Source organism: Carya illinoinensis, chromosome 9 (genome assembly GCF_018687715.1).
Source record: "Carya illinoinensis cultivar Pawnee chromosome 9, C.illinoinensisPawnee_v1, whole genome shotgun sequence".
In the NCBI taxonomy this organism is placed as follows: Eukaryota; Viridiplantae; Streptophyta; class Magnoliopsida; order Fagales; family Juglandaceae; genus Carya; species Carya illinoinensis.
This window is the reverse complement of record NC_056760.1, coordinates 36,898,016-36,970,104: the sequence shown is the minus strand read 5'-3', so window position 1 is coordinate 36,970,104 and position 72,089 is coordinate 36,898,016. Positions and strand designations below refer to the sequence as shown.

The window sequence follows — 72,089 nt, the reverse complement described above, 5'->3', positions numbered from 1 at the left end:
TGGTGGCTACTGGGTGGAGCCTTCAATGCCTAAGTCAGTAGAGTCAGAATGAGAGAGCTCAAGGACAGCAATAGTAAGCAAAGATTAGAGAGTCCAACCCCCCTTTTGATGTCTAGGGTTTGTTTTTATACCTGTGTTAGGGGTTAGAGGCCCATGCCCTGCAACTGGATGGAGGGGTGCCCTCCTGGGTTCTCCTCAGCTAGGTTTCATTCAATGCAATGTGGCCCTTTGATAAAATAATTAATGCGGTGTGATCCTCTAACAAGTACATTTAATGTAGCGTGATTCTCTAGTGTTGCCTTAGAGTTTAGTCACATCGAAGTGGCATGTTTCCCATTTCCCTCATCTGAGCGGCCTCATGTGTTCGCAGAACCGTAACTCATCCCTGACACAGTACCCATACCCAGCTTGTTTGGGTTGAGAGCGCTTGGTCGAGTCGTCAAGGTGCTTAGCGAGTTCACGCCCTCGAGTACTGGGCTTGGTTTCCAAAACCTTTAGGGGCTTAGGAAAAGTCCTTCCAACAATTGGTCTAGGCCCGTATTCTTGGGCCCAAGGCCGTGGGAAAAATCCCCCCAACACATAGTTAACAATATAGCCATATACTAATGTTAGAACATAAGCACGTAAGTTAAGTTCCACATCCTAAACCACTGCATGACAAACTCTGGCCAGTATGCTCATAAATTACAATTCAACAAAGCTTTTATATATAGAGGACTCCAACTGTATTTGGACCATGATCCAAAGCTCAATCTTACATTCATGATAGAAACAAATTTAGATAAGAACAAGGTTGTGTGCATAAGAACAAAGCACTATTGTTCTTGTTGACAGTATATCCCAACAATTATGAATAGAGGACGGGAAAAAAAAAAAAAAGCACTATTGTGAAGAATAAGGAAGCAAAGGAGATGGAGACATGGTCGTGATAAGTACCATCAAGTTGTTTCTAGGTAGCACGATACTCGTGCATGATCCAATTCGTGCGCTCCTCCTTGGGACCACAGTCCTTATAGAAAACCAAAGTCTCCTTCAAAAGAATGTCAAAGAGGAACAGTCTTTAGCTGTTAGCACATGAAATCACCAGATGCAATGGAATTATCGATTTTTGATTAAGTGAATAATAAAGAAAATTTTGATAGCCAATTAACCAATCAAGAAAAGGACAAAAAAAAAACTACTACCACAATAAGAATCTAATTAAATTTCAAGGTAATGGTAAGCGAATATAGTTTCTAAAATGTAAAAGAAAAACGAATGAGAGAAAATTACCAAGCAAATCCTAGGGCTGCCATCTGCGAACGTCGAATTCAGAGATGAATCGGACCTCAGAATGACGGCCATTGATTTTCAACCTGAGGTAATGATTTATGAGCTCTTCATCCATCAGCCTGAATCTAAACCCTAGAGGCAGTGATTCCATCAACATCACTACCATCTTCCTCTTCTTCTTCCAATGCCCAAACCTTACCGAGATCTCATTGTTGTGGGTTTTGGTGCACAAGGGTCTTTGGGAATGTGAAGCATGAGAGAGGGTCTTAGTGAAGAAAAGTGAAACCAAAGCATAATAAGGCCTGATGGGTTTAAATGATTTGCAAAGACTTCTATGGAGTCGTTTGATTCTTACGATGGCAATGAAAAGAAGTTGGCGATGGAGAAGATCTCTATGGGGCTTTAGTTTGAGAAGGTTCTTCTTTTGGAGCTTGAGACTGCAGCCGATGGAGGAGGAGCTGGAGATGAACAGGGAGGAGCCTGCAATGGAAGAGGAGATGGAGAGGGAAAAAAAAGGAGAAGGTTTCCCTGAGGGAAAGAAGAAGAAAGAAGTTGTGGGAAAGAAACTAGCTGGACGAAGGGAAGAAGGAATAGTAAATAATATAAAATTATATGAACTTGCTACAGTAGCCCTTAATATATGAAGATTGGGATGCCTTTACTATAACTAATAAGCTGGATGGATTTAAGTTGGCTAATCCAATGTCAATGCTCTGAAAGCTAACCTATATTATTCTATGGTATACTGCATTTATGGCACAAGACGTGAAATTAAAAGTATTTCGTTAGGGTAAAATGTCAAAAAAATATCCCATGTTTTATTACAAGTGCAATTATCCCTTTCGCTTGAGGATCCTATTCCATGCAGTATATGATTAGAAAATAGACAAGGAAAAACAAGTGATCCAAGTCCTTAGGGCTGGCTCTTTAGCCTTCCCACTGCGCCCTGTATTTACAGTGAAAGTAGCTAACTATCAGTTTGAGATAGTATTCATTAGACAATTCATTTCACCTATCAAGCATAAAGAGTTAAAAAATAACAAGGTTGTGGCAATTCATATGTATGATGATTGCCACAAACCCAAGATAGAGTGGAGCACTTGAGCTTTTATCCTTTTCTTTTGAGCTTTTAATAAGTAGTTTGATGACCACGAATCTCACATAGAACTCTTACATTCATGATAGAAACAAATTTAGATAAGAACAAGGTTGTGTGCATAAGAACAAGGCACTATTGTTCTTGTTGACAGAATATCCCAACAATTATGAACAAAAGACGGGAAAAAAAAAAGCACTATTGTTAAGAATAAGGAAGCAAAGGAGTTGAAGACCTAGCTGGGATGAGTACCATCAAGTTGTTTCTAGGTAGCACGATACTCGTACATGATCTAGTTCGTGCACTCCCCCTTGGGAGCACAACCTCTGTAGAAAACCAAAGTCTTCTTTAGAAGAATGTCAAAGAGGAACAGCCTTTAGCTGTTAGCATATAAAATCACCAAATATAATGGAATTATCAATTTTTTATTAAGTGAATAATAAAGAAAAATTTGACAGCCAATTAACCAATCAAGAAAAGGAAAAAACAAAACTACTACCACAATAAGAATGGAATTAAATTTCAAGATAATGGTAAGTGAATATAGTTTTTAAAATCTAAAAGAAAAATGAATGAGAGAAAATTACCAAGCAAATCCTAGGGCTCCCATCTGCAAACGTCGATTTCGGAGATTACCCAGACCTCAAAATGACGGTCATTGATTTTCAACCTAAGGTAATGATTTATGAGCTCTTCATCTGTCGGCCTGAATCTGAACCCTAGAGCCAGTGATTCCATCAACATTAATGCCATCTTCCTCTTCTTCTTCCAATGCCCTAACCTTACCGAGATCTCGTTATTATGGGTTTTGGTGCACAAGGTTCTTTGGGAATGTGAAGCGTGAGAGAGAGTCTTAGTGAAGAAAAGTGAAACCAAAGCATAATAAGACCTGATGGATTTAAATGATCTACAAAGACTTCTATGGAGTCGTTTGATTCTTACCGATGGCAAATAAGAGAAGCTGGCAACGAAGAAGATCTCTACAGGGCTTCAGTTTGATAAGGTTCTTCTTTTGGAGCTTGAGACTACAACCGATGGAGGAGAAGCTGGAAATGAACAGGGAGGAGCTTGCGATGGAAGAGGAGATGGAGAGAGAGAAAAAAAAATGAGAAGGCTGCCCTGCGGGAAAGAAGAAGAGAGAAGTCGCGAGAAAGAAACTGGTTGGACGAAGTGAAGAAGGAATAGTAAATAATATAAAATTATATGAACTTGCTACAATAGCCCTTAATATATGAAGATTGGGATGCCTTTACTATAGCTAATAAGCTGGATGAATTGAAGTTGGCTAATCCAATGTCAATGCTCTAACAACTAACTTATATTGTTCTATGGTATATTGCATTTATGGCACAAGATGTTAAATTAAAAGTATTTCGTTAGGGTAAAACATAAAAAAAAATATCCCATGTTTTATTCTAAGTGCAGTTATCCTTTTCGCTCGAGGATCCTATTCCATGCAGTATACGATCAGAAAATAGACAAGGAAAAACAAGTGATCCAAGTCCTTAGGGCTGGTTTGTTTGGCCTTCCCCCTACGCCCTATATTTACAGTGGAAGTAGCTAGCTATCAATTTGAGATAGTATTCATTAGACAATTCATTTCACTTGTCAAGCATAAAGAGTAAAAGAATAACAAGGCTGTGGCAATTCATACATATGATGATTGCCACAAACCCAGGACAGAGTGGAGCACTTGTGCTTTTTTCCTTTTTGTTTTTTCTTTTCTTTTGAGCTTTTAATAAGTAGTTTGATGATCACGAATCTCACATATAACTCTTTTTTTCTAGAAGGAGAAATATGATTAGAAGGCCACTCAACGGTGTAACCTTTTATTTCATCAACTAATTTTGTTTATTGCAACAAAATATAGCTTCAATGTATAGAAATTATTTCAAGGCCAGCAACTCGAAGAACAGAAGCTAGAACGGACTGAGATTCTGAAGTTCTTTGTCTGAAATTAAGGGTTTTGATTGGAAAAGAGATAAACAACTTAAATAAATCTTAGAACATTACATATTGAACATTTAAATTCACCAGAAATATGTATCTTATATTCGAAGCACTCAAATTTAGAAATCTTTTTCCACTTTAAGGTCATGTTTAGAACTTGGACTGAATTGAGAGTTCAGTCTAATTTTAAGTTGAGTCTAACATTTAAACACCTAATTCTTAAATTATTAAACTCATCTCAATTCATAACCTCTTTACACGTAAGACCTACAATATTTTTCAACTCAACACCTCTTTACAGGTGGGACCCACAACTTTTTTCAACATTTTATAAATATATATCAACTCATCTTAATATCCAAATACATTTAAACTCATCTTAACATCCAAACACATCTAAACTCATCTTAAGTGGACCTCATAAAATTCATTACATCATCTCAACTCACTACAATTTATAAAGAACTCAACTCGACTAAATTCAGCTCAGCTCAATATTCAAACAGAACCTTAAATTTGATACCATGAAAACTAACTGAAAATGGAAATTATTAAGCTTTCTTGAAGAAGAAAATGTGTTCTTTGTTCTTCCTTTCCCCCCTTGTTAGACGTTCTTGGCAAAGGGAAACTTGAAACGAAAGAAACTGTAAATTTCACTTTGTTTATGATCAATAGTTGCGTGGGCCCGACAGCAGCTTATGCATGTTACTGTCAGCGTGCTTTGAATTTGCTGGGTCATGATCATATAAGTTCTCAAATTTCCATGCTTGAAGGTGTTGATCATGAGTCCCATTGGAGCTAAAGAAGTTTTAGCAAAGAGTATTGATGATCTCCGTAGAGTGCAAGTTTCAGCAAAGCCAGTGGGTTTGGTGGCTGTGATGATTATATCTTTGTCTTGTTTTCTTCTCGCCCATTCTTGCCCATCCATGCATTTGACACCACAAATAACATTCCCCATTCAATCTGATCAGTTTTTTCTTCTATTCTTTTGTGGCACATGTTAGGGAGGGTCCTTTTGCCAACGGGTCGGCGTGGAGAACGCTTCTTCAACATCGATCATTGATATATATAACAGAATTTGATTTATAAAAAATATTTAAAATTATACTATCTTCCATATCAAATCCGGTCATGTTGTTTGTGCAAAGAGCACGTATGTAGTTTATCCTCGACACACGATTATAGATTTATCTTTCTCATTCAAAAATCCAAGGGGTTTTTTTTTTTTTTTTCTCGGCATAGAAGTTGATAAAGCAAGTTATTATTTGAAGTCTACTCGTGAAAAACTTTTACTAAAGATTTATTTACATCTAAAATTAGTCAGAACTTTATTATCGGACATCCTATAATAAAAAATAAAAGTGCAATACCCTCTGTGGGCTTTACAGGGTGGAAATTGCAAAGAAATGTTGAATGGGTCATAGCAGTAAGTGAACTGGTCCAGTATTTGGTGTAGGGTTTAGTAGTAGCTGTGGCTTTTATATATATATATATATATATATATATATACACACACATAAAATATACATATATACTTTTCATGTATTGATTTTAATTTAGGAGATCCAAGAATATATATATATATATATATATATATATAAAGAATAAATGGTACCTAAATGTAAAATGTCTATAAAAGTTTGTGCAAATAAGTTTTTTCACTTTACAATTGGACACAGATTTCTTAGATGCATCATAGAATAGAATCTTTCTCTGGTCTTTGGCCTCTTCTATTAGGCCTCTTCTATTAATGGCTATGAGAATCCAAGGCAAATTGGTTTCTATTTGACCGCCAAGGAATCTGCATGCGTTAATTCACAAGCACAAAAATATATCAACTTTTTCATTTGAAAATTTTTCAAGCTAAAGAGATCAATTATAAATATATTTGACATGGGTCTAAATTTTTAAGAAAAATTAGAGTTTATATACATATATAATCATTTTTACATATTTTTTATACATTATATTGACATGATTGATCAAAATAATTATTTTATATCAAAAATATGTTACAGTAAATTACATTGATACTTGAAACAGTGTCTGTGGGACGTAGACTGAGACATAATTGCAGGCGTTTGATGATTCAGCCATATGGGATGATGAAGTAATTGCTGACCGATTCAACGTTACATGCAGGTCATCGATTTTGTACCAATAATATACCTAAACCTCAAAACGCATATCGTAACCGGCAATCACGACGTCAACGTACAAAAACGTGATTACCCAGCGAGACCTTTTTGCCTGTTTTTTCGTCCCCATTCGACTCATCATTATTTATTTTATTTACTTGGGGTTTCAATATACAGCTGTGTCAATTGTAATTAATTACATATTATATTACCTGGTCAAGATACGTTAGGGGAGAGGGTTAGTTAAATAAAAAACATAGTAACGGTCCAAAGGATCATAAACAAAAGAAAAGGAAATTAAAGGTTTATATCTATTTATGACTAAGGTTTTTATGTCAATAATTCAATTTTTATCGGATTCATTGATTGTAATAAAAATTGTCACAACTATTGTTAGGTATAGTCTTATGACATGTAATTTTATATATTTTCATTGAAAAAAATGAAATTACGCACTCAAAAACTGTATAAATCAATTCTCAATTGTCCCTTTTGAAATATCGCAGATCAAGTTCAGGTCGCACTGATTAACTTTACATAATTGAAAACAACGTAAAAACCAACCCTACCCAAAATTATAATTACCACGCCTCGAATTTATCATAATCATAATGTCCCCTTAGCTTTGGAAAGCCGTGGAAACTTACAAGTACTACCTTTCCTTTTTCCTTGCATTCCTGCGCTTGCTGTTAACGACAAACAAGGCTACACTAATACCTTTTCGGCCTTGAACTTCATGGATGTAACTTTAGGAGAAAGAGAGACAACAAGTACTGAAAATACCGACAGCATTACTAAATACAAAACATTATTTCTTAGAATCACACTGAAATAAAAAAGGAGAGCAAAATTACATGGTTTTTCTGTAAGCTCGGCAGGATGATCAGGACATGCAGATTTACACAGAACTATTCTTGCCACAATGTCCATTGCAATATTTTCCCTTCAACATAACTTAACACAAAACTAGATAAACAAGAACACAACACCAGATTCTTCCCCTTTTTTTTAAGTAAATGTAGTTCTGAGCATAAAAAACAGAGGAATTGAGTAGAGAAAGCTTATGATGTCAATCTTATCCATCCATAACGTCTACACTAGCAGAGCAAGACAAAAACCTGTGAAAGATCCTAAACAAGGCGGCACACGACAATTCCCTAACTTTCCTCCAAACCAAACACTTCCTTTTAAGCCCCTGAGTCTTTCTCTTCTTTCCGGGAGACATTTTCTCTCTCACCCTCCCGAAACATTTCTGCGTCTTCTCCGGCACAGTTTCTTTCCTGGAGAACTTGTAGCTTCTCAGATACATCTGCCTGCACGAGATACTGTCCACCACTCTGGGATGGCCATGCATTCCCCTGCGGCCTTCGGCGGAGCTGAACGACCGGACGAACTCTGCGTCGGACTCCGGCCACTTGTAGAGGTTCACGTAGGTGGCCCGGACGGGAACACGAGGGTCACGTGCGTCGTTAACACAGTTCGATATGCAAACCGAGCTCATTTTTCTGGGTTCTTCCGACGAATGAGGATCGCAGACCACAGTTGTGTGTATTGAGTTTTCGGGATATAAATGGACACAATTCTTAGATTGCAAGAAAAGGTATGTAGAGAGAGAGACAGAGAGAGAGAGTATGCAATATTAGTGGGATTTTATCTTGTTAAAATGATGTGATACTTTTAATGATTTGGCATAATTGGCAATGACTGTGTCTTTGCTTGTGTGGGCTGTTAGGCAAGAATTAAATATAACTATATATTCATCCATAAAAAAAAAAAAAAAAAAAAAAAAAAAAAAAAAAAAAAAGAGATTCATGAGAACGTATATAGACACAAGCAATATTGCTACCTAAATTGAAAAAAAAAAAAGGGGAGAAAAATGGCTACGTATGATGACAAATAGGCCCATCTTAATATGGGATTTGAGCAATGATTCGCATTGAATGGGATGAATAAGAAAGATGATTATAAGTTTATGCATATATATATACACACACACTAATACAAAGCATTTGTCCCTTCATTGCTCTCTAAGCCTCCATCAATGACAATGACTAGCATATATGATCTATAGCAAGCAAGATCAGAGTACACTAATGAAAAAGGAAAAACAAAATACTTGTAACTATTTCTCTTTTCTTTTATTTAGGTTTTCTATTAGCAACTCGAACTTAAGGACTTATTAGCATCGCACGTGTGGCACGCATGTATTGGAGGTTATGGTTTGATTTTTAATGTCTAGCTACCACGTCAGCGGTGTGTATGTATATTGGTACGTGTGTTTTGCAAGTTATAGAAGTAAACTATATATATATAAGAAAAATTTAGTTGTAAGTATAATTATGTACTAATATATACATTAATTTATTGTAATTAATCAAAAAGTAGATTTTATTGAAAACAGTGTTAATTAAAATTTTAAGTATGAAGGAATCAGTATTGGTACGCAGATTAGTACGCGATTTTACTTGTATGTAGCAAAACTCATACATATATATTAGTTCCTCTTTGGGTCGGTTTGGCCGATGTTCGGCATTTTACAGCCTCCAATCACAACATGCCACATATGAAGTTTTACACTAGATACAATAAATATGATTTCATTTGATTAAATCACACTATCAGTCTAAATTTGAGAAAAGAAATAAGTGCATTCGTCTTTACATTCGAAACCCAGATCGAGACCATCGCCACCGCACCAAACCTAGACCACCGTTGCACCAAACCAGATCCGTCACCACCACAGCTGGACAATGCCGTGGCACCCACCAATTTCGGTCGTCCCCACGAAGCTGTTTCTCCCCCATTTTGTTCCATCGCCCATCACAGCCTTCGCCCACCACAACAGCTGTCATCGTTGCATATTACCCGTCAATCTTCAAGTTGTTATCCAATTACAACCATTCATTACATCATATAATGTAGTCCCTAAAAAGGAAAGCTTCTTGCCTACTGAAAAAATAACTCACAAAAGGGAAAGCTTCTTGCCATCATTGATGTTTGTTGCGCTTACCCCTCCTCAATTCCTTCATGTTTTTCTTGCATATCTCTTCTGTATGGCTTCTCTGCCACGCCTTCTGTTCTCAAATACGACTAGATCACTTCGAGAGCTACGCATCAGCAGCTTTCAGAGGTTGAACCAATTGACTCTGCAAAATACTTGGTCTGACTATCCCTAGCTTGGGAATCTTCATTCCAAGAGATTTGATTCAAGGTTTGGATGAGTTTAATTATCTTCTATCATTGATTAGTAATTATGTAACTTTGGAATCAATCCCTAACATATAACTTTCTAATCGGCTTTATTTTTCTTGTTTTTATCCAAATCTCTCAAGTAATCGCTTCACTTTTAATGGATGTAATTCATTTTTTTTTTAGGTTTGCTCCTTGATGGAATGTTTCCCTCCCTAATCGGTCTTATTTGACATTGAAAATTGTAAAATTCAAGAGGAGACGGGAAGTACCTTTGTTTTGTCTCAGATCGTTATAGGGAGGTTGATATTTTTTTACAGACATTGTGTTCAGTTCATGCAGCCTTTGGATTGCCTTTCGTTATCACAAACTAAAATGATTTCACACCATGAGGGGAAGGGGAAAGGGAAGGGTTACGGCAGGGCGGGGTCATGGCGAACAGTCAAGGAACGTCGCCGAAGTTGGTTCTGGGAGAGGGGCTCTTTCGTCAACGAGAAAGGTGGACGATAGGGGGCTTCAAGGTGGAAGAAGGGAAGGGGAAAGGTTACGGAAGGGCGGGGTAACGGCGAACACTTCACAAACGCCGACGTTAGTTCTAGGAGAGGAGCTCTGTTGTCAAAGAGAGAGGTGGAAGGTGGGTTTCAGTGGAAGAGGGGGAGGGGAAGGGGATTTTTTACACGGGAGGGAGGGGAACATTCATAGCATTATCAGCTATAGACAGGCATATAGATGTGAAATAGAAGAGCTACGTAGCAGAACTTTATTAGCGGGCTGTTGTTCAAGGAATAGCTAGCGAGCGGTGGGGAGTTTTTCTCTATATATGTATAAAATCATCATTTTTTTTTTAATTTAAGTTAATGAAAATAGATAGATTTTATTATTTAATTTATATATTGTTGCCCAGATGACTAACACAAGAGGGGGAGTGAATTGAGTTGTATAAAAAAATAACAATTATAAATCAAACATATAATATAAAATATAAACAAAATATGAAATAACAATAAATATAAAGAGTAAGGGTAAGAGAGAAGCAAACTCAGTATGTTAACGAGGTTCGGCCCCACTGCCTATGTCCTCGCCTCAAGCTACCCCTTGAGGATTCCCAAATTCACTATTCAACCGCCTTCAGGTGGAGATAGAAACCTATTACACCTTTGAACAATACCGCTACAAAGGATCCGTGTAGAACACCCTCTACACTTGCAATCACCTTACACGTGGTGATTCAACTATTCCCTGTGTAGAATACTTTCTACACACACAAGGGTTATACACACCCTTTTACTGATACAAGAGCTGATAGTGGGTAGGTTATCAGAAAACACTCCTCAATGAGTGAAATAAGAACAATACAGCGCAAACTATATCTCTCAAAATGAACAAGGATTAAGGCTCAATACTTAGAGAAGAGAGAATGAAAGCTTTGAATGAATGTTGTATGCTCTTGGTGTTGTGAATGTGAAGCTCTCAAATGATCTATTTATAGGCATATGAGACTTCATATTCAAATTTAAAAAGATTCACATGTCAAAGACAACATCATTCACTTTTTCAAAAAATTCAAATAAAAGGTTCTTCTTTTTCAATTGTCAAAGACAACATCATTCACTTTTTCAAAGAATTCAAATAAAAGGTTCTTCTTTTTCAATTGTCAAAGACAACATCATTCACTTTTTCAAAAAAATTAAACCTAATCTTTTACTTTTGGCATATGACAAAATGAACACACTTTCATTTTCAAAAAATTCAAACCTAATCTTTTACTTTTTGTATAAGTCTAAAAAAGTATCAATCACTTTTGAAAATATTCAAATAAAACATGCACATGTGAAAGATGACAATCAATCATCTTTAATATTTTCAAAGTTCAACCCTTTAATCAAGGCATGCACATGCAAAAGATGACAATCAATCATCTTTCAAAATTTTCAAATTTAATTTTCAAAAATATTCATGCACATGTGGAAAATGTATTTTAATGTTTTATGATAAAATATTAATTTTGAGCATTAATTCTAATTTCGAATTTTGAAAAGATTTACAACATTACTCTATAATTTTAATGTGAACTTGTTCCCTTCTTGCTCATGTTTGTTTCCTTGATGTGCTTGACTCCATTGTGTAGACAACTTGAGCTTGAGACTTCTTTATTCTTTGAATTCATTTGTTATCATCAAAATCCATGTGTAGATTTATAATCACATGAAACTTGAAACCTTGAGTTCAACAATCTCCCCCTTTTTGATGATGACAAATATTTGATAGAACTTGAAACCTGTATTAATACTTAAGCTCCCCCTGAAAATATGCGTTAGTTTTTCAAGCAAAAGTATAAATATAATTCCAAGCATATATAACAAGTTTAGCAATTTAAACAATGTTAATGTTCTAGTCTAAAACTTCTCCCCCTTTTGGCATCATTAAAAAGGATCGGCAGCAAATAAATGGACTAAAGAAAACGATGCGTTTAATAGTCACTGTAGATAGTTGAAAAATGGAGCCGTCCGTAACCCGACAAGTGCTGCAAAGCCTCGAGGCCTAACTCTATGAATTTAATACGGCTGAAGATTTAAACAATCGCCTGATGTTGTTGACAAACGGGATTGAAGGCTCCGAGTTTCTATAAAAAAATGATCATTTTCATCTATCGAATGCCAAAAAAATAATCGCTTCTTGACCTGAGTTCTGTTTTTCCACAACGATAGAATGGCTGAGCAATTCTCTTCCACTAATGTTCCAGACTTGAATCAGGAACCCTTGACGCATCAATCATCAATCTTCTTTCCTGAGGCCGTCAATACCATGATAGGAGTAGTGAACCGTTTTTCTAGTAAGGTTGATTCTGAGATTATTGCAGAATCAAGAATGCTCAGTAGTCAATATGCTGCCTCTGTTACGATCTTGTCTCGAAGGTTAATGGCGAGGGTGAGTGAGATTGATCATCTTAACATGCAAATATCTGAGTTACGACAGAAGCTTGCTAATAAGGATAGTGAGAATAAAAGGCTAAAGCAAGAAAACCAAGAGTTGAAAAAATTTACAGATTGGTATGCTCATGATCTGCAACCACGAATAGAGGAGCTGGAACGAGAAAGAGTTCAGATACAAGGTTAACATCGGCAGATAACAGCAGAGGTTCACCGTTTACTAGAAAAATAGGGACAATCTACTGTTAATCTCGCTGGGTTAGTAAGAAAACTTTTGACAATGTGTGTCCAGCATATCTTGTATTTCTTTTGACTAAATAAGATTTGAAGAGAAAATAGTTTGTCTTATTCTTTATGCTATCTCTATAAAATCAGTCCTGAAGTTCATCCAATCCGCATCAAGTTTTCATCTCATCTCTATAACTCATCTGCATTCCTTCAGTATTCTCGTTTTAAGCCTTCTATTTTTTTCTCAATGGCTCATTCTTCTAACATTTCTCTAGATCCATCCATGAGGCATTCTGCATCTCAACCTCCTGTCCTTTCTGCAGCTGTCATTGGTGCCATGTTGCAGCAAGAAAATAATAATCTGACTAATAAGTCAGATTCTGATGCTATTTATGACTTGGTGAGTCTTGAGACTCGCTACTCTTCCTCTATTGTTGCTTTTTCTCAGCGGCTACAAGCCAAAAATCATGAAGTTGAAAGGCTCAAAGAACAAATTATTGTACTTCAACGAATTGTTCAAGAGTCTCATACAAGGAAATGAATCATTCGGCAGAAGAATAAACAGTTAAAATCTTTATTAGATTCTTCATTCCGCTTGCCGGTTCCCATGAATAAGAATGACATGATATTGTATGAAGAGAATGAGCGTCTCAAACATGAGGCTAAGAATCTCAAGTTTATGTAAAAGTATTTAAAAAATCTATCTCTATTTTTATTAACTCTGGTCTATTTTTTAAGAGATATTCATAACATGCATCATACCTATTTCTCTTCTGATCATACATAGTCTATCTTCTGGTAAAGGTTTTGTGAAAATATCTGCTAACTGATCGTGTGTGTTTGTGAACTCTAATATTATATCCCCTTTTTGCACATGATCTCGAAGAAAATGATACCTTATTTCAATATGCTTAGTTCTAGAATGTTGTATTGGGTTCTTTGAAAGATTTATAGCACTTGTATTATCACATTTGATTGGAATGTGATTATACTTGAGTTTAAAATCTTCAAGTTGTTGCTTCATGTAGAGAACTTGAGCACAACAACTACCCGCAGCAACATATTCTGCCTCAGCAGTAGATAGTGCAACAGAATTTTATTTTTTACTAAACCAGGAAACTAATGCATGACCTAAGAAATGACATGCTCCACTAGTGCTTTTTCGATCTATTTTACAGCCAGCATAATCTGCATCTGTGTAGCTGATTAGATCGAAAGATGTGTGCTTAGGGTACCATAACCCTAGGTTAATTGTACCACTAAGATATCTAAGAATGCGCTTAACTGCAATTAAATGTGATTCTTTTGGAGATGATTGAAAACATGCACATAAGCACACACTAAACATAATATCTGGTCTACTGGCTGTTAAATATAATAAGCTACCAATCATACCTCGATATATCTTCGAGTCAACTGACTTACCGGATTCATCTTTATCAAGTTTAGTTGATGGGCTCATTGGTGTTCCAATTTCCTTAGCACTTTCCATCCCAAACTTTTTCAGTAATTCCTTAATATATTTTGATTGATTGATGAATGTCCCACTTTTTGCTTGCTTAATTTGCAATCCGAGAAAGAATGTAAGTTCACCCATCATGCTCATCTCAAATTCTTCCTGCATAATCTTAGCAAAAACTTGACACATATTTTCATTAGTAGCACCGAATATTATATCATCAACATAAATCTGAATCAAAAGAATATCATCATTTTCATATTTAATGAAAAGAGTTGTGTCGATTTTTCCTCTTGAAAAACCTTTTTCAATCAAGAAACCACTGAGTCTCTCGTACCAAGCTCTAGGAGCTTGTTTAAGTCCATATAGTGCTTTTGTGAGTTTGAAAACATGATTTGGGGAAATATGATTTTCAAAACCTGGAGGTTGCTCAACATATACCTCTTCATTTATAAAACCATTTAAGAAAGCACTTTTAACATCCATTTGAAAAGGTTTGAAATCTTTATAACAAGCATATGCAAGTAGCATTCGAATAGCTTCTAATCTTGCGACAGGTGCATATGTCTCATCATAATCGATTCCTTCTTCTTGATTAAAACCTTGGGCCACAAGTCGAGCCTTATTTCTAGTAATGACTCCAGACTCATCTTTCTTGTTTCTAAAAACCCATTTTGTTTCAATAATAGTATGATTTTTGGGTCTAGGAACAAGTGTCCAAACATCATTTCTTTCAAATTGATTCAACTCTTCTTGCATAGCTAGAATCCAAGATTCATCAAGAAGTGCGTCATCAATATTTTTGGGTTCAATTTGAGATAGAAAAGCAGTATGATTACAAATATTTCTAAGAGATGATCGAGTACTTACACCTTGTGAAGGTTCTCCCAAAATTTGTTCCACTGGATGATTTTTCACAAATTTTCACTGTTTGGTTGCATCTTGTATTAAATTTTGATGATCTTTCCTGATGGCTCCATGTTGAACTTCCTCTATTGCTTTCTCTTTGTTGAGATTGAGACTTTTTGTGTTATTTATACCTTCTGTTTCTTCATCAATAAATTTCTTAGAGAGTGGAGAATTAGATTCATCAAATACTACATGCATAGATTTTTGTACAGTCAAAGTCTTTTTGTTGAATACTCTATAAGCTTTACTATTAGTAGAATACCCGAGAAAGATACCTTCATCAGATTTTGCATCAAACTTGCCTAAATTATCTATGTCATTCAAAATAAAACATTTGCATCCAAATACATGAAAGTAACCAATGTTGGGCTTTTTCTCATTCTAAAGCTCATAGGGGGTTTTATCTAACTTAGACCTTAACATAACTCTATTTATAACATAACATGCAGTACTTACCGCTTCGGCCCAAAAATAACTAGGCAAGTTATTCTCATTGAGCATTGTTCTTGCCATTTCTTGAAGAGATCTATTTTTCCTCTCTACTACCCCATTTTGTTGAGGAGTTCGAGGAGCAGAAAAATTATGTACAAAACCGTTTTCATCACAAAATGTTTCAATATTTTTATTAACAAACTCTTTTCCCCTATCACTTCGGATACTTGAAATAGTATAGCCCTTTTCATTTTGAATTCTCTTGCATAACTTGGTAAAGGCATTATGTGCCTCATCTTTATGAGCAAGAAAGATGACCCAAGTATATCTAGAGAAATCATCAACAATAACAAATGCATAATATTTTCCTCCTATACTTGCAACTCTATTTGGTCCAAAAAGATCCATGTGTATCAGTTGCAATGGTCTAGTAGTGAAAATATGTTTCTTAGTTTTAAAAGAAGTTTTTGTTTGTTTACCAAATTGACATGCATCACAAATTTTGTCTTTAAGAAAATATGTTTTTGGTAAACCTCTCACAAGATCATTTTTTGAAAGTTTGGAAATAAGTTCCATGTTGGCATGACCTAATCTTCTATGCCATAACCAACTAGTTTCATTTTGAGCTGACAGGCAAATAGCATCTTGTGAGGTAATTTCTTCAAAATCAATTGTATAAACATTATTGTTTCTAAAAGCAATAAAACAAATATTACAATCATGATCATTCAAAATAATGCATTTATCCATTTTAAAAGTAACTGTAAATCCTTTATCACATAATTGACTTATGCTCAAAAAATTATGTTTTAAACCTTCAATAAGTAGAACATCTTCAATTATGAGAGAAGATTCATTACCAATTTTACCTATTCCCACGATCTTCCCTTTCGAGTTGTCTCCAAATGTCACGTGTCCTTCTTCTTTAGATCTAAGATCAAAGAACTTAGTCTTGTCTCCCGTCATGTGTCTTGAACATCCACTATCTAAAAACCACTTATTTTTTCTTGTGGATGACTTCGTGCATACCTATAAAAACAATTAAAATGATTTTTCTTGGTACCCAAGTTCTTTGGGTCCTTTATTTATTAGTATTAGAAGAAACAAGATTTTTAGGTACCCATACGGCCCTAATAGTCATTGTATGATTTCTTCTAATAGGACAAGTATGATAATTATGACCATTTCTATTACAAAAATTACAAATAGCATGTGACATATATGAAAAACTTGAATGATTATAATAATATCCTTTTTTGACAAAATTATTTTTATGAAAAGAATTTTGAATATTAGTCTTTGAGGTAGAATGATTATCAAAGAAATTTTTATAAGGTTTGTATTTTTGTTTTGGCATATATCCCAAACCTGCCTTGTCAAAAACACATCTTTGACTACCAAGAAGTTTTTCAAAATTTCTTTTTCCATTCGTAAAGTTTTCAACAATATTTTCTAAATCGGTTTTCTTCTTATTCAATTCAAGATTTTCATCTTTCAAAATGATACTTTCTTTTCTTAAAATTTCAATTTCATTTGTTAAAGAAGAATTTTTCTTTTTCAAAGCAGTATACTTGATACCCAATTTTTCAAATTCCTCATAAATCTCTTCTAAAACATTTTGCAATTCTTCATATGAAAGATTTTCAATATTATCAAGATTTGTTACCTCAATGTCATCTTTAGCCATAAGACAAAGATTTGTTGATTCTTCATTGCTTGCTTCACTATCTGAGCTACTTGAATCATCATCTCATGTAACTTTCATTGCTTTCTTGCCCTTGTTTCGATCTTTCTTTAGCAGAGGACAATCTGGCTTGATATGACCAGGTTTATTGCATTTATAACAAATTAAAGTGTCGTTTTTACCTGAATCTTTCTTGGAAAACTTTTTGAAAGATTTCCTCGGAGGAGTTCTATTTTTCTTCAAGAACCTCTGAATTCTTCTTGTTATCATCGCAACTTCTTCATCTTTATCGTCATTTTCCTCATCTTCATCACTTTCACTTTCATGAGGAACAGCTTTAAGTGCTAAGCTCTTCTTTGGCTTTCCTTCTTCTTCTCCTCTTTTCAATGTGTACTCATGGGTGATAAGTGACCCGATGAGTTCATTGACTTCGAGCTTCTTGAGGTCTCTAGCTTCAAGAATCGCTGTAACTTTTGATTCCCAACGTTTTGGTAAAGAGTTGAGAATTTTTCTTACTATCTCCACCTTGGAATAAACTTTGCCAAGAGCTGTCAAGCTGTTTATGATATTAGTAAAACGAGTGTGCATACTAGAAATAGATTCATCATCATTCATCTTAAACATTTCATATTCATGAGTAAGAATATAAATTTTTGATTCCTTTACTTGCGAAATTCCTTCATAAGTTATTTCCAAGTTATCCCAAATTTCCTTTGCTGTAGCGCAATTCATTATTTTATTAAATTCATTTCCATTAAGAGCATTATATAATAAATTCATAGCAGTTAAATTTAAAGTATAAAGTCTATCGTCTTCACGATCAAACTCTTCTTCTTCCTTTTTGACCTTTACTCCATCAACCACTTTTGTTGGAATATAAAGTCCATTTACAATACATTTCCAGATTTCTCTACCTTGAGTTTGAAGAAATATTCTCATTCTAACTTTCCAAAATGAGTAATTATCTCCACAAAAGAGTAGAGGCCGACTGCTAGATTGACCTTCACCAAATGAAGCTGCAATGTTAGCCATAAGATCTTAACTCAAAAGATAGTTAATCTTATAATAGAGCTCTTAGCTCTGATACCAATTGTTGCCCAGATGACTAACACAAGAGGAGGGGTGAATTGAGTTGTATAAAAAAATAACAATTATAAATCAAATATATAATATAAAATATAAACAAAATATGAAATAACAATAAATATAAAGAGTAAGGGTAAGAGAGAAGCAAACTCAGTATGTTAACGAGGTTCGGCCCCACTGCCTACGTCCTCGCCTCAAACTACCCCTTGAGGATTCCCAAATTCACTATTCAACCTCTTTCAGGTGGAGATAGAAACCTATTACACCTTTGAACAATACCGCTACAAAGGATCCGTGTAGAACACCCTCTACACTTGCAATCACCTTACACGTGGTGATTCAACTATTCCCCGTGTAGAATACTTTCTACACATACAAGGGTTATACACACCCTCTTTCTGATACAAGAGCTGATAGTAGGTAGGTTATCAGAAAACACTCCTCAATGAGTGAAATAAGAACAATACAGCGCAAACTATATCTCTCAAAATGAACAAGGATTAAGACTCAATGCTTAGAGAAGGGAGAATAAAAGCTTTGAATGAATGTTGTATGCTCTTGGTGTTGTGAATGTGAAGCTCTCAAATGATCTATTTATAGGCATATGAGACTTCATATTCAAATTTAAAAAGATTCACATGTCAAAGACAACATCATTCACTTTTTTAAAAAATTCAAATAAAAGGTTCTTCTTTTTCAATTGTCAAAGACAACATCATTCACTTTTTCAAAGAATTCAAATAAAAGGTTCTTCTTTTTCAATTGTCAAAGATAACATCGTTCACTTTTTCAAAAAAATCAAACCTAATCTTTTACTTTTGGCATATGACAAAATGAACACACTTTCATTTTCAAAAAATTCAAACCTAATCTTTTACTTCTTGTATAAGTCTAAAAAAGCATCAATCACTTTTGAAAATATTCAAATAAAACATGCACATGTGAAAGATGACAATCAATCATCTTTAATATTTTCAAAGTTCAACCCTTTAATCAAGGCATGCACATGCAAAAGATGACAATCAATCATCTTTCAAAATTTTCAAATTTAATTTTCAAAAATATTCATGCACATGTGGAAAATGTATTTTAATGCTTTATGATAAAATATTAATTTTGAGCATTAATCCTAATTTCGAATTTTGAAGAGATTTACAACATTACTCTATAATTTTAATGTGAACTTGTTCCCTTCTTGCTCATGCTTGTTTCCTTGATGTGCTTGACTCCATTGTGTAGACAACTTGAGTTTGAGACTTCTTTATTCTTTGAATTCATTTGTTATCATCAAAATCCATGTGTAGATTTATAATCACATGAAACTTGAAACCTTGAGTTCAACATATATTAACACTTCTTTTCAATAAATAATAAGTGAAATATTTGCTTAAATAGGATAGAATATAAAATCAGGATTTAAAATCAAGATTTTTGTTTTGATATCATGTAAAATCATCACTTATCTCAAAATTTTAACTTAATGAAAAGATATAGATTTTATTAATTAATTTCTATCTAATATATATATATATATATATATATATATAATTTATGCCCACAATCGACTCTTGCATGTATACCTGATCGTGAAAGTTAATTGATGTCTTAAGAAAGCGTGACGACTTTGTTGGGTAAAGAGATGCGTTTTAGCTCAACTGCTCATTAACTATATGTATAGATAATTAAACCCCGCGTGACTCGAAAGGGCTGCATAGATTGACTTGCTGCATGCATAAATCTCACTCAACCCCATAAAACTGAAAAAATGAAGAAATAAAAATAACAAAGAGATTTAATTATATTAATTAATTATTTGGATTTTGGAAACAACTTATAAAATAGATGAGGATTGCAACTTATAAATTACTTAATTACCTCCCTTCATAATTTCTTCCCATTTTCTTTTATAAAAAAATAGTCTCCCCAGTACTTCTTCAGAATGTGGTGTTCTAAGTCGGAATCTCCGGCCGGCCAAGGATAAGACCACTCAAGCCATTGTCGCTCCACCCTACATAATGCATCTAAAAATAAAAGTGGGATGCGTTTATTTTATCTTCTTTTTTAAATATAAAAACTCTTTATTAAATAAAAATTAAAAATTTTTATATTTTTAAATTTGTGCAACGCCCTATTATACTAAACTTTATATTTAATACAATGAATAATTTATATTTTAAACAAAACCTTATTTTAAATTGTTGCATTAAATATAAATTTACAGATTTTTATTTCAAAATTATAAATAAAGCCTCATTTTTATGAAAATTTTGAAAAATATTCAATATAATGATTTATATTTATTTTTTATTATAAATCATTCTAATTCATCGGTACCATTTTCTTTATATTTGTACGATGTGAACAGAAAATAATGGATAGATGATAGATCAATGAAATTAATTAATAGTTCTTCAATATTTATTTGATGCAATTTCAAAAGATCAAGATGAAATAATGAAAAATAAAATGACGATGAATAGTCTAAACAAAGCTTGATTCAAATATTTTGTTGTTCAAGAGTCCAATATTATAGGTTCACACTTAAGGCACGGTAGTGAAGTAAAAGACTTGAGACTCTTTACTTCTCTAGGCGTGCTCCAAAAGTCTTGTACCGTGTAGTTACTAGTTTCCAATAAAAATGGTTGAGATTTCTTTATAGTAATAACTTTAAAGTCTTCTTTAGGGTGCGATGTATGTCATAAAAGATTTGAGCGCTAATTGATTTGAGGTGAATTGGCAGCTCAATGGTCCAACGGTTGATATCAGTGAAATGGAATTTTCCCATTCTTTCTTGTTTGTTTTGTTTTGGTTTGATTTGGCATCCATGTGAATCTAACTATTTATCACCAGTTTCATCAAAAAATTTCAAAGCTATTGATAATATCGAGCGGGTACTCTCACTTGATTTAACGAGCTTGATATATGTTCAAGTGAAATGAGAAAGGTTATTTACGTGAATGTGTTATTGGTTGTTTGGTCGTCTTTTTTTCTATCTGGTTGTCATGGTGGCTTGGAGGAGGGTGAAAAACTAATCATTGGGTCTGGACTCTATTGAATTTTGTGTTCTTTCTTGGAAGGCTTCAATGAACATTTAGATAATTCTACCGCACTGTTTGATTACTTAAAAGAAAAATTGGGTGCTGTTTTTACCAGGGACCTTTTCTACTTTGCAGTACTTGTATCAAACTTTAGGTTTCTCTTTTTTTGGTGGTCCTGTGCCCTACTGACACGTTAAATATGAAGTACTGAATTACATTTGTTGCCTACTTTTGGCTGCAGATTTGACAGACCATTTGGTTGTAAGTCTCTTTTCTCTCACTTAAAATTGCTATTTGATGTAAAAAAAAATTAAAAAAATAAATAAATCATTTATGGAAGATCATGAGATTGTCCTGCCTAGATCACTATTTTAGTTCACATCACTCCTTCTTTATATTCACTCCTCTTTTTTCTTTCTCACACTTTTAACACTTTGCATTCTCTGCGCTTTTTCTTCTCTCTTCTTTTATCTCATAGTGATGACTTTTTGATGGAATGAGCCTTGAAAATCATTTTGTGCCTAGTTTATTTTACCCCCTTACAATGAGAAATCACAATAGAAAAAACCATTGGAAGAGTTTGAGATTCTTATGATTTCTCTTTTAAACCATGACTGTGAGGGAAATAAAACACCAAAACCCAAGTCCTACCCACCAAGCCACTAGGGGACAAAGGGTGAAAGGAAGTAGAAGGTAACATGAAGTCAAAAGATAACGTGGGTGTAGGGGCTATCAAGGATCAGGGAGTAGGGTGGACTGTTAGGGGATACAAAAGGCATGGGGCTGTCAGGGAATAAGAGGGCTTAGACTTCATCTTTTTCTTCTTCAACTCCACCTTCAACCTCTGGACAAAGAACTCTAGCGCAGATGTTCATCTCCAATAAATGTATCAGAAACCATCATTGTACAATAAGGAATAAGAGACTATAAACAAGAATACTATAATGGATTCCACCTTCTCAAATGCTCGTGGACGTAGGCGTTATGCCTAACCACGTAAATATGTGTGATCACTTCTTTTATTTTTTCTGCACTTATTTACTTACACATCCATGAGTATATACGCCGACATCGTACATGCCACACTAGACCACCACCGGGTGTACCAGACCACTCCTTTTGAGGCCCAGATTACCTCAGTAAATGACTCTTTCTCCCGTTTTGACCTATTGTGCGAGAGCATTAACAATGACAGATCCTTCGACTTCAATGATGTTGAAACTTGTTCTTCATGTGGGTTGTCCGCAAGGAGTCATTGCTCATAGCCAAATACAAAACAAGTAACTAGTTCACTTGCTATGCAATCGTTGACTTTGGAGTCTGATCTAAGAGAAATATTTTAGCTAAAAAAAGATTCTAAAAAAGTAAATCTATAAACTGACTTATATGGCTTGATGTAGTACGTTAAATTGTAAAGTTATTTTTATTGTAAAATAGATATAATGTATTATATGAAACCATAACAGTTTATAAATTTTATTTTATGAGATTTGTTTGTGGTTGTAACACTTCTCATTATCTAAACCTCACAAGAAAGCATTGAGTCATGTTTATCTTTCATGTTTGTCTATGTTATGTGGAGAACTTGGGAAGCTAGGAGTCTTGTTGAAGTGGCACGGCCACAATATAATTGAAGTTTAATTCCGAATCTTTGTATTTGAAGGACGTTTAAGTTATTTCTAATAACTTAGTTTTATCATTAAATACCTACTTATTACGGATCCATGGGAGATTTTAAGAAGGAATTTATGTTTGGTGTTTCTCGGAGATTCTAAAATTACAAGGAAATCTTACATCACACATATTCATTTAATCAATGTGTGATTGGTCATTTTTACTCTTCTATTTAAATACACATATTTAAGCATTAAGATTAGGGGTGTAAGCCCATCGGTTTGGACCAGAAAAATTAACTGGACCGAATAGTTTGGTTCGAATCGAACCGATCTGATAGTTTTATTTGTCAATCTCGAGGTGCATTTTTTTAGATTGAACCGAACCAAGACTGATCGAATGTGTATATATATTTTTAATTATTTTATATATACATAATATATTATTTTATATAGTAGTTGTATAAATTAATTATAAAAGTTCACCATTGACTATATATACAATGAAATTATTTAATATTCATTAACCATATATAAAATATTAAAGAGATCACTTAATTTGAATTTTACTAATTTAATTAATTTTTTGTATTAAGTTTTTTGTCAAAAAAAAAAGAAGAAAATATATGAAAAAAAAATATTTATGGACCAACTGGACTAATAACTAACAGTCCAGCAAAAATGATGGACCAAAATTTTCGGTTTGTGACCTTTCCCGAGCTGGACCTGACCAATTACACCCCTAATTAAGATAAAAAAAAATAAAAATAAAAAATTACATATTAATTAAGTGAACATGTATAGTGTAAGGCTTATTTGTAAAATTTTTCTTCTCTATTCGAGAGGAGTGGTACATGTGAGATTCGAAAGTTAGTTTGGTAAAGAAATCCGTTACGTAAAAAGAATTTCTGTGCTTCCAAGTAACTCATCCAAAGTTGTTGTGCACAAGCATAAGTAGCATCCAAATGCCTTGCCTTGGCTTTGGAACTTGTTTAGACGTTTGTAGAGATTGTAAAAGCATGCGACATGTCGTTGTCAGATGGACCAAGTTCGCCGAGAACGGCCCTTATACCCAATTTATTGAAGGCCTAAGAAGCGAAAAAGAAATCCCAGATAACTCTGATATGGGACTCCTGTGACAAGCCCATGGGCTTGCCATTATTATCTGGAAAGCCCAATATAGCGCATATATAATATCATAGATTCTACCATAAAGATTAATAAAAGAAAAGGCAAAAATAATGAAAATATATAAATTCTTCATTCTACATCTTAAATGATTGGAAATTCTTACTTATATCTATATTTTTCATTTTATTCTCTTGAATAAATTTTCACAATTAAAAATAAAAGAAAAGTCTACCACACGACACAATGTTAACAATCAAATCACGGGTTTAATTAAAAAAAATACGTTTATTTATAGAGTTTAAATTGAAACACTTGATGATTTGAGATGAAAAATGAAAATCAACATAAGGTTTAGGACTATTGAGGATTTTGAAACAGATAATAAATATGGGGTCCCTTTTACAGAGACTGAAAAGTCTATTGAAGAAATGCACAGAAAGGATTTAGATGTTTTGTTTTTACCTTAAATATCAATTGACCATTATCTAGCATTTTTCTAAATGCTTGACCAAGGTTGGCAAATGAGGGGAAATGGCCTTAAATTAGTATGCAAAAGAAGATTGGCAACTAATGCAGTTTTGTTTGGAAGTGTGCTGGAAAAGGTTGCGGGAGAGCGACATAAAACAGACTTGACCCTGTCCACAAGAGGGGGAAGACGCCAAAAACAATCTTGGGCATTCGCTTATGGTACATTAGGTCACGCGTGACGCAAGACCCCAATTGCAAAGTCACAATTTCGAAAACAAACGAGACAAATAATTGAAGTGAAAAAGGACAAAAACTATGGTCCTATTTATAATTAATTACCATGTTTTGTAATACATACGATTAGTTTTGAGATTTCCAGCTGTTTTGTTTTATTGTTATTTGTCTTCTCTAATATTTATGTTGATTTCTATTTGATCAGATTGGGTTTTAATTATTTTAGGATATATATGCTAATTAAAATTAAGAGATCCCAATATCATATAATGGTCATGAGCATAATGGTAAAAGTGGGTTAACCGTTTGCCCCAACTGAGAATGTTTTGGAAAAAGTGGGTTTCTGACCCGACCCGTTTTTATTTTTATTTTTTAAATACACATTACTTGCAGTTAATGACTCAATGCTCTCTTACAAATGAGGTTGAATACGTGGCCTGACAGACAACACGTCACGTTGATTAAAGCAATTTTTTAATTTACTTTTCTTTTATTATCTTCTTCATTTTATATTTGCTTTCCCCCTCAAGTGGGTTATTTAATCTTCAAAAAGATCCGTTGGAGATTAAGAGTTTGAAGAACAAGATCTGAAATTCAAATAAAGTCTAAAATATTGTTTACTTCTCTTTTCTTCATCGTCATTAATAATTGCTTCATCATCTTTGAGTTGGTAGAGAAATCTTAGAATAACTTCTGTTTTGAAACCGGTGAAGAAACTGAAGTAGAAGATCAAAGGAAGGGTGCACCCACACTTCTTGAGATTTCATTGTCAAAGCAGAACAACACAAGTTCTTTCTCGTGAAAAGATATGGACCAACCCCTTCAAATTTCTATATCACCACAACCAAATACAAAACATCTTCTCTAAGACCACAAGGTATGCGGGGTCATCATCAACGACCAACACACGTAACCTCGTCGAGATATGATCTGGAACAACATCATCACTTTCCAAGCGCTGCTTAGCCAGAAATGAATCTGCATCTCTCTCTCTTTCTCTCTGAATGAATCTGGTCTAGGATCTCTTCCCAAGTACCATATTCAAATGATAAATCCCAGATAAAAAAAGCTTAGTGAAAGAAGATTGGTGAAAAAATGGAAATCGATTAATAACCCGATTCCGAACCTTTTTATCAGAACTGTTATGGAAGCTTCTAAATTCCAAATAAATGCTTTCCGAGTCGGTTGATTCGGGTTGGGTCAGGTCGAAATTTTCGGTGGGAATCAGTTACTGGCTATTTTGTTCACCCCTATATGTGATGATGTTGGTAGTGATAAGGAACAATGGCGATAACAACAACAAGGCGATTGCTTTGACAATGATTGTGAGGATCATATTGCCAATGATAATAGAATGATAAATACTCTAGTCACAAATGGATTATATAAAAATAATTTCACAAACTAATATGACTTGATATAATTCGTCAGATTATAACGTTACTTTTATTATAAAGTAAATTTAACAGATTACATGAAATCAAGTCAAATTATAAAATTACTTTTACGTAATTTTTTTTGTAACTGTAGCACTACTCTAATAGAATTGGATGATGATCATGATAACAAGAGTATTGATGGGTGATATCAAGAGTATTGTCAAGACCACCCATCTCCACAAGATCATGGCCGATGAGCTCCGGTAGGAAATAGCTCTAATGCTAAAGTTAGATTATGTAGTGGAAATGTTGAGAGATCTAGTAGTCAGTTATTAGATCCTTTTACCTTCTTCTTAATCGTGTACAGTGCTACATAAGATCGGTCATGTTATCTTAATCGTATATGTCTCCTTGCATTTGATGCCAATCTGTTGTAATATATTTTTGTATTTAATGTACAAATTCTTTGAAGAACTATGCTATATATTCATCGATCTTACTATTCATGGCCTTGCTTGAAGCATTGATTGCCTGGCCTTAGGTATTGATGGCCTCGATCTTTCTAGTCTCACCCAAACTTGTTTTCTATTCCCTTTAATTACTTTGGTCGCCTTTCTTTCACATACATGACCTTCCTTTGGTCACTTGGCTCCACCACCAATTGGTTTGTTCATTGTTTCTTTACTCATCTTGCATTGCTTAATCTCCTTTGTCTTGTACTTAGAGCTTATGTTCGACTTGGCCCAAGAACATAGATTCAAAACATAAACTGGATCATTATAATTACAACAACCATATTATTTATTTATAAAATACCGACCAATAATTGAATGACAGTCATACATACCTCTATGAAAGTATTTTGAGCTGTAGAATGACATTTGTTACTAGTGCTTCCCCTTTTCCTTTTGACATAATAATATTTGAGAAAATCTTCCCACAGGCCAGTCTGGTATCCCTCAAATAACAACCTTTCAATGAATATATGCCACGTAGCTCTTCCATTTGACATAACAATTGATAACGCTGTGAAAGGAAAAAGCTCCCTCGACGTTTACCTCTACCCTACCCTCTCCTAAATCTTCCCGAGTCAAGAAAAAAACAAGTGCATTCGGGACTCCACCAAGAAACCATTATACTACAGCGTTCACTTGCATGAGAAATTGGGGAAAATGGATGTCCGGAATCAGCGAGCCTATAAAGAAATCCCGCATTTGGTTCGGCACTTTTCCTACCCCGAAAATGGCCGCTAGAGCCCACGACGTGGCTACTCTGAGCGTTAAAGGAAACTCGGCTACACTCCACCCACTCACTCACTGCCACACCCAGTCTTGTTAATATTGATACCAAGAAATGCTTGAGAACATGCAGAGCATCAGAAAAGTCTATATTTTTTTGTATTTATATTAAATGAATTACAACTTATATACTCACCTACATACGTGGGAAAGTTAAAATTTAAATATCTAACCAATACTAACATAGTTTGTAAGTAAAATAAAATGAAACTATATCACTATATTAACTTTGATACCCCTCCCCCCCCCCCCCCCCTCCCCTCCCCTCTCCTCTCAAGCTGGAGCATGCATGTTGATCAAGCCTAGCTTGGAAATCAAAGCTGAAAACAGAGGAAATCCTAATGGCTTAGTAAAACAATCTACCAATTGGTGATGAGAAGAGACATGAGAAAGCTTCACAGAATTTGCTTGGACTTTGTCACAAACAAAATGACAATCAATTTCTATATGTTTCGTTCTTTCATGAAGCATAGGATTAGTTGCAATGTGAATTGTAACCATATTGTCACAATAGAGAGCAGTAGCTTGAGGATGAGGGACTCGCAAGTCCTAAAGCAATGAAAGTAACTAAACAAGCTCACAGACAGTTTTGGCCATGGCTCTATTTTCTGATTCAGCTGATGACGGAGAGACAATACACCGCTTCTTTGATTTCCATGAAATGAGAGAGTTGCCAAGGAAAATGCAAAAGCCTATGACAGATTTTTGAGTGTCTTGACGTCCAGCCCAATTTGAATCAATAAATGCAGTCAAATGAAGATTAGACTTTGCAGGAAAAAAAAACACCCTTGGCCAGAAGATTCCTTAATATATTGTAGTACTCTTTGAGCTGCATGAAGATGAGGCAAACGAGGAGAGTCCATGAATTGGCTTAAGGTATAAACTGCAAAAGTTATATTTGGTCTTGTGATGGTTAGATATAACAACCTTCCAACCAATCTCCTATAAGCAGTAGGATCTTTTATAAGACGTCCATCTTCCCAGATAGTTTTAGATGTTGTTCCATTGGAGTATTGACGGGTTTTGAGCCTAAGCATCTAGCATCTTGTAAAATCTCTAAAGCATATTTTCTTTGAGACAAAGAAATGCCTGAAGTGTTCCTTGCAACTTCCAATCCCAAAATATATTTTAAAGACCCAAGGTTTTTAAGCTTGAATTTCTTATCAAGAAAAGTTTTGAAGATGTTCACAGCTGCCATGTCATTGCTAGCAATGAGAATGTCATCCACATATACTAATAATGCAATGAAACTTGTACCTTGAAGCCGTGTGTAAAGAGAATAATCTGATTTACTTTGCTTAAAACCAAGCTCAAGAATAGTATAGGAAAACTTGGAAAACCATTGTCTTGAAGTTTTTTTTAAGCCATACAAAGATTTGTTTAATCTACAAACCCAGGTATCATTTTTTTCACCAATTCCAGGAGGCAAAGACATGTAAACTTTTTCCAATAAATCTCCATGAAGAAAAGCATTGTTGACATCTAATTAAATTAGATGCCAACCCTTAGCAGCTACTATAGAGAGAAGACATTTGATAGTAACCATTTTGGCAACTGGATAGAAGGTATCAAAATAATCCACTACTTCTTGTTATGTGAAACCCTTGGCAACTAACCTTGCCTTATATTTTAAAAGTGACCCATCAGATTTCAACTTAACCCTATAAACCCATTTGCACCCAATAGGACTCTTTCCAGGAGGAAGATTAGTTGATGTCCAAGTATTATTTGTTTCTAAGGCTTGAATTTCTTCAGGCATAACAACTCTCCAATGGAGAACTTTAACAGATTGGTGATAGAATTGAGGTTCAACAAAATTGGAAAGAGCTAAGGTGAAAGTTTTGTGTTTAGAAGATAAATGGGAATAACGAAGTGAATGAGATAGAGAGTATGGCTTACCTGATAAAGAACTAGAATTCCCATGGAAATATGGAGAAGAGCAAGCCTGTGCGGATGCCAAATGACAATGAAAGTCTTGCAAGTAACCAGGTAGTTTATGTACTCGAGATGATCTTCTAGGAAGGGAAAGGCTCTTGTAAAATTTGTGGTGAATTGGAAATAGAATTTGTATTAGAATGTAAGGTAGGTTTTGTATAAGGAGATAAAGCAGGTAAAACAGATTCTATAGAAGAATGAGATGAAGTAGAGTCTTCCTGAGCAGGAAAAAGATTAAAATGAATGGATTGATCATAAATTGGAGCAGGAAAAACAGGAGGTGAAGTACTTGGATTCTATTTTGATGATTGAAAGGAGAAGATGTGTTCGTGAAAAATAACATTTCGAGAAACAAAGATTTGATAATTATCAAGATCATAAAGTTTATACTCCTTGATAGGCAGGGGGATATCCTATGAAAACACATCCCCTAGCTATAGGAGCAAATTTGGATCTGTTTTGAGCTAAAATAGAGGCATAACAAAGAGAACCAAAAACCTTTAAGTGAGAATATGAAGGTGGTTTTTGGAGAAGTAGTTCATATGGAATTTTACTGGCAAGCAAAGGATATGGAATTTTGTTGATCAAATATACTGCTATGAGTATACATTCAAACCAAAATTGTAAGGGAATATGAGATTGAAAGAAAAGAGCACGAGCAACATTAAGAATGTGCTAGTATTTTCTTTCATCAACTAAATTTTGTTGAGGTGTGGCTACACAAGATAATTGATGAATTATGCCTTTGGAAGAATAGACATCAGACATAGCAAATTTAGTACTATTATCTATTCTGAGAATTTTTATAGAAGAATCAAACTGATTGTTGACCATGTTTATGAAATGTTGTAAATGCACTCGAGTATCAGACTTATATTTTATCAAATACACCCAAGTGCTTCAAGAAAAGTCATCGATAATGGTTAAAAAATACTTAAAACCATCTAATGACTGATATGGAAAATGGCCCTAGATATCATAGTATACAAGTTGAAAAGGTGAGGAAGAATTACGCTCACTGTGAGAAGTGGGAGCCTCTTATGTTTAGCAAGTGGACATATTGAACAAGAAGTGGTATTATTGATTGAAGCATGAGGTATAACAGAAGATAACAATTTTATTCTAGAAAAGAAGGGATGACCTGACCTTTTATGCCAAACATCAAATTTAGATTGACGGGAATGAGAAACAAAAGCTGAATTAAGAGGTAAATTACAAAAAGAAGTGATAGGATCATCTGGTATATGCAGTAAGTACAATCCTCCTTTGGCTTTACCCTTCCCGTTCTCCAATGGGTGAGGTCCTGTATAAAGCAAGCATCACCAGAAAATATCAAGTAATAAAAAGATGATTTTGTTAGTTAACAGATAGAAAGAAGATTGAATTTAAAGGAAGGCATATAGAGGACATTATGTAAGATAAGTCGTGTAGACAGATGAATAGAACCAATGTGTGTTACTGGTGCTGAAATGCCATTAGACATTTTAACAAACGCATTATGAGTAGAATGAAAGGTTGTGAAAAAATATGTGCTTTTAATAGAGAAAATAGAAGAAAACACAGAGTTATCCAAAAGATGACCAAAGTTCACATTTGTTGTCTAAGATGCATGTGACTCGGAATTGAGGAGAGTGAGAAGTTGTTGACATTGTTTTGTTGTGAATGGAAATAATAAATCAACAGCAACTTGATTTGCCGAGGAGAAAGGAATTGAAGATTTCCCTTTCGAGCGATATCTAAGAGGATATCCATATAACTTAAAGCATTTTTCAATAGAATGCCCTGGAACAGAGCAGTGAGAACAAATAAGTATGTCTTTGTGAGGGAAAGCCTTAGTCTAATGAGTAGGTTTGGCTGTAGATAAAAGTACAGCAGATAGAATGTGAGAGACCAACACTGATCCAATGTCTCTCTGGCATTCCTCTTGAAGAACAAGTGAGAAAACCTTGTTGATAGGAGGAAGTGGATCAATTAAGAGTATTTGACCATAAACATGAAAAAATGAATCATTGAGTCCCATCAAGAATTGCATGACATAATCTTGCTTCTGCATATCCATCAAGGCACATAATCCTCCACAAGAACAGACAGGTAAGGGTCTATAGTTCATCAACTCACCCCATAGACCCTTCATTTGAGTGTAATACGCACTAACAGAGAGATGATTTTGCATAAGAGATCCAATTGATTTCTGCAACTGGAAGATTTGAGGGCCATTACCTTAAGAAAAACGTTCTTGGAGGTCTAACTACATTTCCACGACAAATTTGACATAAATTACACTAGCATCAATTTCTTTGAAAAGAGAATTGAGAAGCCAAGATAGGAGCACGTTGTTACATCGAGTCAAGTGATGAAAAAGAGGAGAAGTGTCTGGTGGCTTATAAGAAGAGAGCCATAGACAAAACCTAATTTGTTCTTGGCAGTAAGAGCCATGATCATAGATCTATGCCAAGTGTAATAATTTTCACCAACGAGAACTTGTGTAACAAGAACAGAGCTAGGACTATCTTTGTGATGAAGATAGTAAGGATTGGAAGAATCAAAAGGATTTAAGGATGATGTAGGTATGGACGAAGAATCAGAGGAAGCAATCATGATGTTTTGTGCCGAAGCGTATTGTTCAAACTAATACCATGTTAATATTGATATCAAAAAATGCTTGAGAAGATGCATAGCATCAGAAAAATGTATATTTTGTTGTATTTACATGAAATGAATTACAACTTATATACTCACTTATATATGGGGGAAAGTTAAAATTTAAATATCTAACCAATATTGACATAGGCTGTAAGTAAAATAAAATGAAACTATATTACTATATTATCTCTAATAAGTCTCGCTTGCTCCATGTGACGTGCAGGCCGAGGCGGCCAAAGCAACCCAAATGGATACTTTCAACTCGCCATCATCGTTGTTGTCATTGCTAGTTTCGCCAATGGACTTGTCGAAAGAGTCGGAGGAGTTGAGTGAGATTGTAGAGTTGCCGAGTTTGGGGGCAAGTTATGAGTTAGAGTACTCAGGGAATGAATTCGTGTTCGTGGACTCAATGGACGGGTGGGAGGTGTTCTCACTGCCATGGCTACAAAGCGTGGAGGATGGTGGGTATGCTTGTGATCAAATGGCAGTGCCAAAGAATGGAGCACTAAATAGCTTTGAAGCTGGTTTATTTGTGGGGATATAAATATTAGTGCTGTATTTTGTACTCGCCGCCATTAATGGCATATATTTAGTTAAAGTATGCAAATGATCTGGTTCAAGGCGATACCATACAAGAGTTTTCATTATGTATAAATAAAACTTTTACAAAATCAGATGCTTTTCAAATATACAATAGAAAGATAATGATATATACAAAACATTAAAAGTTAAAGATCTGCCAGTGAGCCGTTGAGCTGTTATGAGAGTCAGTTATGATAGTTATCAACTTTATCTTCAAATTCAGTGTTTTGGATAGACTTGGATTCCGGAGTTTGAATGTTCTGGTTAACTATATTTAGTGTTGTATTTTGTGAATGAGTGTCTATCTCATCTTTTCGTTTCTTTTATTGGTTATAAGCCCTTTATTTTTTCTATGAAGGGTTTAGAAACTCTCTTTTTGGTATGTCTCTCTATGTCGACGATGAAGACTGCTGTGGTGGATGATGGCTATGATGGGTGACCAAACAAATTGGAGGAGAAAGAGCTTCATGAGGGCGACAAAACTTGGTGGGTGCGACAGCATTGTCCAACTGTGGTGACGACAAACTTGGTCTGGTGTGGCGTTGCCCTAGGTGGCGGTTTAGTTCTTCCCAAAATACACTTGATGAAGTTCTTTTTATTTTTTTCCAAGCTCTTGATGAAGTTCGAATGAGGGTCGATGTTTCTCTTCTTAGAATTTACACTTCCATTGGTTTTATCAGATGTGATTAGATTTATTATATTTGGTGTAAAATTTTATACGTGGCATATTTTGATTGGGGGTTGTTTAACGACTAGTGACAGCCCTACTGTTCCAAAAAGGACTTGATAATATTTATAGGGAAGGTGATTCTCTTGCTGATGGCTTGGCAAATAAAGTTTTATTGCTAGTCTAAACAATAGTCTTTGTACTGTAACTAGCTAGTAGAGCTTTACTTAAGTTTTTACTAGAGATTTTGCATGTAAGGTTTTTCATCTAGATCGGAAAAATCGGTTTATTCACCCTTGATGGACCGAATTTAATATATAAAATTTTAAATAATTTTTATATTATATTTTTTTAATTAGTTCTATTGAAAGCAAGTAATTATGTAATTTTCTTCTAATTAATTGTAAGTGACTATGAAATCTTCTTCTAATCTAATTATTTATGTTTAGATGATGTAAAATAATTTTAAGACAAGGTATTAACTATATATTAATTATTGATAATACACATATTATTAACATTATTAATTTATTATACTCAATTAAAATACTTAATTAGTTAAATATATACTTAATTAGAAAATATAGATTAAATCATACACTTAATAATAATTTTTATCATTTTATATTTTTTTTGTAAAAAACTTAAACAAACAAAAGCAAAAAACAGATAAAAAGACCCAAACGTCCCATTAAGATGACTTTTTCAAACCAAAAGCCTTATCGGTTTGGTCCGGTACAAAGACTTTATTGATCCGGCTTGGTGTAGACTTTCAAACATAACGTTTCTTGTTTATTTCCTTTTGTTATACAAAATTTTCAATTCTATTTTAGTATGTTGAATTTATTAGTAAACTATCTTATCTCATCTTATATAATTATTATAATTTTTTTAAACTTTTACATAAAATATAATAAATAATTCAAAATTTTAAATTTTAAAATAAAAATTAATTATAACAATATTTTGTTTAACTTTCAAGAAAATATATCGTCTCATCTGAATTGTATAACCAAACAGCCTTAATCTGCATTCTACAAATTGATAGCATTGTATCTTGAGAAAAAAATTATTGGGTTCCCTTATACAAAACTCGTTTTTTAGTGGGAGGCAATATTTATAAAAATGGATAGATTTACATATTCTAAGGGTGACAATATGTTACACGATCCGTTAATCCAATACGAATACGACAAGATAATAACGGGTTATGGTTTAATCTTAACGGGTTCGTATCAAAACGGGTTGACCCGTTAAGACACGATTACTTAATGGGTTGATAACGGGTCAACCCGTTTTGACTAGTTATAACTCGTTATGACACGTTAAGAAAGTTAAAATTACAATTATACCCTTATACCTAAAAATAAAATTGTTAGAATTTTCATTTTGATATTTTTATTATTTGGATTGTAATTTTGGACTTATGGTTAATTTTATAATTTTTATAGATATTGTGATTTTAACATTTATATAAAATTATGTTAAATTTAATCAGATCAAATATGTTAATATTGGGCTTATTCAACCCATTTACATAAACAGTTTGAAACGGGTCGTATTGTGTCGTGTTAACTTATTTCGTAATATTCACTAACGAGTCGAACTGAACCGACCCATTATGTTAATGGGTCGTGTTAGGATTTTAGATTTTGACACGATAAGTTTAATGGATCGGGTTAGAGTTTTTTTTTTTTTTTATGGGAAAATGCATCTGCATTCATTCATAATCGAAGTTACAACTGTGACTTATCAATACAGGAGAACCAGACTATAAGTCAACTAACGCATCTGCTCAGGAGCTTCCCCGTCAACAAATTTCTTTGTGACGGACATTGTCTAAACTTCTACACCTTCTCTCCTGACAATAGTCAAAAGAGAAAGAGCTCTGTCAAAACCAGAGCTGAAACAACCTTCCTTCCTTCCGAAGAGAGGTACACACATGCTCCATCCTCCCAAGGAGGAGGAGAATAACCAAACTCACTCCTCCCAAGGAGTAAGAGTACTAACACCTACCTTCCTCCAAAAGAGGAGTAGGACAAACACCCACATTCCTCCAAAAGATGAGTGGGACAGAAGCCTATTTTATTATTTATAAAAAACTAAAGCAGATTTACTACAAAATAAACTAAGGGGCTGGAAAAACAAAAAGGCCCAGCCTGAACTAAAGGCCCTGCCCGAGCTAAATACGACCCGTTAACACGATTTGACACCCCTGAAGCATATTATATCCCTCATAATCAAGATTTCAGACTCTCTTAACCTATGTATTTTGGTTTTCTTCAAAATCCGAACATTCCACATTTTTAAAGTTATCCATTAATTACATCTTAGAGATCGAACAAGATCATGACCATGATGAAGACGTACAAAAGCTACTTAATATAAAGTCAAGCCTAACGTGCTTGACGTAATTAGAAGTCATGGCACCATTAATGTTATTATAAGGTGTTAATTAAATGCTCAAACATCCATCTAAAAGCTATGAAATTATTGAATATTAATCTAATCAAGCCTTTAACCGTCGGGATATATAATAAACACTTTCTTTACTACAACAATTATGTTGTTATAGACACTCTATAACAATATTTTGAATATAAAAATTTTACGTATAGTCATTTTTATATATTTTTTTATGTATTTTATTAATATGATTGATTACGTTATTTTTTTACTATAAAATAACTGTTTTAGCCGAACACTAATAGAATTCATAAAAAATATATAAAAATGATTATATATGATAACTTTTTAATTTTGAGTATATAAGCATGACTACATGCATAAAGAGTAGCATACTTCATGCGTGCATGCTCCATAACGCTGTTTCTAATCCTCCCTTGGCCCCAAAGTTTTCGCAGCTTCGGAAGTCAGTGTCGTACGTACCCATCCAAATTATCAAACCCTAAGTATTGCTCAGCTTACACAATCGAACCAACTCCATCTTGTTTTGTTATCTTGAGTGTCGCAAAGCTCTCTCTCTCGGTTTTTCAACAAGTTTGCCAAAAACATCATGCTTCACACTAATATGCTACAATATGCTGTAGTCATGGAATAATCAAACTCAACCACCGACAACGACATGCATTAGAAAAGTTGAGTGCTTCATAACCTACCTCAGAAAAAACTTTCCTGGTTACTTCATCTTGGAAAATGGAAATCACTAATTTTTAAAAACGGAAGAGATCAGACGTCAGAGCCGCCAGGATGGACTTGATAAAGACTGAAAAACGAGAAAATAAGCATCCGTCCAAGAGGATCATTAATCAAGATTTAAGAGACTCCTATAGTTTCTTGCTTGCTTCACAAGAACTACGTAAGTAGATTATTGGCAACTACAAACCTTCATTACTACTTCATCACGTAGAGTAGGCCGTGTGATTTTCTTTTCTTTCTTTCTTTTTTTAATATTTCGAGTCGTGAAAATTTAATTTTCCTTTTATTTCTCCTAGGCTGTCCCTAGGGCTGCAAACGAACAGAGCTGCTCATGAACAATTCGAGATCGACTCGTATAAACTCGATTCGGACTCGGTTCATTTAATAAATGAGTTGTTCGTGAACACTAATATTGATTCGAATATTAAACGAGCAAAACCCGTATAAACTCGACTCGATTCGGTTTAAGCTCGTGAACAATATTCGTATAAACTCGATTCGACTCGTTTTGAGCTCGTCACAATGCTCGTAATATTTATATATATTTACATATATACTTACACATATTCTTTTATTATATATATTTTATATGCTATATATTTTATTTTTGATACTTTGTATAAGTAATATATGTTGTTATTTTAAGTTTATGTATAAGTAACATGTTTTATTATTTTACAATAATAATGTATTAAAATTTTAGTTCATAAAAGAATTATTAATTGCGTCACTTTCTTAACTAATCTTATTTTGATTATTTGGCCATACTTAATATTATATGAAGGATAATTGAATACTTTAATATTAAATTCATAGTTTTATTATGTGATTTTTTAAATGACTTTAATGTATTAGGCATTCTTGATGCCATATGTATTGGAAAGTGACAATGGATCGATATTATATTAATATTTGATAGGCTTATATTTTAGTATGTGTATGTGGGTCATATCAAGTGAAACATCAAACATGTCACACATGTATAGATAAAGCAATATTAGGGTTATAACTCACAACTTACATCTATACGGCTAAAGTTATTGTTTTTTTTATTAGTTTGGGGGAGGGGGGGTTTGAACTCCATACATCCATTTTGAAAAGTTGGAGTTCTGCCAATTAGGCATAAATACTTATGATGTAATCATATAATCCTATTTTTCAGGTAATTTCGTGACGTTTTATAACAACTTATTTGTTAGTAGTAACTACTTTCTATTTCCTACTATCTCGATTCTTTTTGCTATTCCTTTAAATTTTTTTTTATGTATTTCACTATTAATAGTGACTAGTATGAAAATATATAATTTTTTAATTTTTTTCTTAGTGATTAAAAATAATAATAAAAATACTTGATCAAAATAAAAATCTTAATTATATTATAATTTATAATTTATGACTCTATAGAATAATAAAATAGTACAACTTTAAATATATTATAATTTTTTTTTTCTTTCCTTTTAGGCTATTTAGTTTGATTATTTTATTTTTGAATTTTTGCACAGTTGCACGACTCCCACCAATTTCTTGGTGGGACATTTTCGGCTTGAGAAGATGGATAGGCAGGATAGCCGTCAGCCGAAGTTAGAATTTGAAGGGATGAAACGTGTCCGATACTCAAGATATACTCAGACTAGGCGTGTTCCAGTCCTTTCCATACAACTCCTTGCCCCATGCTTCAGCCCCTCTGCTTTCTTGCCCCATGATCTAGTCTTTTTGCTTCCTCGGTCGCTCCTTCTCAGTATAGCTCTCACAATTTCAGAACATACCACTCTCTTTGACCAGTTTTCTTCTCCGTGGGCTTCAAAAGGTAAGTTTCAGCTTGACCAATTTGTCTTCTTGTCTCAACGCATTTGATTTCTCAGTGGGAGCTAAATGGGTTTGAAATTATTATTATTGCTTTTGTTGCTGTTGTTGTTTTTCTTCTGATGTCGGTTATTACCTCTACACTACAATTGATTCGTTTGATTTCTGATTTTGACTAACTGGGATGAGAAGAAGTCTGTAAAGAGATGAGAAAGATTTTTTTTTTCTCGATAGCTCGTTCCTCTCGTGATGAAAAATAAAGAGATGAGAAGGATTATTTTTATCAAGTTTTTAGTTTGCTGGTCTGGGTGATGCTGGCACAAGGATTTTTTTTATACTCACGAGTTTTGCTTGGAGAACTGGATTTTTTCTGAACCGGTCAACGTTTGAGAACTTGAGCCTTTGAAGTGAATTCTAGTTGATTGATTTTGCTTGGTTTTGTCGAGAAAATCTTCGCACAGGGTGTTCCAACTGAGACCCAGAAACTAAACTCTTTTGAAGAAAGAAGAAGGAATATCTTCAAACGGACGAAAATGGGATATCCTTCAAACAATTGAATGAATAAAAATAAGATTTTCAATCCAATCAAGGAAAGATCTGATCAAACCGGTGCATTCATTGAATTCAACCCAAACCTCCCCTATCATAATGCCCTTCCCCATATTCAATATTATTTAAGTACTGACACATCTCTGATGCATGTAAAGACACTTCAATATGTGTCTAATGCATATAAAGGCACGTCTCCAAGGATTTTTTTACACTCACATATGTGTCATTTGGGCTCTAAGATGTGCTTATATGTGTTTGTACTTTGTATTGATCATTCATTCTATTTTTTATACGTGTAAAGTGAAACAATTAATTATTTTGTTGGTAATTATGATTTATATGTTTTCTTGGAGTTCGTCTTTAATGCACGTTATCATTTCTTGTAGATTGGATGTGCTATTTACTTTAAATAGTGACGTTATCATGTAGGTTTTTATTTTGATTAAACTAAGTAATAAGAGGAAATCCTCTTAGTAGCTTTTTTAGTGGTTTTTTTTTTTTTTTGATAGAAGCTTTTTTTAGTGTATTTCTAACTTTAGCTGGTTGTATCTTTTTTTAGACATGTCTGAACAAGTACTAATTGTTGAATGCTCATCTGCAAGTCCATTGGTGAAGACTATTGATGGTATTATTGGTGGAGAAGAATTTAACACTATATAGTGTGATAATGATGATGGTATTATTTAGTGTATTTCTAAATTAAACACTATAAGTTTGCTGTAAATTGTAATTGTAATTAGTGATTTACCATTTGAAATTATAATTTATTATTTTTATTTTTTTTAAGTTTTCTGAAAATTGTAATTGTAATTAGTGATTTTCCATTTGAAATTGTAATTTATTGTAATATGATATCTTAGATGTTGAAATTATTATTTTACCTATTTGTAAATTGTAATTATATTGTGGGCATGTGGCAAGTGATGAATCATTGATTTATGTCTAAAAGCATTAAGAGCTCAATTTAATATATATTATCATAATTCTAGTTAAAATTGATTAAGAGAAATAATTCCATTCATTTATCAAAAAAAAAAAAAAATCTCATTTGTGCTTCAACCAACCAAAAAAATAAAAATAAAAATTATGGATCAGATTTAATTCGAGCTCAAGTCGAGCTACTCGAGCTCGTATAAACTCGAGTATTTTTTGTACTCGAGTTTGAGTCGAGTTCGATCATAATTTACGTTAGACGAGTCGAGCTCGATCAGAAATTTTCAATATTTTTCGAGCTCGAGTCGAGTTCGAGCAGATATATATACTAAACGAGCTCTTGACCCCCTATTCGAATTCGACTCGATTCGGTTCGTTTGCAGCCCTAGCTGTCCCTAGTTGGGGGGAGCCACGAACGTACTCATGATCTTGAATATATTTATTAATTTTATTTTTTAAAAATATTTGTGAATTTTTATTTTGTCATTTTTTAAAAAATTACACCAAGAAATAAATTGGAGGATTAATATTAATAAGATAAATAAATAAATGTGAATGGCAGAATATTTATTGGAATTTAGTCAAAGTACAATAATATGAATAAACGTGAATACATGGCTGAATATTCAATATTTATTGGATTTTAGTACATATAATACAATAAAAATAATGAATATATATTGGATTTTAGTTGCAAGAAGTTGGACTTACACATATGCATACGTACAAATCCTGGCAATAAGATGATGGGTCATGTGTAAAACTATGATTAAAAGAATTTTGTCCTAATTCTATAACTTAGGTTGAAAGAAAAATCGACTCATTAATCTCATCGATGTTCAATAAATACTGTAAAATTCTAATATTTATGTGTTTATAGTTTTATTTTTATTTTTTGTCATTTTAGACTTCTATTTCCAGTTGGAAAATGCTAGTCAACCCGCTATGAGTTCCCGCTTGACGTGTAAGGGACAGTTGGCATCTTTTTTTTTTTTTTATTCCTCTTTCTCTTGCTTAAAGTCACCCCCGACCCAGCGTTCCCTCCCCTCCATGTCCACTGTGCCCCGCGTGACTTCCCATCCCTTACCCTCCATCTCCGACAACCAGCTCCCCGCTCTCCTCACTCTAACGGATGAAATCCAAATGGATCTTCCACAAACTCAGATCCCACTGTCCCGCTTGGGCTTCATGTTTTCTCTCTCCCTTCAGAACCCAAACCCACCAAAACCCAGTTTCAGATATCTCAATATTTGTCCTCAACCACTCAGACATAAGCCTACTCTCATACATTTGTGGAAAAGAATGTCTCCTGCATTTGGGTTCTTCCATCCATGCCTATGAAAGATACCGTTTCATGGAATACAATTATTTCTGGGTTTTTGAGGAATGGGGAGTTTGATACTGGGTTTGGGTTATTCAAAAGAATGTGCGAATCTGATTTTTAGCAATTTGATAAAGTTACTTTAACTACAATTTTATCAGCTTGTGATGGACCTGAGTTTTGTCATGCAAGTAAAATGATGCATGGTCTAGTAATTTCAATTGGCTACTTGCATGAACTTGCAGTGGGGAATGCTTTGATAACGGGGAGATGGAGGGGAGGAGATGAGTAGTCATGCGGGGCGGGAGAGACGGAGGGGAGGGGAACGCTGCGTTGGGGGTGATGGTTTAAGCAAGTAAAAAAAAAAAGTCAGATACAATAAACCTTATTTATGCCAGATGGCCACTCCACGTCAAGCGGGATTTTAAAACGGGAGGAATGAGCGGGTTCTGTAGCATTATCCTTTGCAGTTTGATCATATATTGGTCTTTTAAAAAAGTATCACTTTTTTTGTTTTTTTAAAAATAAAGGAAATTTAATTTCTATCTATCCAGACAATATCTTTCAATCTAATATATATATATATTTCTAAATTTCAATAACCATTTATCTATATTTAAGTGAAAATGAAAAATACAACAATCAAAATGACTTTTACAAACATCATTACCCTAAAAAATCATATTTAAACAATTTTTCAACTCTATGATCGATCTACTTATCCAATTTAAAACCTCAATACAAAACATATTTATTAACAAAATTATTCAGATCTTCCTCTTTATTTTCACCAATTAAAGAATAATGCCCAAGAAAATTCTAAGAGATTTTCAAAATTTCTCTCATCCATAAATATAATATTTTAGAGTCTAAAGTTTTGATAAAAATTATAAAAACCTTTGATCTGAAGAACTTCATGGGCATTAATTAATTAGACTTCATTATATATATATTTATATATATATATATATATATATTTTATCATATTTTATAAATGTTAAATGATTTATACAAAATATAAATTTTTCATAATTTTTTTATAAAAAGTATGTTCGATTTCAAAAAATATTAAAAAATTTATTATTTTTTTAATAAAACCCTGTACTTTTTTAACATAAAAAACTTACGTATTTGTTTATTTCAAACCTGTAACTAATTATTCTTTACAAATTATTTATAGCGGTCAACTCATATTGTGATGTCATTTACGCTTTCTTTTAAGGCTTATTTGGGTGGTTAAGGTATTCACTATTTTTTAATATTTTAATATTATTATTTAATAGAAATATTAAATAATAATATAATAATATTATTATTATTATATTTATGTTTTTTTTTTTTTTCACAAAAGCATTCAGATATACATTCAGTCTTGGTCCCACGTTACGTTCACGTGGCCTTTGATTTAATAGACTAGCTACACTTTACGTACGTTTTCATAGTGGAAAAGTAAAATTAATTGACTTATTGCAACATTATGGCCAATTGTGCCTGACCAAGTGGAGAGAGAGTAATGACGAGAAACCTCCAAAAGCATGGAATCGATAAGTGCCTCGTGAGTCTTCTTCGACCTATCTTCTCATGAGTTTTTGCTCTACATTTATTCCTGCCTTGTCAGCTTGTTACCTGCTCTAAAGTTAGGTTTGAATAATGGGATAAGACTTAAATTTCTAATTTCATTTTATTTTATTTATAAAATTTATTATTATAATTTTTTTAAATTTTAATATAATAATATATAAATATAATAAATAATTTAATTTTTTTAAATTTTAAAATAATAATATTAAAATATAATATTTTAAACTTTTATATAAAATTAAAAATTCTCATCTCATATTCCAAATCTAATCTAAATAGGCATGCATACATATTCTAATAATATTACATTCAGTCATAGAGTATATAAATATTGTATAATCGCTTTTAAAAGATTAGAATTTATTTTTAAAAAATTAATTTTTTTCATATAGATTTTATATTTATTAACTTTTTACATGATATTTACAAACTCCACATCTACAAATATCATTTCTCTATATATTCATACATCTAACTTGTACTACTTTTTTTTTTAATCTTATCTAGGTTATTAGATTAATTATTTTCTCGGGTGATAAAAGGTTTTTTCCCATTAGTATAGAAAACATAAGATATTTTAGTCAATATTTCATCTATTTAAATTTAGATAAAACGAAAACAACTCTAGTTCCCGCGCGCTTAAAGACAACATGCAATTAAGTATGCGGAGCGCTTATATACGCAATTACCTTTGGACCAGCTCTTAATTTAACTCTTACATCATAGAATATTATATAATTAGGTCATTAGATAACCTTAGGCACGAAGTCTTTGTCGCTATTTCCACGAAGTTTCATACAAACAAATCCAGCACAAGAATTCCCTTTCCTTAGTGCGCAGAAAGTGAGAGCAGGTTTGGAAGATTTATTTTAATTTAAAATTTTCATCTTAATTTAAAATTTTCATCTTATTATTATAATTATCTCAAATTTTTATATAAAATATAATAAATAATTTTTTTTAATTTTTAATATAATTTTTTTTAATTTTAAAATGATAATAATATTTAAAAATAATATTTTAAATTTTTATTTTAATTTAAAATTTTTATCTTTACTTACCAAACTTGGCTTAGCCACCAATGGCGCCGGATCATATATTCCAAGGGAAGTCGTTATCACTGAAGACCAAAAGAAGTGGGATCAAATCATGTATCCTGGCCATGCCTTCAAGTCAAAGAATCTGCTCAAGACCCATCGTTCAAGGCTTACTGTTCTCTTATTCCTTCCTTCGTAGAGAATTGACCAGCAGGACTGCTAGCTTATTGGTGGTCCCTCCATGCCAATACAGGCGGCTAATTAAGGTATCGTTTGAATTCCCAAACCAATTGATATGATTTTAGGTGAAAATAGAAAAGTTGAATAAAATAATATTTTTTAATATTATTATATATTATTTTAATATTTTAAAAAAATTAAATTATTTATTATATTTTATATATAAATTTAAAAAATTATAATAATAAAATGAGATAAAATAAAATATTCTTTAAATTCAAACTATACCTAATTCTCAATCAAAACAATGTGTTTAGACTTTTTTTTTTTTTTTTTGAAAAGCATGTATTTAGACTTTAGACCGAAAGATTCCTACCTTTTAACCTTTTTATACCAAATTCAAACACGAAAAATTGATCATTTGAAAATAATAATAATGAGTGGTCGATTGTACGTTTCTAACACCTCTTTTTGTGGCTAACTTAGAAACATTCAGGTACTGTTCCAATATTAAAATTTTTTATTTTAAATATAAAATTTTTATCTCATCATTATAATTTTTTAAAATTTTTATATAAAATATAATAAACAATTCAACTTTTTTTTTAATTTTTTTAAATTCTAAAATAATAATAATAATATTAAAATATAATATTTTAATATTTAATCTAAAAATTCAAAATTCTCATATAAAAATTCTCAGTGACCAAGCAGAACAAACTCGTAAGAATCTAAGTAATAGTTATATGCATTATTATTTGTATAAAACTAACTGTCTCATATATTAAGTCAACTATATGATTGATTCTCTCTATTAATTAAGAGTAATTGTATATATGATCATGATCGCCTTAGGTTATGATAGGAAAGGAACGATATCTGTAAGGAAAATTATTTGTACAGTTTTAAAATATGCAAGTCTGATATATATATATTTTTTAAAAATTAGATAAATTTCGAACCCACATGACAAAATTTATTTTTTAATAACAGACCTTTTTTTTAAATGCTTGCAAAAAATTTATACATTCTAAAATTGTATCTTACATTACTTTATATATAATAATTAACTGATTAAAATAAATCAATTATAACTCTATTAATAAATAATATAGATACGCATAAATAATATTGAAATTTGTATATATAATAATATATATAATATATACCTATATACACGTGTGTAGATAGGTTAAAATTATGTTTGGATATTGAAATGATTTTAAATGATTTGAATTGATATATAAATAGTAATATTTTGTGAGTTTTATTAAAATATATTTGAATATAAATAGATTTAGATTTGTATTTAAATTTATTATGTAAGTTGAGATGAATTAAACATTTTGATGTGAAGTTAAAAAAATATTAAATTTTATTAATAATTAATTTAAAATAAATTGAGGTTAATTTATATTCCAATCATAACTAGTTAAGATAACTAGCATAAATCTAAATCAAAGTGAACACAATTTAAAAATATAAAAATACAATAAGATTAAAAAAGAGAGAAAGCCACCGGGGGGTGAGGCCCACGAGCGAACACGACTTGTAGCCAATAGGAAAAGAGAAAGGAGAAGTAGTCCAATAAAAGAATGACAAATCATCCCCCTACGTTTATTTTATTGCGCCAGCTAGCTGTGTCGTCATGCATCCCTCCTGTAAATTAATCGCACGGAAGGTTACGAGGAAACTTCCACAAATTCATATCTTATTAAGGTCTCTCTTCCACTCGGTCAATTCTCAATTCTCCTTTTCAATCCAAACCCGCCCGTACGGAGTCCAAAACCCTACGTGGTTTAATTTCAGAAATAAAAAATAAAGATAAAATGAGGTGAGATGAGATGAAGTGAGATAGTTAATTTTAAATAAAAAATAAATAAAAAATTATTATTATTTAAAAACATTTAAAAAAACTGAATTGAAATTTTAAAAATTTAAATTATTTATTATATTTTTTATAAAAATTTAAAAAAATATAATAATAAAATGAAATGAGATTTTTTTAATCCAAACATAATCCAAATCTGTTTATCATTATTTTTATTATTCTCATTTCAATATTCATAATATTAAGTAATAGATTTATAAATAAAATTTAATAAATAATTTTAAATAATTTAATATCACATCATAAATAATAACAAATGAGATAATAAATAGTACTATTCATATTTTAAAATTTTTTCCAATAAAGCTAAGCTTATAAAATTATAGTTTCAAAAAATCAGTAATAATCTTTTAAATTTTAAAATTTTCATAATTGTTAGGACTCATAAGTAAGTAGAAGTGTAGAACAACTGACAAAAAAAAAAAGAGTAAAATCTTTAAGAGAAAATTTCTCAATTAAAATATATTTTTAATAGGTAGAACAGGTTTTATAAAATTCAAACATCCTTAATTTTACAATAAAGCTAGGATTTTCTCCGACTTTTATCCCGTCTCATTCGATGGTTGAAGCTCTTTTCTCGGTTATTTTCTTTTCTTTAACCATATCCCCCTCACTGTTTCTAGAGAAACAAGCACTTTACCTTTATAGAAAGGAGTCTCGCCTCTGGGAAACCAGTTGGAGCTCGGTTAGTTATTTTCCAAATTACTTCGATCTGTTAAATTTATTTCACTATTTACGTTTTTATTTATTTATTTTTTTAGAGAATTTAGCGTTATATCTTCTTCTATAGATTGGATTGAGACTTTCGGTATCCTCGGCGATTTTTGGCTTTCTTCATATTAAGATTCGTAGTTAGGGCTTCGTACCAGTTGATCATCGTGGCCGTCGGTGATCTCTCCATGGGGAAGGGAGGAGAAGATTATGGCAAGAGAGAAATCGTCAGCCCTAAGCCCTCCGATCGAGAGGTATTCCCGGCCTGGTCTAAACAGATTTCGGAATGCGAGGAGCACTACAAAGTGAAGAAGGGATCTGGACTAGGGTCCATCGATGTGGAGAGGCGGCGCAAGATCTACGGCTACAACGAGCTGGAGAAGCACGAGGGCCAGTCGATTTGGTCCCTGGTTGTAGAGCAGTTCAAAGATACTCTGGTCCGAATCCTGCTTGTCGCGGCTGTCGTTTCCTTCGTCCTCGCCTTGTACGATGGCGAGGAGGGTGGCGAGATGGAGATCACTGCCTTCGTGGAGCCACTGGTAATTTTCCTGATCCTGATTGTTAACGCAATCGTTGGAGTTTGGCAGGAAAGCAATGCCGAGAAGGCTCTCGAAGCCCTCAAGGAGATTCAATCTGAGCACGCTACGGTTATTCGCGATGGTGAGAAGCTCTCCAATTTGCCTGCAAAGGAGCTCGTTCCCGGCGACATCGTTGAGCTTAGGGTTGGGGATAAGGTCCCCGCTGATATGCGCGTCTTGGAATTGATTAGCTCGACGTTGAGGGTTGAGCAGGGGTCACTGACTGGAGAGAGTGAAGCTGTGAATAAGACCAATAAGGCGGTTCAGGAGGACGCTGATATTCAGGGGAAACGGTCTATGGTTTTTGCGGGGACGACTATTGTGAATGGGAATTGTATTTGCTTGGTTACTCAGACGGGTATGGAGACAGAGATTGGGAAGGTGCATGAGCAAATTCACGAGGCTGCGCAGAGCGAGGAAGATACGCCTTTGAAGAAGAAGCTGAATGAGTTTGGCGAGGCGCTGACGATGATAATTGGAGTAATATGCGCAGTTGTGTGGCTCATCAATGTGAAGTACTTTCTTACTTGGGAGTCTGTGGATGGGTGGCCTAGGAATTTCAAGTTTTCCTTCGAGAAGTGCACGTATTACTTTGAGATTGCGGTGGCATTAGCCGTGGCTGCCATTCCCGAAGGTTTACCGGCTGTTATTACGACGTGCTTGGCGCTTGGTACGCGTGAAATGGCTAAGAAGAATGCCCTTGTGCGGAAGCTGCCGAGCGTTGAAACTCTGGGTTGTACAACTGTGATTTGTTCGGATAAAACCGGTACACTGACTACGAACCAGATGGCTGTGGCGAAGCTTGTGGCAATGGGAAGTAGTGTTGATCGGCTACGAACTTTCAAGGTTGATGGGACGACATATAATCCATCGGACGGTAAAATAAATGACTGGCCAATGGGACGTATGGATGCTAATCTTCAAATGATTGCAAAGATAGCTGCCGTCTGCAATGATGCCGGAGTTGCTCATTCAGAGAATAAGTACGTAGCCAATGGAATGCCTACTGAAGCAGCTCTAAAGGTAAAACCGTTGTTTTTTTAAAATATCTTAACTATTCACTTTTGTTTGCTGTTTTTTGCGACTGATTCCCCCTTCGAACGGACCCCATTCTTGATAGACAACGGAGCATAAGAACTTTTGGGTGGATGATAACTTGTTCTAAAATAATTTGCAAAATTGACTTACTGTTTCGTATTCTGTTGATTTCCACCTGCTCTGGCAAGCAACTGACATTGTTGTTGAGATTCCCATTGAATCTTCACTCTATGCCTTTCAGGTTTTAGTCGAGAAGATGGGCCTCCCTGAAGGATTCAACCATGAATCAACGAGCAGGAGCGCTTTACTGCGTAAGTTGAAACCGCCGAACTTCTCTTTCGTTCCACACCCTTCACCATTCAAAGAAATAAAAAGTTTCAACCCAGATAATTTACTTGGTCTGCTATTTATCAAATAATAATAATTTACTTGGTTTGCTATTTTTTTTTAATTAAAATTTTTTTGCCGTTTAGGCTACTGCGAACTGTGGAACGAGTATGAACATCGGATTGCTACTCTTGAGTTTGATCGTGGTAGGAAGTCCATGGGTGTAATTGTGAACTCAAAGTCAGGGAAGAAGTCATTGCTAGTAAAGGTACTCTCTCTCTCTCTCTCTCTCTCAATGCTGTGCCGGTTTAGCATATTAAACATTCGATGCTCAATTGTGGCAGGGTGCTGTAGAGAATGTATTAGAGAGGAGCACAAAGATTCAGTTGCTTGATGGTTCTGTTTTACCGCTGGATCAGAATATAAAGAAACTCATCTTAGACTATCTTCAGGAAATGTCTACTGGTGCACTGCGCTGCCTTGGTTTTGCATACAAAGATGATTTCCGTGAGTTTGAAACCTATGATGGCAATGAAGATCATCATGCTCATGCGCTTTTACTTAATCCTTGCAATTATTCATCAATTGAGAGTGACCTCATTTTTGTTGGCTTGGTTGGACTGAGGGTAAGTCTTGACATTGTGGAAGTCCTCATTTTTTACTCATTTCATACTTCATATTTCCATCATAACCTTCTTGGGTTTATCATTTTTCCAAATCTTCATAGGATCCTCCCCGGGAAGAGGTTTCCGACGCAATTAAAGACTGTAGAGCAGCTGGGATACGTGTTATGGTTATCACCGGTGATAATAAGAATACAGCAGAAGCAATATGTCGTGAAATAGGTGTATTTGGAACTAATGAAGATATAAGTTCAAAGAGTATTACAGGAAAAGAGTTTATGGAACTAAGTGATCAAAAAGCCCATCTACGACAGAATGGTGGGCTCCTGTTTTCTAGGGCTGAACCAAGGCACAAGCAAGAAATTGTGAGGTTGCTGAAAGAGGAGGGCGAGGTGGTTGCCATGACTGGTGATGGAGTGAATGACGCACCTGCCTTGAAACTTGCTGATATTGGGATTGCAATGGGCATTGCTGGAACAGAGGTATTTTTTCTTTTCATTTAGCACATAATAATTTTATTTATGCATTTGGAGGCAAATTTCTTGTCAATTGGTTGATCTAAATGACTTGCATAATCAGGGGGAAGGTGACTCGTATAAAAGAAATCAGTTTGGGAGAAGTGCCTGTATTAACCCTAAAACTACCATAATGAGATGCATGCTACAAAAATGAATTGGTCAGTGTTGTGGAGTAGGACTTATGTGGCATATGCACTAGTAGTTGGAATAAGGGATATGGATCTGTATTTTTTCGCATTGAGTCCTGGTTAAATTTGGAAATTTATTATATTGACTATTAACACCTAGAGGAAGTGAATAGGTGTTTTTGTTAAGTTTAACGGATTAATATGAATTAAGAGATTTAAAAAGTAACGCTCTGATAAAAATACAATCAATCGCCAAATGATATAAAGCATTAAAAAATGAAGACAGTTCTTTGATGACTTCAGGTAGCCTACCGAGAGAAAATGAATCCATTGGAAGAATTCAATTGTACAAAATGGTTCCACTTGTAACCCTCGTAACAAACTCTCTTTGTACCAGAAAAGTGACTCACTTGCCTCCTGCTGCAGCAGCTTCCATGACCTCTAGAAAATTTTTCTATATGGCTTCCTCTCCTAAACTCCAGTGGCTTCTTCTCAAATCTTCAATGTTGAGAATTTTGTGTGGATTAGGAACTACTCTAGGAGACCATTCGCTTGTAGAAAATACAAATTTTTCTAGAAAAACTGATTTGGACTTCTCTGTTTCCTCAATGAATTCATGCATAGAATCCATTTATATAAACTATGAAACAATTGAACAACTTGGAGAATAAGAAAGTCCTGTTTTGGGAAGTATTCTCATGGCGCGTCTGGAACTCTAGTGTCCGGTGCTTCATTCACCATTTGTGCAAAACTTTACTTTCACCATTCAGCCCCAAGTAACCATAGCTCTGTTTGGTCATTTCTGTCCAGAGTTTTCAGTCTTCTCTTCACTGCATGTTTTGGCCTACTAAACCTTGGAGTTGGAAAGTTTTCATGAAACAAAGATGTAGAATTTTGAATTACCTTTCCAATGCTACCAAGTGCATCTTCATCAGATTTATATAACAAATACATGACCATTTTACTCAGACAAGATCTTTTTTGAACTTGAACTTCAAATACGAACTTGAATTTTTCTTGTTTTTTGATGAATGACTGACTTAACCCTTAATTCATCACTAATCTTTACAAATCAAAAATAAGTTTTGAGGCAAGGATTTTCCAACACAAAATAAAGCCTAACTAAGTTTATAACTTAGCGTCTTGCTACATTCATTGTTTCAAATTTTTGTATTTGACCATTTCCCTTCTTTAAGGTTGCAAAAGAAGCTTCAGACATGGTGTTGGCAGATGATAATTTCAGTACAATTGTTGCTGCTGTTGGTGAAGGCAGATCCATCTACAACAACATGAAGGCTTTTATCAGGTTTGATCAATGTTTACTTGTTTTTTTCAATACCTCTCGAAGGATGTACCAGTCACTAGGAAAAGAAAGCTCTTAAAAGGGTGTGCCTCAAAGTTAAGCTTACTTCTGTTTAGAGATGGTAGGAGTTTGGTCTGTTTGGTGGCCTGTGTATTGATATGGAATAGTCTAAAGCATATAGATTGTTTTGGCTGATTTTTGTAGACGTCAAAGTACATCACAGCCTTGACAAGGTAAATGCATGGCTAGGAACAAATTCTTATTTCTTAGGTTGTTAGTAAATAGAATCTAACTTGATGAATAAATTAACTTGCATTAGTATACCATAGGCCTGATGCGTTCTGAAGTGTCATTTGAATTTTAGATTAATGGGTCAGATCATATCTAGGGGTGGTCATATGCTGTGTTGGGTTGTGTGGATCATCGCCTTGGGCTAAAATTTGTGGCGCTGTTCCTTTTGGTTTTGGTTCACGGATCAAGGTGGATTAAAGGTCGTAGATTCCAACATCTTCAGTCAAATTAAACTCCTCTTTTTTATTTTCTTTTTTTAAAAGGATTATAATGTAAATTCTTGGGGATAAAATGAGTGAGTAATTATGAGCCCACCAAGAGAGCCCATGTTATATTAAAAGCCCACCATGCAAGGATGTATGTGAGAGAAAGGGAGGAAGAGAGGGTCTGCCAGCTGCAAGCCTTGATTAGAAATAAAGCTAGGAGGGGACATAAAACTGAGGGAGGAGGGGACATAAAACTGAGGCAGTTGACTTGAAGAGAGGGAGAGGCAAGAGAGAAGGGGACTTGGACTTCTGCAGAGGGGTGGTGAACTACGCAGCCTCTGGAGGGTCTTTTGTAGCTATCTCCATGGGAGTGATTGTAGAGAGCTTGTAAGCATGGAGTTGTCCATGTTATACCAGTGGCATCATGGTTTTGTGGGTTTATGATTTACCAGGTGTGTGCACAAATTATCAATTACAAAAATGTATCGTCCTTTTTGGAGGTTATAGATACCTCCTACTCTAGGCTTGGGTTTTTTTTTTTTTTGGGGGGGGGGGGGGGGGTAAGGATTAGAGTTTTCTGTATCCTGTGTAAGTTGGTCTGAGACCCTTTCTTTGATTATAAATAATGACATCACCATTCTACTTGTAACTTTCCATTCATGTTTTTCTGATGTTCTTTCTGTTTAGATATTAATGTAGTACTATGTTGGTGTTGAGTTTGTTCATTTTGTTTTTGCATTAACAGTCTAATCTTGTCAGATCATGGAATATTTATAGGCTAAATCATTTACAATGCACATAGAATGCTGGAATTCAGTTTGCCCTGCATCTTTACTATGTGAAAGAGAAACTTGAGTGTATGCTACAATACAGCCAATTTGTCGATTTCATCATCACTCATTCTCCAAAGGTTACTGTGAAAAAAAACCAATTATTATGATTCGTACCTCATTGTAGAGCTGGAATTTATGCTTGATATTTGTTAGTCCATTTATCAGAACTTCCTGCAACTCAAGCTGTATAATTATCTAATCCTTGCACATGAAGGAAAAATAAAACTAATCCTTGCATGGCCAAGATCAGGTGTAGTTTGGAAGGCACCCTCAGTTGAGTTTTACATGTTAAACTTGTATATGTCCTTTCAACAATTTGAGTACTATTCTGCCTTTTTAGTTTAGACTCTTTGTACTAAGACATGGAAATGTGTATTCTATGATAATTCAGGTACATGATTTCGTCGAATATGGGTGAGGTCGCCTCCATCTTTCTAACTGCAGCTTTAGGTATTCCTGAAGGTCTGATACCTGTCCAACTTCTGTGGGTTAATCTTGTTACCGACGGACCACCTGCAACTGCTTTGGGATTCAATCCTCCAGATACAGACATAATGAAGAAGCCACCTCGTAGAAGCGATGACTCACTAATTAATGCTTGGATTTTATTCCGCTATCTGGTATTTATCCTTTTTGTTATGCTCAAAAATTATGTTGACATTTACTATTTATAGTTTCTTTTAGGTACTTCCCACTAATAATACTGGGGATTTTAATTGAATTTATAATATATCTATCTAACTTTTCTTTTGATAAGTAATATATCTACCTAACTACCACACAGGTTATCGGGCTGTATGTTGGATTAGCAACCGTTGGTGTATTTATCATTTGGTATACCCATAGTTCCTTCCTGGGCATCGACCTCAGTGGAGATGGTCACACCCTTGTCACATATTCCCAACTTTCCAACTGGGGGCAGTGCTCAACCTGGAACAACTTTACTGCTTCACCCTTCACAGTAGGCAGTCGGGTGATCACTTTTGATAGCCCTTGTGATTATTTCCATGGTGGTAAAGTGAAAGCCATGACACTCTCACTCTCAGTGTTGGTCGCCATTGAAATGTTCAACTCCTTAAATGCCCTTTCTGAGGATGGAAGCCTCTTAACGATGCCCCCGTGGGTGAACCCATGGCTGCTTTTGGCCATGTCTGTTTCATTTGGCCTGCACTTCTTGATCCTCTATGTGCCATTCCTGGCAGGAGTATTTGGCATCGTGCCCCTCAGCTTCAATGAATGGCTCTTGGTTTTGGTTGTTGCATTACCCGTGATTCTGATTGACGAGATTCTAAAGTTTGTCGGGAGGCATACAAATGGATCTCAAGCATCTAGTAGAAGAAGAAAACCAAAGTCAGAGTAAAGAGGTCTTGTTGAGAAGTAGTTCCTAAAATAGCCTCTATTGGTCGGTGTTCTCGACATGGTTGCTTCATTACAGCAGCGCATATGCGCAATATATGTGATATTCTTAGGCTTCTCCATCTGCCTCTCAATCGTTTCTCCGATGCCAAAAGAAAACGCATCTCTAAAGCGGTATTATTCAGCTTCTTTTGCTCTCTGAGCTGTAATCCTCAACCTCATTTCTCAATGAGAAATGGTCTGGCACTTTTAAGAACTGGCTATTATATTTTGCTACTCTTTTTAACCCTCTTCCTTTTTGTGCTTTTGAAATGTTTTATGGGGATAAAAAAAGAAAGGACATTATTTTTATATACTTACTAGAAAACCGATGCAGCATCTTATCATGCTTACCAGGATGTTATGTCCCGAGGTGAAATATCCTTTATTTTTGGGTGGGAAAAATTATTATGTTTTGTTAAATATTTTCAATTAGTTTTCAATTTCTATGTTTTTTAAATTCTTTTCTAATCTTTCTTTTTAAAAATTAATTTTTATTATTTTAATTTTTGATTTTTTCCTTTTATCATTTCCATCCATTTTTTTTCTTTTTCTAATGGTATTTATTTCAAAGTTTTAAGGAGAGAATAGATTATGATTTTTTATTTTGCTAGTTTGAGAAGATCATCGCTAAATTATGCTTTAAAAGAAAGAGAGGTTTGCAAACTACAAGTGAATTCATATGCCAATTTGTGTACTAATATTACTGTTTTTATATTTAAAATTTAAATTGGTATTATTTTTATTAAAATTTAATTTTTGATCAATCACATTAAATTGGTGTGAATATTGATGCATAAAATTGCTTATAATAAGATTTTTTTCAAAGAAAAAACTTAGAGCAGCTTACCTTTTATACAAAAAAATAATAATAATAATAATAAGTAATTTACTACCTTGGTGCAAGTTTATTAACTACTTTCCATTGTCATACTCGATGACTCCTTGTCGAGTAAGCTACTGCCTTCTTGGCTTCCTCATAGGCTTTCAGGTTGACATATCATTACTTTACTGCGAAAGCATGATCTGAAGGCTACGAGAAAGCCAATCTCATGTTCTTCAACCTTTGTGAACAGCCCCATTTGGTATGGAGAAATATTTTTTGCAGTCGGTAAATGCAGTCGGCGTGCAGTCGTGGAGAAAAAAGTGAATTAATACGAGACCTACATGAAAAAAAAAATTATTTTTATAACTTTTTTTTATTCATGTAGGTCTCCCTGAATATAAAATAATTTTTTTTATTCATTCCGTACAGCCGACTGCACGCCAACTGTATTTGTCGACTGCATCTAGCAAAGTCTTTTGGTATATTTGCTATATTTTGTAGGCAGAAATTTTAAGTAAGGTTTTTTTTTTTTTTTAAATAAAATAATTTTAAATTTAATTTTTACATCACTTTTTTTTATTTAAAAATAATTCCTATTTTTTTACAAAATAAATTACTAATTAGAATTTTATATCACATTTTCAACTAATAATCGATTTAATCTTTTTTAGAAAATTATCAGTTTAGAGATGATTTGATCTAATTTAATTTTACAAAATGTGTTTTAGACTCTTAGGATTGGTTTAGATTCAGAGATGAGATGATATGATTTTAGCTAAAAAATGAAAATTGAATAAAATATTGTTAGAATATTATTTATTATTATTATTTTAGAATTTGAAAAAGTTAAATTGTTTATTATATTTTGTGCGGAAATTTGAAAAAAATGTAATGATGAGATAAGGTAAAATGAAATGTTTTTCAATTCTAAACGAGACCTTAGAAGCAATTATAATCATTATTTTCAATAAAGTTATATAAACAATCACTTATTTGGAAAAATTTTGGCCCTTGCCTCTTCAAAGGATAATACAAAAACTGCTTATGGACACTCAAAAATTAGATTTTGCTATTTCTAATTTTCAAATTATATATTAAATTAATAATGACAAAAGAGAAGTGTATTTTTATAAGGAGAGTATGAGAGAGAATTATTACATGGAGATACTTTTAAAACTAATAATGACATAATATCTATTTGATATTTTTTATATTTTCTCATTGAGTTAATATATATTTTTTTAATTAGGCCTTTTTTTCTTTTTAATTAATTACTTTAAATTTTTTTGAGACCTTCTTCCACTATGGGGCCTTAGGCAATTGCCTAAGTTGCCTAATGGAAGAGTTGGCCGTGTTGGATGCCGCCCAACCACTTTATCTCTTCGATTTCTTGTGAAGAAGATTATTGATCAATGAAATAAGTTCTCGTATTAAAATCAAAATAGAGTCGTCCCTCTTTATTTTTAGGGGTTTATATAGTTGCCAAATCTCTTGATTTAGAGCTATTACATACAAGTGGAATGCACACACAAGAGGCAAATGGCTATACGTGGCAAAGCTTACATGAAAGAGAAAAAAAAAAATCAAAAATCCAAAAAGGAAAAAGGCAAACGGAAAATGGAAGAAGCAAAAAAAGCCAAAGTAATGTGCAAGAGTTGTCTTCTTCTTTCGAGTTGTAGACCAAATGCTTTGAAGTAAGCAACATTTCAAATGTAAAAGCAGAGCCATTATTGGACCCTTAAGAAACTAGTGGGAGGTTAAGTCAAGTGCTTCAATGTTCTAAAACAAGGGCTAATCTTGAAATCTGGGTTGAACTGTAGCAGAGCCATTTAGAACGTTGAAATCTGAGGCGGCCACAACTCAGATTTGGAGCATAAATCAAAAGAAGAGAAAAGAGTTTTAATTAAAAAAAGAAGAAGCAAAATTTGGATGAGGGCAAATGTACTTTTGTTTAGGAGAATGATAATTACAATTCACACAGCATTGCTGACGATCAGATTAAAAATGAACAGGTTTGTGAGAACAGATCTGACATTAAGGGCCATTCTGGTCAATCTTCGAGATAGAGCTGAAGGCCTTCACCTGTAAATGTTTCATCAAATGGCTGGGTTTCCAGTTCTGATTTTATTTCTCTAGTTAAGTCACTTGAAACAACAGAGCAAACTCAGGAAATTGATTTTCGAGATCTGCCAACTGCCACTATAAAGCAAAGAAATGAAGACTTGGAAGTTCAGGCGGCCAAAAACAAACAATCTACTTCTTCAGGTGTTCTTGTTCAGGATGCAAATCCTAGCAGGAGCACTGCCTCTAGTTTAGTGGGTGGTGGGGCACAAATTTATGAAATAGCTGATGGAATGGGTGCTTATTTCCCAACTCCTGCCAAACCTTCCATTGGGAATGGGGCAAAAACTTTGTTTATGCATATTCTCCAAACAATTCTTGGAAAAGAAAATCTTTGCATAATCATCGACCTTAGACCCACAAACTATGACAACTCCAAACGGAAAAAGTTCTATGGAGAGGTAAGGTTTCTGACTCTTTTTGAGCTTTGATGCTTTTTTTCTTGAAAAATGACAACAAATATTATCTGGGTTTAGGGGGCTTCGTGAGAAGAAGAATTGAACAAATGTGGGTTTTGATGGCTTCAGTGGGTTTTGATTATGAGTGAAGGAGAAATCAAAGGTGGCTTTGTGTGAGTCTCAGACTTCCATCAAGACACTACAGGAGGGAGGGCGGCAGCTTTGAGGGGAGGGACGTGCCATCGAGGGAGGGAGGTGCTTTGAAGGATCTGTGTGGGAAGAATCAAGAGAGAAAACGAAGAGAAAGGGAGGGAAAAACAAATGGAAACTAAGGAGGGAGAAGGGAAGAAGGCTATTGGCTTTGTGGTCTTCAAAACAGTGTGTTTGGTTTTTTTTCCACATTAGCAGCCACTTACGTGGTGTTTACATGAGGTGCTTGTCTCTAGCATTTTTCCCTTAATTTGAGGTCTAGATTGTGTAGTGTTGTTCGCTACTATTCTTTTCTTATGCCCATATTTAATGTGCCCTCGACATGCCTATCATGATATGGAAGGTTTCATGGTTAGCTCATGTTTCCTTAGCTGTATGCCTTCTAGGCCTTGTATCATTCGCATTGAATGCTCTTTCTTAATCAATTTGACTCTTGATCAAGATATTTGGCATTTCATGCTCTGCGCATATCTAATCATCGTATTAAATTTCATTGTTGCGGACATGCTTTGTAGCGCTAACAACCTCTACTGGTAACATGCAATCAAGGAGTAAAAGGGGCTGGGGTGTCTAAGTCCATACCTAAGTCAGTTCGTTTTGTTCTTTGAGGAATTCTCTATTTTCTTACCTGTGGTTATGTCTTATATGCTCTTCCTTAGACCAAGTCATCGCCTCTTCCCTATGCCTGGGGTGTCTATCTCCCGTACATGGCACCATGCTTCCGCATTTAATTTGGTGGCTTTCGCTTCTACCCTCAATCATACCCCTTAGAACATTAGATGAGGCACGACTCCTTTGTGGACATTCTTTCAAGAACATGTCCTTTCTCCAGGTTGTCTTGCCCTTGATTCCTAATATTGGATTATTTAATATGGTTGGGCTCTTTGCAGTCGTCCCACACATGCCATGATCAGTGCCACGTTGACCATGGATCTGGCCATTTAATGCGACACGGCCCTTGCAATCTTCCTAGGCAAGGACATGTTCGTTGGTGTGCTGTCCTACATTCACACACTTATCCGGATCTCTGACACTCCCGTCTTATTTGAGCTAACCATTCCCATTGGGCCTTCCTTGCTTTCCTCTTTTTGGGTCGGGCTCGAGGGCCCTGTCTCATGAGAGCCCATTTAGTCATTCAGTTATCCTGTAAATTTTTATTGCATGAGTGTGGCGAGGATTTCAGATTTTCGTCTTCATTTATTACCTCCTTCATTTTCAAGTGATGGCTACGTTGATACATCTTCACTCATCTGGGATGGCATGAGGAGGTTTATTTCCCATGTCCTTTTGTGCAATGCAAATAACGAGATTTGCCCATTCAGCATGTGTGTCAATGACACCTGTTGTGTTCTGTTTGGGGCCGTCTAACAGTCACAGCCCCTATTTGAACTCATCTTTTCATAATTTCTCGTTTCCTGGCATTGCACCTTCTTCCCAAAACTCGAGCCTTTCCTTGTTGCCATATTCTCCCTTGAGCCCTAATTATTCTTCTTTCTCTTTACCTTTGTTCTCCTTTCTATTTTCAATGGCTCCACGAAATCCCCCCCGTTTCAGTTCCCGAAGCTTGCGTTCTTCCCATCCTCAAGCCGCTTCCCAAAAGGCTGGGGGTAGTAGCCCCACAACCCTAACGATCTTGAGGGCAATTGTTGGTTTACCATGACTTCTCAAGTTGATTTAGATTTTGTGCAGAACTCGTAGGAGGTCTTAACTCTGTCATTTTGGAAACCCCTGAGCCCAATCGCAGGGCTACTAACACAAAAGGGTTCGCCAGAAAGGTGGCCCTTTTGATGACCTTATTTTTTATGGGGCTATGTCTTTTCTCTTGCCATCTTATTAGGGATGTTTTGGAGTATCTGGGCCTAGTAGGGGGAGTTCAGTCCAATCCCGGGGAGTTTTATGGATCGGATTGGACTTATTCGGTCCAAAATTTTTCCACCCTGGATCAAATCAAATAGCCATAAAGACCAAACCGGTCCAGTCCCATTAGGACGGTCTAGTTCGTTTAGTCCAACTCTGTTCCAAAGAGGCCAATGGCCCAATCTTTATATCCCATATTTTTTGGCCCAACAGTGAAAGTTCACTAACAATTTATCTAATTTTAAGCCAAAATTACCAAAAAAGAACTTGAAAGAAAAATAAAAATAATCATTAAAGAAAAGTTGTATATATATAATAAGTTTGAATAAAATATTTTACTACAAAAAAATAAAAATTTTCTATATCCATTCAAACAATTTAAACAAGGTTATCAATCATATTATTTAATATTTATCATGTTGCAAACTAGCAACTTATTTACTATAACTATTAAATAATTTAATATATATACATATAGTATACTATGATATATAAATATAATACTATTGGTCTATTAGTATATAGTAATAGCTATTAATTTATTTACTATAACTAATAAATTAATAATACACTATTACACTAGTACTAGTACTTTAACTATATTAACTAATAACTATACTAGTAGTATTACTAAAATACTATATGTTGGTGATAAATTGGTAATATTATATTAAATAATAATAATACTCTTATTACTAAGAATCTATGTAGTTATAGTGATTTAATATTAACATATTAAGTTAACTATACTAATACTATTATAAATTTATACATATATTATAATTTATACTATAACTCTTATAATATGTTAATATATTAATATATACTAGTATTATATATTATAATTATACATTAAAGAATATAATAATACATTGATAGTAAATATATATAGTTATAAACTTATAGTGATTTAGTTATTATGATTAGTATAACTATATAATAGTATTAGTATTAGACTATTAGTATAGCCATATATTAGTAATATTAGTTATGGCGAATCAATGATTTTGTATAACTATATTTTATATTACTATATTAGAGACTAGAGTATTAGCATTAATATAAATATTAGTATTAGTTATAGTTATATAGTTTATATTAGAATTTAGACTATATAATAGACTAATAGTATTAGTACAACTGTATAAATATATTGTACAACTATATATTAGTATTAATTATAGTGATTAGTATAACTATATAATAGTATTAATAGTAGACTATTAGTATAGCTATATATTAGTATTACTTATAGTAATTTAGTATAACTATATTAGTATAAGTATAACTATAGTCAATATCAGACTATTAGTATTATTATTATTTTGATACTATATTAGACTATCATAATAAATATAAATATTAGTATTAATATATAATTATAAATATTAGTATTAGTTAATAATTATATACTTAATTTATAAAATTTATTATATAAATAATAAAAAATATTTTTTTTTCATTCGGTTTGGTCCAGAGTTGAAAACCCCTGGACCGGGACCGGACCGAATGAGTTTAGTCCTATAGAAATTGAATTGGACCGAATCGAACTGAATTGGGTTCGATCTAGTCGAAGAAACTAAGGCCTAACCCCAGCCCATCTTCATCCCAATGCCTAGAGGACATTGTTGTCATGCTGTGTATTGGAGCCATTTGGAGAAGAATATCCCGATCTTACCACGGGGGAATTTGTGCAGTTTCTACTCGAGGCCCAAGTTTAGGGTGGTGCACATTGAACCTCATTACTCCTATGTCAAGTTGTATGATTTGTGTTTAACAGTTTTATGATTTAATTTCTTTGGGGCTGTGCTTTTGTCAATGTGTTTTTCTATCATTCTATTTAATTTGTCAATGCGTTTTTTTGTCAATGTGTTTTAATTTCAATATGACTTTATGAATCCGTTGGTATGATTTAATTTCAATCTGTTGGTATGATTTAATTTATGTGTTGTGTTTTTGGGAATGTTTTTGTGCGAGTGTTTTGGATAATAAACCTGAACATGTGGAACTGTTTTTGAATTTGAGTTAATATTTGAGCTAATATTTTGCCTTTGTGTTTTTGGGACTATTTTTGTTGGGATGTTTTGAATGATTAAAATATGATTATACTTGTTTTTGGAGTTGTTTTTGTTTGTGTGTTGTGGTTTGGGACTGCTCATATATTAATATGATGTAAAATTTGGGGTTGTGGTGAATGATTAACCTAAAAGTAAATCACTAAAACAGCCCAAATTGTGGTTATTATAAATTTATAACCCCAATTTGTGTTAATAATTATGTGTTATGTTTTTGGAACTTTTTTATAGAGATGTTTTGAATGATTAACCTGAAGATGTGGGGCCATTTTATCACTAAAACAACCTCAATTTGAGTTAATATTTGTGTATTGTGCTTTTGGGGCTGTCTTAACTGTACTATTTTGTTTGTGTGTTGTGTTCTAGTTCTTAAATCATGAATTGTGAAGACACAAGTACTCCTATGTCCACCCCTGCATCTTGTCCAAAAGGACCAGTACCACAACAACCTATCAAGGCTCCCATAATCGAAGAGTCTAGTGAACCATTAGACTCTTTTGTAAGCACTCCTGCTACCTTTTGTTCTATTTCCCGCCCTCCACTTGGTAGTAAAAATCTCAAAAATAGATATGAGGTATGGGATCACTTCACGAGAGTGTTTGATTGTGAACCCGAAGAAGTTATAGTTACTTGTAACCATTGTAGGAAGCAATGGAAATACCATCACAAAAAGCAGGGCACTTCGGCTATGAGAGCCCGCATCAACCTTTACCGTAAAAATTGTAAGAGTAAATTGGACAACGGTCAACAACTCTTAGTGTTGGAGGCAAGAGTTGAAGGAAGGAAATGAGAGAAGAATTTAGGAATGATCAAGTATAATGAGAAAAATTCAGAGCTGCCTTCACTAGGATGATGATAGTGGATGAGTTACCCTTTAGGGTTGTTGAGGGCCAAGGGTTTTGGGACTACGCTAAATCTCTTGATTCTAAGTTTCTTATTCTTTCTCGATTTACAACAATGAAAGATTGTATGAGATTATTTTTGAAAGAGAATGATAATTTAAAGAAAATGTTTTGGACAACCAAACAAAGAGTTTGTTTAACCACAAACACTAATACTTCTATCCAAAACATTAATCACATGTGTGTCCCGGCTCATTTTATAAATAGTAGTTGAAAGTTGCATAAGCAAATCATTTGATTTGCCCAGAATACTAAAAGGTAGTAATTATAAATAATTAATCAATTATTACAAAAAATAAATCAATTATTGATGGGACCCATTTCTCAAACTTTCATAAAAAGTTCAAAATATCTCAACTCATATTATATATTCAAACATATATTAGTAAGACTCACTTTTTACACAAAATTCACTCAAATATCTTAACTAATTATTATTCACAAATATTCTAAAATACTCTTAGCATCCATAAACTCTTAACCCTTTAAACTTTTAGTCAGCACATTAGGCGCTCAATGAATTACCCGGTCCAATTATATTTATTTACGTCCTATTGCATCAAATGCTCTTCTTGGATCCGTTCGACTCTTGTGCAAATCACATCGAATATCCTTTCACTCTCTTCCTTCTGGGTGTCAATATTTTGTACGATTTCGCACATTGTGACGAACTCTGTTTTGTCTAGTTAGTTGCCTAGTGGTCCAATGGGCCTACACATACTTTCCACAAAATTGGTGTACGTACCCAGTGGGCCAGTTGACCTGATCCTTGATTTCTACTTGCAGTAATTTTTATAATCAAGATTCAAGACCCCTTTCTGGGCCATCAAAATGTAGGACTTCTGCACGTTCTGGGACCCCAGAAGAAAGGGTGTCGTCCATGCCATATGACAAGCTCCACACGAGAAGGATGTAGACAGGCAACCAACGAAATAACAAATTAGGAAATAGACGACACACGATGTTTGTGTAAATCAGCATGACTCGGCCCATGCGCCCGCACCTCTAATCTATTTCAATATTTTGTTGTAAATGGTATTTTCTCTTTGGTTGGGCCAGTTGGGGACCGACCTGGATCGACCATTTGTACTGCAAAAGAGAGAAATAAAGAATGTGTAGAGCATTGCTGTGTCAGCACCCTGCAGAGTTATTATCCACCTTGGTTTTGATGCTACATATTTATAAGATAGCTCAAAATCGCATGCCTTTTGGAACTATCCCTAGATTTTATAGGGGAAGTAGTGCTGGCAGGTTTTCCCTTTGATATAATTAGGAAAAATCTTGAGAATGTTCTCCTAAAATTACTACCTCAAATCCCAGCTTTTAATTTTGGCTAAAATGGTTAAGACTTGGCCACATCAACATTTAATAATCTTATCTAACATGCATCTATATGTGCTTTTAATTTAATAGTATTTATCATAGTTTATACATTTTATATGTGGAATACGTAAATGTCGTGTAGTCGCTTTAATAAAATTAGAAAAAATCTTGAGAATGTTCTCCTAAAATTATTAGCCTCAAATCTTAGCCTTTATTTTTGGCTAAAATGGTTAAGACTTGGCCACATCAACATTTAATAATCTTATCTAACATGCATCTACATGTGCTTTTAATTTAATAGTATTTATCATAGTTTATACATTTTAATGTAATAAATATCTGTTACAAAATCTCATGCTACGTATTGTCATGGAATATGTAAGTGCTGTATAATCGATTTGAAAAAATGTGAGATTCACTATTAAAAAATTAAATTTATTTTATATGGGTCTTATATTTATTTATTTATTTTTTAAAATAATTGCACAACGCTTGTTCACTCACGACTGCAATTATTATTTCTCATACTTTTAATAGTCATGTGACTAAGATGATAAGATTTAGAATGAATGCTGAGGAATAACATAATATTCCAACTTGAACATAAAGACATCGAGAAGCAAGAAAAATGTCAATGTAGAAAAGGGAAGGCATGCATATGTTTGCTTGTTTTTCTTGCCTACAAACACCAACCGAAGCAGCCAGCAGTCCAAACAGTACATAAATTAAAGACTCAAAAGGGTCAGTTCAGAGCAGGAGCAGATATAACACCCATACCTAACTTAAATCTAATGGAATGAATTAAAGAAGATAGACGAAAGAAGGAGCTCCAATTAAAGTATTGGCAATTAAAACATAATCAATGAGCAAAATCCTAGTGCCTGCTTTATATGCCTAGAGCACGCCACGTACCACGTTGGTCTTTCGTGAAGAAATGAAGGCGTGTGGAGATTAGATTAGAGAGTGTAGGTCAGTGGTCACCACTCTTTGCTGTACGCAATCAAGCAATTGTTTATGTTTTCACACAAAACTTTTTGTTTGGTTAATTTCGTGGGTGTTTAGAAGTCTCCTTGGACCAAGTTTTCTGACCCAATACTTAATGCAACACCTACTATAAATATAAAATTAATGTACAATTCAAAATAACATTACTTTTTGTGGTAATTAAGTTTTATTTAGATAGTAAGATGATATCGGATACTCTATAAATGTTAGTGAAAAGTAATAAAAAAAATATTGAATAATGAATAGTAGTGAAGTATTTTGAGAATAGTACTACTTCATATATAAAAAAATTATATAAAGTAAACCTACAAATTAATGTAGTTTCATAGGATTCATTAGATCTACTTCACCACCCAAACTGGCCCATACTACTTTAATAAGTTGAGTAACGATAGATACAAGTCTTATATCAACAAAAGTGAGTTTTTCACACTTTTAATGATGGAGTCTAATTTTTTATAAGAAAAAATCTAGTTACAAGCATAATTATGTATTAATATGTGCACCAATCTATTGTGATTAGATAAAAAGTAGATTTTATTGAAAACAGTGCTAATTTAAAATTTAAATATGAAAGAATCAATATTAATACATAGATTAATACGTGACTTTATTTGTATGTATCAAAACTCTTTTTATAAAGAATTTGCGTGAAACTTATCCATTTAAAACTAATATATATCATTCATTTCTCTAATAAGTTATTCGGCGCGCCAATAAATACTTTTGCGCATTGCTTTTTGTTTTTCTCTAAAAATACAAGTGGATGAAATGGGCCTTTATCTTCGATTACGACAGTACTGAGTAGGTCTTAGTGCAGTGGGGAAATGCTCAACGTGTATTAATTTTTTATTTTTATTTGTTTGAAAGATATGGAGTACTGAACTTACCATCAAATTATTTTATTTTGTTGCATATAAGACATTATTTTGGTCTCTAGTTCAACATAGTTGTCTGTATTGTCTGCTATATCTATTGGCACAAGCAAGTTAATTGCCAATTGAAATATGTCCCAGTATATTGCTTTAGGTTCCTTGTCAATTCATGTATATGTATCAATAGATATTTCTTATTTTCGATCATGGTAACATTATTTTTTCAGCTCTTTCTGACTGAAGAGACCAACTTATCTGCATAGAAGAAGTGTTAACTTTGCAAACAAAGAGATTTTTTGAAATAAAATTCTTGATATGGTTCAACGCATGTGATATGTTACATGTTCTTTATTATTATTATTATTATTATTATTATTATTATTATATATAAAAAAAATCTATTCATCATTTTATTTCTCATCATCCCATGATATAGTATTAGATGATAGGTTTACAAGTAAAATATTATAAATAATCTTTATTTATCTAATACGACATCATGAGATGATGATGAGTAGTATTACTCTTTTTTATAATATGATATTCAATGATACATCGGTGCATAAACTTTTTTTTTTTTTATAAACTAATCTCTACATGTTTGGTTAGTAAATTGATCTTGGAAAAAGCTAGCTTGCCCACTCAAGTGTCTTAGTGTACCCTTAAGCAAAACAAAAATATACTTTTTTACTTAATAATTAAAAAAGTGATTTTAAATATATTGGTATATTTTTTATTTTTAAAAATATTAAAAAATGTGAAAAAAAATAAAAAAAAGGTTCAAAAGTTAACTAACAGTAAAGTTGAGTGGTGCTACTCAGGCGATAGAATAATACTATTCATTGATCTTAGATTAGTTCATTACTATTCGTTACTATTTATAAATTATCTGAAATCAACTCAAAAAACAAAACAGTAAGCTGTATATACAGATCAACTTCAATGTACAATTCGATCTGTTTTTCTCTTTTAGGATAAAGGAAAACAGAGTTTATGTCGTTAGTTGATCTCCTGCGCAAGACTTGACTTGGTAGAAATGCACAACACAACTCCTCTCACCTACTATACATACACCATTACGCAACGGTTGGAATTGGATCCTCCAATATTCACCAAATCCTCCTCTCTTTCTCTGACTATCTCTGCATATTTCTATAAATTTCTGCCGAAAACCCCTCAACAACATAGAACACACGGATGTCTCGTGCTGATGAAGCTCCGAGCATGGCGTTGTCGGCGGAATCACCCTTCACCGCCCACAAATTCTCTTTCTTCAATCATCCCCATGCAACGGAGCTCAAAAAGCTTCCTCAAAGATCCAGACCCCATATCTCTCCCACCCTCGGCGAGCTCTTAAAGCGAGTGGAGGATGCACAGTCCGACTCCGAGTCTCCGGCACATCGTGTTCTCGACCTCTCCTCCTTCGCTTGTAGCTCCGTGTCTTCGTCCTACCCTTTCATTCTCTCCTTCGAAAACCTTACGTACAGCGTCAAGGTTGTCCGTAAGATGCCATTGTCTTCGTGCTTTTCTCGGGACGACAATGCGTTTGACAGCAAGATTTTACTGAATGATATCTCCGGTGAGGCTCGGGAAGGAGAAATCATGGCCGTTCTTGGCGCCAGTGGGTCGGGTAAATCCACCCTCATTGATGCTCTCGCGGATCGAATCGCCAAGGACAGCCTCAAAGGGTCTGTGACACTCAACGGGGAAGTGTTGGAGTCCAGGCTTTTGAAGGTGATCTCTGCTTATGTTATGCAAGATGACCTCTTGTTTCCCATGTTAACCGTGGAAGAGACGCTCATGTTCTCTGCAGACTTCAGGCTCCCTCGCTCGCTCTCGAAGTCCAAAAAGAAAGCCAGAGTTCTGGCTCTAATCGACCAACTGGGTCTACGAAACGCAGCCAAAACAGTGATCGGGGACGAAGGCCATAGAGGCGTTTCGGGGGGCGAGCGCCGGCGTGTTTCTATCGGAATCGACATCATTCACGATCCCATAGTCTTGTTTCTCGACGAGCCAACTTCCGGACTCGATTCCACCAGTGCGTTCATGGTCGTGAAGGTTTTGCAGCGAATTGCGCAGAGTGGAAGCATCGTGGTCATGTCCGTTCACCAGCCCAGTTACAGAATTCTCAGTTTATTAGACCGATTAATCTTCCTCTCGCGCGGGCAGACTGTGTACAGTGGCTCTCCTGCTACCTTACCCCTCTTCTTCTCCGAGTTTGGGCATCCGATCCCTGAAAACGATGACCGAACGGAGTTCGCCCTCGATCTTATTCGCGAGCTTGAGGAAGATCCTGATGGGACCAAGAGCTTAGTCGAATTCAACAAGTCATGGCAAGCAACGATTAAGAAGCAAAGCAGCAATAGCATCGAAAATCGAGCAAAGCAGCTTTCCCTCAAAGACGCCATAAGTGCAAGCATTTCCAGAGGAAAATTAGTCTCTGGTGCTCCCAACAGTTCTACTCTCACATCTTCGGTTCCAACGTTTGCCAACCCTTTCTGGATTGAAATGGTGGTGATAGCCAAGCGGTCGCTCACAAACTCTAGAAGAATGCCCGAACTCTTCGGAATCCGATTGGGTGCTGTGCTCGTTACCGGGATTATCTTGGCCACCATTTTCTGGCGCCTCGATAATTCACCCAGAGGAGTCCAAGAACGCGTAGGGTTCTTCGCCTTTGCCATGTCCACCACCTTCTACACCTGTGCCGAAGCCATTCCTGTGTTCCTGCAAGAGCGATACATTTTCATGAGAGAAACTGCATACAATGCTTATCGCCGTTCCTCCTACGTTCTGGCCCATTCTATCATCTCCATCCCTTCTTTAATCTTCCTGTCACTCACCTTCGCCGCCACAACCTTCTGGGCGGTGGGCCTCGCCGGCGGACTCTCCGGCTTCTTCTTCTTCTTCTTCACAATATTATCCGCGTTCTGGGCCGGGAGCTCGTTCGTAACGTTCCTATCAGGAGTTGTCTCTCATGTCATGCTGGGATACACTGTCGTCGTCGCCATCTTGGCCTACTTCCTTCTGTTCAGCGGATTTTTCATCAGCAGGGATCGAATCCCACTCTACTGGATTTGGTTCCACTATCTCTCTCTGGTGAAGTATCCATACGAAGGGGTTCTGCAGAACGAATTCGACGATCCCGTGAAATGCTTCGTGAGAGGGATACAGATGTTCGACAACACGCCGCTCGGAATGCTGCCGGAGAGTGTGAAGGTGGATCTGTTGAAGAGCATGGGAAATACGTTGGGTGCCAATATCACGAGCACAACCTGCGTAACGACGGGTGTAGATATACTGAAGCAACAGGGAATCACAGACTTAAGCAAATGGAGCTGCTTGTGGATCACTGTGGCTTGGGGTTTCCTTTTTAGATTTCTGTTTTACATTTCTTTGTTGATCGGGAGCAAGAATAAGAGGAAGTAAAGACATAGCAATTAGCAACAAAGCTTTTATATAAATATATATATATATTGATAATTATATATAATTGCTACTCTTATTATTATTTTCTTTTTTGGGATAAACTTTTGTTATTTTGTTGAATTTACCTTTAAGTGGGATGTAATTTGCCTACTTGGCTACGTTGTAAAACTGCAATTCCAAATATTTTCCACGTGTTTTCTTTTTAAATATTCTTTTTTGTTGTGTTTTTTTTTTCTTTTTTAATTAAGTCTTTGAATATGATATACTAAAGCTAGTTTTTTTTTTTTTTTTTCGCTAAATAAAAAGGGTAGGAGGGTGGAAGAAAAAAAAAAGGGTAGGAGGGAGTGACTAGAGATGTCAGCCCGAACTGAACTTGACCATACCAGAGTTAGTTGATCATAATATTACGTCTTTGATCTTTCAACCTTACACAGATATGGTTGATTTTATCCAAACATGGTCGTTTAGTAAAACAAAAATTCTATATGATCCCACAAGTAAATTAAACACCTCCCAAGCTAAAATGTAGTCTTTCTAACCACCTATAAGCTTTTGCAAAAGGTATATGAATAACTTAATTGGTATCTTAAAATGATTTGATTCTTTAAGGTTATGCCTAAATAGTAAATATCAGTAGCTAAAATGGGCACTAGAGGTACAAGACTGTTATTCAATATTAGAGACAACCTTCCAAAAGCCATTAGCGGAGTTATTCATATGGATGAAGCTAGCAGATTTACAAGTTATACGACATAAATAATAGGTTCTTTTTATTGCGAGTTGAAAATACAAGTAGCTTTCTATTTTGAAAAGTGCTATAATTATAAAATGAATATATAAAAATAAACTTATAAATTATTATAGTTTCATATTATATGTTAAATTTATTTTATAATGAAATTAGTTTTATAATCTAACGTATAATATTAAGTCACTTTAAATTATAAATTTTTAGAGTACTTCTATATGTAAGCACACGACGCACTAATATGCGGACGAAAGATGACATGGCAAGTTAAAAAAAGGAGAAAAAAAAAGGACGGAAAACAAGAAAAAGAGGAAACGCAGCTTCCTTCAGAAGCTTCATCGTTTCGTCCCGTCCAGTCCTTGCGAGAGGTTCTTCTCCGACCACGCACGTACATTTTCCGGTGAATCTTCTCCACCATTTTCAATGTCGCCACCAACCCTGCTACGTACAAGCGGGTTGCGCACCCGACCCGCGTACTAATTGTTATTTTAATATTTTATTAGATGTTGTTCCTTCATCTATCCAACCATTCTGCGGCACGCTTCAAGCTCTAATTTTCTGAAGCCAAGCCAACCATTCGGTGGGTCTGAATAAAGAATCAACTAGGAAGACTAGGCAGAAAAATATAATCTTACCTGCAGTAGTGACAATCAAGAACACTACTTCTATAAGATGATTCTCGCCATTTTCCTTGCAATAGGGGCATTGACTTCAGTCTCAACTAGACCTAGACCCGCTCTAAAAAGCAGGATTGCTTGAATGGAAAGAACAAAACGGAAAGACAATCATATGAAACCTCTAACAACAAAAGGCAGTATCTATATTATATACAGTAGAGCTTGAAGGAATCGACCTTAACCACTGCTCAGCTTTCATCTCGCAGCTCTTCTACCCTCAAGCAATACGGTTTGTTCCATCACTACCTACTCACTGTATAGCACCCTAAGCCTCTGTTTTAGCTTCCAGAAACAGAGCATCCACCACCCACTTTTTTTCTGCAACTTCTCCCTCAAGCCGAGCGTAGCCAACCTCGAAGCACCTTTCGCCGTCGCGGGTCATCCTCCCGAGGTTAGCACTTCGATAGTTTTTTTCCCTTCTCTCGGTTTGCACTCTAGTTAACTTTCTCCGTCTCACTCTAAAATCATGCTCTCTATCTCTCTGTCTTCTGCCACACTAATATGCTGTAGCTGAGCCACCCTCTGTTCCATCGCCGTTGTACTCCAACCAGCCCAGCTCAGTCGCAGTGTTCATCTTTCTATGTGCCTTCATCTTCGAATGGGTGGGCTGCCAACACCTTCCTTTTTCCTCTGTGAGTTGCTGTGCAAATTATAGAATTTTCTAGTTTGGATCGTAGCTTTTCCCCGTTTGACTACTGCATCCCTTCACTCAAACTTTTTGGTCCTTTATCTTCGAGCGTCTCATTCTTCAGTGAGAGTGAGTGTGGGAGGAGATTTCGATGGGGGAGGAGTTTTAGATGGGGGGAGTCTTCGAGCAACCCTGTCTGAAAAAAAAAAAAAAAAAAAAAAGAAGAAAGAAAATCAAGATCACTCTCTTCCCGCTCCAGACAAAATGAAATCACCTGAAACGCGCCGTTTCATTTTTCCACATCAGTATTGGTTCGCAATTGGGTGCGTTGCGCGCCTGCAAGTAGAGTTTTCCATCTTTTTATCTCTAAATCATTTCTCTTACTTTTTCAATCTTAAAATATACAAATCATTCTAGTTTTTGGATAAGATAGTAAATAACATCTAAAATGTTTGTCATGAAATGGAATGAAAGGGACTAGTTTCCTCTGCTGCTATGATGAGCAAGGCAGGCAGAGCTTCTCTACCATTTTCGCACCTTCCCCCGTGCACACGGATCTGCATTCCTTAACCTCTCTAGCTAGCCTTGTGAAGATAACGGTTCTATAATTCCAACCTACCTAGCTAGCTACCCTTTAGTTTACACTAGTTTACAGAAAAATTAAGGAGGAGAGTGGCCAGAAAATATGGAGCGTCCATGCAAAGGTGTGAAATCCTCGTGCATGGAGATCATCCCAACCACAAGAGCCTAGCTTAGCTGCCCGTGATGAAGACTTCATATATGAATGAATCCTACAGATAATGAATGAATCCAAATTGCATGCTGCAGTATATATAGCTAGCTAGGAGTAGGGTCCATGACTAGGAAGTTGGCTCGAGGGAGGACCTGCATCATCGTGTTGGAAAGAAACTAATGGGACTGACGTGATTAAATATGGACTGTAGTTTAATTATTAATTGATTTAACTAAAATAATATCAAGCCATTAAACGTCAGCATGACTGTCTCCATTAAAAGACCGTGGAACGTCTTAGGATCACAGCTTCGATCGGTAGGCCAGGCTCTATCCGAAGTGTTTCCACCGTCCAGCACGAACATCAAATCCTACATGCCAATGATAAGTACTGTGTTACATATTTTAACATGAATTTTAATAATTAGATATTTAATTTTTTATGATTTATAATATTAAAATAATAATAAATGAACACATATTTTTTTATCAATTTGATAAAAAATTATATCTGATT

At 34.3% G+C, this 72,089-nt stretch overlaps 4 protein-coding genes and 1 long non-coding RNA gene across 6 annotated transcripts; 3 read left to right on the top strand and 2 right to left on the bottom strand.

Annotated features, from left to right (window-relative positions):
• Nucleotides 1-7,227: 7,227 nt before the first annotated feature.
• Nucleotides 7,228-8,086, bottom strand: LOC122275462. The gene has a single exon (XM_043084529.1). It carries the CDS (start codon nucleotides 7,955-7,957, stop codon nucleotides 7,532-7,534), a length of 426 nt encoding a protein of 141 aa, XP_042940463.1. The 5' UTR covers nucleotides 7,958-8,086; the 3' UTR covers nucleotides 7,228-7,531.
• A 794-nt stretch (nucleotides 8,087-8,880) lies between these two features.
• LOC122277324 lies at nucleotides 8,881-10,397 on the bottom strand. Its single transcript, XR_006228973.1, has 3 exons — nucleotides 9,918-10,397; nucleotides 9,467-9,641; nucleotides 8,881-9,301 (listed from the first exon to the last, which is right to left on the bottom strand). It is a non-coding gene; the product is annotated as an uncharacterized LOC122277324 (long non-coding RNA).
• A 19,066-nt stretch (nucleotides 10,398-29,463) lies between these two features.
• On the top strand, nucleotides 29,464-32,656 carry LOC122277058 (dehydration-responsive element-binding protein 3-like). The gene is made up of 2 exons (XM_043086939.1): nucleotides 29,464-29,523; nucleotides 32,336-32,656. Exons 1-2 carry the CDS (start codon nucleotides 29,464-29,466, stop codon nucleotides 32,654-32,656), a joined length of 381 nt encoding a protein of 126 aa, XP_042942873.1.
• A 13,692-nt stretch (nucleotides 32,657-46,348) lies between these two features.
• On the top strand, nucleotides 46,349-54,016 carry LOC122275348 (calcium-transporting ATPase 1, endoplasmic reticulum-type-like). Of its 2 annotated transcripts, XM_043084362.1 has the most exons (9): nucleotides 46,349-46,503; nucleotides 46,609-48,130; nucleotides 48,387-48,456; nucleotides 48,619-48,740; nucleotides 48,817-49,098; nucleotides 49,200-49,577; nucleotides 50,938-51,047; nucleotides 52,766-52,994; nucleotides 53,159-54,016. In XM_043084362.1, exons 2-9 carry the CDS (start codon nucleotides 46,718-46,720, stop codon nucleotides 53,732-53,734), a joined length of 3,180 nt encoding a protein of 1,059 aa, XP_042940296.1. In that variant the 5' UTR covers nucleotides 46,349-46,503; nucleotides 46,609-46,717; the 3' UTR covers nucleotides 53,735-54,016. The 2 variants fall into 2 exon arrangements, with proteins under 2 accessions (XP_042940296.1, XP_042940297.1); XM_043084363.1 differs by lacking the exon at nucleotides 46,349-46,503 and having other exon boundaries at nucleotides 46,545-48,130.
• A 12,339-nt stretch (nucleotides 54,017-66,355) lies between these two features.
• On the top strand, nucleotides 66,356-68,994 carry LOC122277474 (ABC transporter G family member 20-like). Its single transcript, XM_043087453.1, has one exon. It carries the CDS (start codon nucleotides 66,559-66,561, stop codon nucleotides 68,785-68,787), a length of 2,229 nt encoding a protein of 742 aa, XP_042943387.1. The 5' UTR covers nucleotides 66,356-66,558; the 3' UTR covers nucleotides 68,788-68,994.
• The last annotated feature ends 3,095 nt before the right edge of the window (nucleotides 68,995-72,089 follow it).

Excerpts from the sequence above, each read along its gene's own strand:
- LOC122275462 (XM_043084529.1), bottom strand. The coding sequence starts at position 7,957 with ATGAGCTCGGTTTGCATATCGAACTGTGTTAACGACGCACGTGACCCT.
- LOC122277058 (XM_043086939.1), top strand. The coding sequence starts at position 29,464 with ATGGAGAAGAGCAAGCCTGTGCGGATGCCAAATGACAATGAAAGTCTT. Across the intron at positions 29,524-32,335 it reads AAAGTCTTGCAAGTAACCAG|GCCGAGGCGGCCAAAGCAAC; the intron begins GTAGTTTATGTA and ends TGTGACGTGCAG.
- LOC122275348 (XM_043084362.1), top strand. The coding sequence starts at position 46,718 with ATGGGGAAGGGAGGAGAAGATTATGGCAAGAGAGAAATCGTCAGCCCT. Across the intron at positions 48,131-48,386 it reads CTACTGAAGCAGCTCTAAAG|GTTTTAGTCGAGAAGATGGG; the intron begins GTAAAACCGTTG and ends TATGCCTTTCAG. Across the intron at positions 48,741-48,816 it reads AGAAGTCATTGCTAGTAAAG|GGTGCTGTAGAGAATGTATT; the intron begins GTACTCTCTCTC and ends CAATTGTGGCAG.
- LOC122277474 (XM_043087453.1), top strand. The coding sequence starts at position 66,559 with ATGTCTCGTGCTGATGAAGCTCCGAGCATGGCGTTGTCGGCGGAATCA.